We start from the raw sequence: 60,948 nt of genomic DNA, 5'->3' as shown, positions 1-60,948 counted from the left end.
TTGATGGTTTAAGGAGAGATCAGCTGTGTGGGGGATTTTAGAGCATATTGATGGTTTAAGGAGAGATCAGCTGTGTGGGGGATTTTAGAGTATATTGATGGTTTAAGGAGAGATCAGCTGGCTATAATCTAGTGGCCAATCTTGGTTTCTATTGGCCCATAACTTGTATATCTTGGTCAGTCCTTGCATGATAGCTCTATGAATTTGAGAGTGGTTACATTTATCCAGGCACATCACTCTTGCTTTTACTAAAAAAGAGGTGGGGGGGCATCCACTTTGTTATTGTTTCAATTCCGAATTGCCCCTTTAAGGGTGAGGAATGAGAATGCAGTTCATCTTTTTCAAAATCAGTTTTATTTCAGTCGCAGCAGTAAAAATCTGCCAAACATACAAATACTAACCTCCAATGAGGAGCAACAGTACTTTGATGCATTGCAAAAGTGAAGAAAATTATATTTACAAAACATTGCACTAAAATGAAGGAACCACAATGATTGAGAAGTAACCAGTGATGCAGAATGATTTTCAACCATTTGAAAGATGAATAGTCTCATCACAAAATACAATTTTGGAGTGATGCAAGGTTGCATTAGCAGAACAATAGAGCAACCATGTAAAGCAGAAAGATATTACATTTCATCCCAACAAAAGAGATTGTGCTGAAATCAATGACTCCGATGATACGTTACATTTTCTAACCAACTCTGTGGCATTACTTTCAGCATCCTATTTCAAAATGTGACAGACTACTTATTAAGCAGTTAAACCATCCTGTACATATCTAATAAGCTAGGTTACCTCAAAAGGTTTGTACTTATATATCCTCTTTACACTCTTTTACTTTGCTCCACTGCTGGCCCAAACATTCGGGACACATAATTCAATGGTCTAAATTCAATCTAATGTCACAGGCGTCCACCCTTAACAAAAGACTGTTCTGTTCTGTCCAGATCATTCAACAAGATCTGTCTGGTTCTAGCCAGACAGCAGACTGAGCGGTGTTCTGTTTCACGCCAGTGCTGCTGCATTTTGTCCTGAGAACAAACTGTCTCTTCGATTTTCAAAAGAGGTTTCCCTTTTCCTGTCACTCCTTAACCTGAGGAACGATACAGTCCGTCTCATGTAAAGCCAACGAATAGGCTGATGTTTGTAGTTACTGTATATTGGCTTCTGTCACACAGACTTCAGATGAGTTAAACAGAAAGGTCACCGGGGGAACCATGCAATACATTCAGATGCATCATGCTAAGGCAACGCCACAGCGTCAGCGAGCGGGAGATGTTGCCTTTTCTTTTGCAGATCTGATTTAGACCTAATATGAAATTTCTCTGAAGCTAATTCATTACTCCACACATCTGTTCCAACACTCTCTTTCAGACAGAAAAACACAGATGTCTAACAGGGCTATCCTATACATCTACTGTATACTAGATGCACTCCCATACCTGACCTAGCACAGCCAAAGGGTCAGGGGACGTGAGTAGCATTGTTTTCGCTGGTAAGCCCTTAACACCCAATTGCCGCACTTCAATATGACAAAGAAAGCAGAAAATAAGAAAAGGCTATGAATTCCCCCTTTCCAAGCAGACTCTTACTCTATTCACCCAAAGCTCATAAAATCACCCTCTCTCATTAACGTTGATTGATACACATCCCATTGCTATAGCAGGGGGTCAGCCCATGATCATGTTTTCTCAGATATTAAATGCACTATTTCTCAATGAGCATCCCTGACATTCACATTTGTACACAACCACCACCAGATTCACCGGATGGTCTACACATGGAGTCAAATTAGTCCTCCTCCACATGTTGTCGTATTCTTTCCCTGTTTGTGACGTGTGTGTGTGTGTGTGTGTGTGTGTGTTATAAGCAAGGCAATAAGGACACAGTTCAGTCTTTGGAGCTCATCCCTTCTCCTTGAAGGCCTTTAAAAGGGGGGTGATTTGGGGGCAGAGGGAGGTCAGGCTAGGGGAGTGTTTTGATCCTCTGAGGTTCGAATGTCATGGTCCATTCCCAGTCTAGTGGGGTGGTCAGTGCTCAGGCTCCTGGTGTACCAGCCTGATGGCCCATCAGGGGGTCTCCCCCCTCCCCTACCATACCATCCTGGGTGGGGGTCTGCTTCTCGGCCGTGATGACGATGGTGTTTTCATCCAGCAACTCACAGGTTGGGTTGGAGAAGGCCGACAGGGGCAGGGTGATCCTCTGCATCTCCCGCTCATACACACGCTGGTCATGCTGCTGCTTCAGGTCCCGACCTCTGCAGCAAACAACACATAGACAGAACAGGTTAGGTGGACTGTGGTACCAGGGGCGGAGCCAGAGGGGTGTCCGGGTGGCACTGGACACCACTGACATCGGATTGGCCACCCCGGGTGCCACACCAAAATGTCATTCCCTACTGGCAGTTTGATGCTGATTGACATCTCATTTCCCCTCTTGTTGAAAGAAGCAATTATTTTGACGTTTTCAAATCAAGGACGAGGAAGAGAGAATATTAACGTTGGTTGCGAGATACAGAAGAAGAAGAGAACATTTTCACAGATCCACTAGCTCTTTTCGCGATTGGTGAAAGCATCATATTTGAAGTAAGTTTTAAGGTTTAGCTTCGGGTTTAGGTTTCCTGAACAACTTTTACGAAAGTTGAGTCGCTGTGTAAGTTAATGGAGCCAAAGGTCTAACGTTAACAGACAATTCATAAGATAAGAGAGATTGGTTCCCAATTTAGCCTAACATTATGTTTACATCTGTGCTAGTAATACACGCATATACAGTGCAGTGTCGTAAGTTACAGTATACGAATATTTAGCTAATGTGGGGTAACTAGTAGGTTACAGCTGTCAGTGTTCAGCAAGTTAACATTCAGCCATTTGAAATCCATTAACTCAGATTTTCGTACTTGAACTCAAAACGAACAATTGTTATTATCAATCTGTTAACGTTACTCAAAAGATTACCACAATTTGCAGATAGCCTGTTTGCTATCGTAAAGGTGTAAGAAATTTTAGCTAGCTAAGTTACTTAATGCAGAGTAGGGCCAGCCATGATCTAACTAGTAACTTAGGCTGGTAGTTGATTTTAACGTACAGTTATGATAAAGGGGATTTATAATTGATATTGAGATTGGACTAAAATGTGGGTAATTGGATGCTTATATGTAACCATAGACTGTCTTCTTTTTGCATTGGGTCAATTAAACATGAAAAGAAAGGGAGAGATCAGACTTATTTTTAAAGAAGCAGAAACAGGCAGATCAGGTGCAAACAGACCCCAGCCTTTGCATCACCACCAAACCCCAGAGCAGCTCCCTACATGAGGCTCGTCAGAGTCAGTGTGGTCAGACTTCACAAGGACCCAGTCTGAATCTGCCTTCACATCACAGTCATGTTTCTCTGCCCAATACACCTGAATCTGCCTTCACATCACAGTCATGTTTCTCTGCCCAATACACCTGAATCTGCCTTCACATCACAGTCATGTTTCTCTGCCCAGTACACCTGAATCTGCCTTCACATCACAGTCATGTTTCTCTGCCCAATACACCTGAATCTGCCTTCACATCACAGTCATGTTTCTCTGCCCAATACACCTGAATCTGCCTTCACATCACAGTCATGTTTCTCTGCCCAGTACACCTGAATCTGCCTTCACATCACAGTCATGTTTCTCTGCCCAGTACACCTACATCTGCCTTCACATCACAGTCATGTTTCTCTGCCCAATACACCTGAATCTGCCTTGACATCACAGTCATGTTTCTCTGTTCAATACACCTGAATCTGCCTTCACATCACAGTCATGTTTCTCTGCCCAATGCACCTGAATCTGCCTTCACATCACAGTCATGTTTCTCTGCCCAATACACCTGAATCTGCCTTCACATCACAGTCAGATTTTTGTAACTGGAAAAAAGCGCTGTTTAAAGATTCTGGGTTTAAGCTCCATTCGGAGGCAGAGCATCATATCACATCATATCATATGCTTGGAATCAGCATAAAAGGGATATTGACAGCAACTCATCAATGTTAGATGTCATAAATTAGGCTGGAAAAAGAAAGTGGAAGAAAACTCTACTTACATTAAAACAATTGTAGATGTGCTCCTATTAACTATCACTCAACACATAGCGCAGAGAGGTCATCGGGAGTCTGATGACTCTCACAACAAGGGACATTTTTTGACAATCTTCGAAGAAATAGCAAAGCATGACCCTCTCATGGAGAAGAGGATGAATGCATGTGGCAATGCTAAGTACACAAGCCACCAAATCCAGAACAAAGTTCTTGAGGGCTGAGCTGAGATGGTACAAAGTGAAATAATAAGAGAAGTAAAAGAAAGTGATGTTTTTGGTGTAATTGCAGATGAAACCAAAGATTTAAAGAAAAAAGAACAAAGTCTTTAGGTGTGAGGTACTATTACAACGGGGCCATCCACGAAAGATTTTTACACTTTCAGTCAGCTGAAAGATTAGATGTCTCAAAAATTATTATGATTGATTGCCTTGATTAGGCCAATTCCCAAACTTTTCTTTGCTATTAGTTAACATAATATATATGAGCATAAATATGATACTCTAAATTTGTAATATTGATGGGCACAAATTATTTTAAAGTTCATTTCTGCTTGATACCAGGTATGTCAAATTGCAGTGTTTTTTTGTAAATAACATTTTTTGTAAATAAACTATGCAATTTATGTAACACACAAATGCTATCTTATTGGTGCTTGATCTTTATTTTCTGAAAATATTTTGGATGTTCAACACTTATAGACCCAGATTATATATGAATGAAAACAGAGTGATTCAAGTCTCTCCAGTGTGTGTGTGTGAGTGAGAGAGAGAGAGAAAGAAATTGAGCTGCAGTTCTGAGGTAGAGACACTGACTATCCATAGTATGTTATAGAATTCTAGTGAAGTAACCCTTTATATGAAGTAACCCTTTATATGAAATAACCCTTTATGTGAAGTAACCCTTTATATGAAGTAACCCTTTATGTGAAATAACCCTTTATGTGAAGTAACCCTTTATGTGAAGTAACCCTTTATGTGAAGTAACCCTTTATGTGAAGTAACCCTTTATATGAAGCAACCCTTTATATGAAGTAACCCTTTATATGAAGTAACCCTTTATATGAAGTAACCCTTTATGTGAAGTAACCCTTTATGTGAAGTAACCCTTTATATGAAGTAACCCTTTATGTGAAATAACCCTTTATGTGAAGTAACCCTTTATATGAAATAACCCTTTATGTGAAGTAACCCTTTATATGAAGTAACCCTTTATGTGAAATAACCCTTTATGTGAAGTAACCCTTTATGTGAAGTAACCCTTTATGTGAAGTAACCCTTTATATGAAGTAACCCTTTATATGAAGTAACCTTTGGACCACACTATCTGCCACATTGAAGAACTCTGCGTTACGTGAATTATCACTTCTACCTCCAACCAGTAATCATACGATTCATTCATGCTCCTTATATGCCATGTTAGGGTTACACACTCATTTTCTGTCATGGTCTATGGACCCCCTGAAGTAGCCTTGGCCACCCCATGTATAAAAGTCTAGTTCCGCCACTGTGTGGTACTGATCATAGTGTTGGGGCAGATTATATACACACATGGGGTTGACAGTTGCTATTTCACACTGCAGTTTGCAGAACTAATGTCTTTAACCTGAGGAAAACACAGCTTTAAATCAGAGAGGCTCATCATAGCGTGCCTCAGCAACTTATTTTGGCCTGGATAATCTTTCAAAACTCTTGGAGAGCCATCTTGGGTCCTGATTTCTATTCATGACAAGAACGAGAGGTAGTGTCCCATGCTCAGTCTCATATCATTGGATGAGGCTATTTTTAAGTGTCCCATGCTGAGTCTTATATCATTGGAAGAGGGTATTTTTAACAGTGTCCATTAATCTTGAGGTAGCAGAAATGACAGGGGCAGTTCAAGGCAGTATCTGGTCTGGTACAGGGAAGGGAATGTTTTGATGGAAACTGGGGGTAGGTGGTGGCAGGCATGCTGCAGTATGAGCTAAGCCAGTCCAGGCAGTATGAGCAAACCCAGTCCAGGCAGGTGACTGGAGTTGTCTCAAATGGCACCCTATTCCCTATATAGGGCTCTGGTAAAAAGTAGTCCACTATGTCGGGAATTGAGTGCCATTCGGGACACAATCTGAGGGTGTTGTGAGGTCTGCTATCTGCGGAGCCCCAGCCGGCACAGGGAACATGCCATACTGTTGGCCAGGAGCCTCTTCCTGCCCCCTGCTTCTATGCGACACTACAGCACTGATTCTACACATTGGGTCTGCGTTATGTCATTTTAGGAATCAGCAAATCCTCCTAACCTTCGCTATTTACTTATTGTGCGGCTATCCTTCCAAATCTTGTCTCGTTGACTCAACAAGCCTGGGTTTCAGAGGCTGTACCTTTTCCCTAAACCTGATATTACTGCATGAGAAATAAAAAGGCTAAAACTCTGTATGTACATATGATTGGAAATTGATCTAATCAACACATACACATATCATTGGTGGCATGGATTCACCATCAATATGTGATGATGCATGTTTACTATACATGTAGGAGGCTAAGCAAGCATCACATTACCCCCCCCCCTCTCTCTCCACTCTTTCAGAATCAAACGTGGGTGCCTAAAATACCCAGACCACAGGCATTCTCGTCCCCTGTTTTTCCATTACGTTTCTTGTTTTCACGTTGTTGTTGTCTTTGTGGCAGTTGGTCTCATTACATCCGACTGACACTGCTCTACATCCTGGTAACATTCTGTGCCCACTGCCCACACATGCCCTCCCTCACCCCACTGGCATTCCGCCAAAGAGGTTCCAAGCACTCAGAGCTGCTGCCTTCATCATGAACACGACAAGTCTAAGCTTGCCTGTGCAACGCTACATTCCAGTTTTGAATCACCACTACACCACTGTCTCTCTCGCAGTAGAACAAAGCATCTGTTGCAAATCGATTAAACATTGTGTTCCTACTCTCCGGAGACGCACCATTTAGTCTTGTGGTGCACAACATGTGCTCTAGTTCTTATGTCACTCACACATACCACGTGATACAACCTAACAAAGTAGTGAAACATAGCTAGGGTTGTAATGTGCTGTCTGTCCAGTTGTAGCACCTAATGTAGCATAGTGGCTGATACTGACCTCTTGTAGAAGTATCCGAAGGTGATGCCCACCCCGAGGAGGATGATAATGGACATCATGAGGATGCCAACCACATAGCCTGAAAGAGACATGACAAACCGGCTCTGGTTACCAAACTGAATTCACAAAAGTTTATATACAGTATATATTTTAAAATATGCATATCAGTGCAGTTCACTTGCAGTGAGCTAAATAATGCTGTTATGACTATGAGAATATTTTGAATCCTTTATAACTCATGACCATTTATATCCATCTCATTGTACCAAGACGAGCTGCATCAAGCTGGCCCATTCTTTTTAATACTGTCCCTTTAGGCTCACATGTTATGGCCCTATGGCATCGCCCCTTCCCCTATGGCTCAGCAATGAGATCAGGACATACCAAGAGTGCCCAGGTCCTTCTTCTTCTTGGGTCCTGTGCGTACCCTCTGGATGATGCCCATGACTGGCTGGACCGCATTACCCCCTCCCTGGGCAAGCCCATACTTGGCCGGCTCAAAGATCTCTGTCTGTGCTGTGGTGAAGGGGCCTGCTTCTGCCTCTGTAGGGGCTTCGTCTGTGGAGACAATATGATCAACATCCAGTCCCCAAACACTGACCAACCGCCATGTTAGTTTGCTTTCTGTTTTTTCCGATGTTGTATTTGGGTTTCTGTACTTGAGGACACATGATAGTAATAGTTTTAACTCTATTTCTTGTTTAATGATTCACATTTCCCAGGCCGGCCAGAAGATGCTCTTTACGTGCTTTATTGTAGAATCAACATTGAGATAAAATAAATGAGTGAATAGAGAAGGAAACTAATTTCCACTTGGTTCCATGTAGTAAATCGCATGGTTTTTAATCACTGCCTTGTTTGACATCAATAAAGTTGACACAGAGGCTATCCTCAGATGGGCAGGAGAGCTACTGGATTTAGTCTAATTTGTTTACTTTGGAAGCAGTTCTATAAAGAAAATGCATAATCAAAAATGACAGCCATTTCACAGCACAATGGGGCAGAAGCGCACTTCACGTGACGTGATCGCAGTCTCAGGGAAAAGGAAACTGCAGCTGCGGATGTCAACATCTGCTCTCCAAAAAAGGTGTTTACCATCTCTGCTGGAGTTAAAGAACATGAGGTCATAGCCAGCATTAGCCAATTGCCTGCTGTCTCCATGGGAAAGGTCTCATTTCCACCAATGGGTTGAGTAAGTTTCAGGCTTATACCTAACCTTAGGCAGCCGCCTGCCTAACAAGTTATGGCTCTTTAAAATGTAGCATCTGCAGGTTCCTTAAGGACAGGGCCCTTGTTATTGTTTGACATGTATTGTCTTCACAGACAATGAGAGGTCAAAGATCAAACCCCCAGGAAACAGCCTCATAGTGGATTGACTCTTCTCTCACAGCTTTTCACATGGGAGAAGAAACTTCTCCAGATATGCCAATTCAGCAGGGTTATTAAAAATAAAATGCAGCAGTTTGTGTATAAATGCATAACCATAAAAAAATAACTACAGATATCTCTTGTCTAAAAATCTTCAGCTAAAGATCTCTAGTTTCCTTTTTTAAAATGTATTCTTTATTTAACTTGGCAAGTCAGTTTAGAACTTGCCTCCTAGAACTTGAGAAGAAATACATTCTAGGTTCCCGAGAAAGAAAGACACGCCTCCCATTAGTTTTCTTGGTTCTCAAGGCCAACTCTTAGGGGGACATTCCCACCATAACACTTCTAGAGCCTCGCACCTTAATAATAACATTTACAGGGTTAGTTCGGAGAAAAACATGTACGATTTCTCAACTACAGTGACTTTCCTTTCCGAGAACTGCTTTGAGAATACATTTAGGGAAGGGCAGAGGAAGTAGTCCCCCCTCCTCATCCAATAATGTGTTTTTACCCAGCCCTGACCTACATTTCAATGTGTGTGCATAACATATATTCCCTCCGCCAGGTATATGTTTATTTATATTAGACTGATTATGTATTTTTTTATGACTGGGCAGCTAAATACCTTTGCAGGTGTCAATGTCACATGACTGTCTCTGTGCCTCAGCATCTGGGCCAGTCACGTAGCACCAGGGCTTCTCAGATGAGTCTGGGTTACGGCAGTAGTTATGTTCCCCAATACCTACAGAGCATGAAGAAAAGGACATCAACATCCTCACTGTTCCTCACGGGTGGAAAAACCCTCACCGTATAATTAATTACAAGCTTGCATAATGAACACAAAGGGCATGAAATATACTGTACTACTGAAATGCATGGTCTGGCTCTGTATTTTGGCAACAATATTGAAATGCATCAACCCTGACCGTACTAATATAACCCACACAGAGAGACTAGAGCCTCCAGTTATACACTCGTGTCAGGAACATCTATAACCAAACAAACATTTTTACCATCACAACAAATGTGCCATTTAAACCAGGGCACTTCTAGTGAACACTCCAGCAATGGTGGCTGGTGAGAACTTGTCAAATCAATTAACTATCAATTTGATGGTATATTACATGTTTGATTGTGTCATGAAACGACAATGTAATTTACCCATTTGTGAATCTCTATACGCCATAACATCATAGTCCCGGGTTGTGTTGGCCCAGTTCAGACAGGTTAGTCCTGTGTAGGAGTTCTGTTGCTCCCCTCTGTACTCTACGCCGTTGGATTTGATGCAGTCTGGGGACACATTGATTTATGGAAAAATTAACATGTTCAGTTGAAAATAAAGAGAAATGAATAGCAAATAAAACATCAATATACTGTAAGTGCAGCATCTAGAAGTAACACATTCAACAAGGAATTGCCACGAAAGTGCTGTAGTCGTACATTCATATTAATTATCAACACAAAATGTATTCTTGAATCTTCTTGTTGTAAACAAATACATTTTAGAACTTGCATTTTCTTGGACTCAATTTCTCAGGTCCTAAGCCACAATGTAACCATACAATTCTTAACTGATAAAGGGAGCATATTGAGTATATAACGAAAACAAATAAACATTACATGTAATAATAAATAGACTAGTGTGAACAAAGGCATTGCTTTTCAATCGTCATAATAAGAGAATTGTGTTACCTTCAGCATTGGGTGTTCTGTCCGCTAAAGCAATGCTTAGCAAAACAAAGTGCAGCAAGAAAAACATTCCGTAGACAGGATGAATAAAAACGAAAAATTATCAGTGCACAAAAGGAAATAGATGGGTTATTTAAAAATAACAATATGTTTTGTTGTGGAAGAGCCTATGCTGAATAATTCAGTCAAACTGCTCTCCTCTCTGCAGACGAGCCCTTCTTCTTGTCAAAGCAAGATCTGTTTTCTTCGTAAACAGCCTCCTCTCTCTCGCTCTCTCGGACAAGGAACGCCCCTTTGCACTGCAGTACCGGGCAGCGACAGCTGCGGCGCGCTGCCCTTTTCAATGTCCTAGACGTAGAGCCAAAAGAGCTCAACTCAGAAACTCGCTCCATCCATTGGGACCAAATTGACATGCTCAGATTGGTTACTCGGCACTGAATATTACACCTTTAATGTCGTATCGTCATGTAGTTATACGATTTGAATAACTCACTGTTTCTCTTGATGTTTGAGCAGCTAAAATGTAGTTTGTATAAGTAAATAATATATGGATCCTTTAGGATCTGTTGATTTGAATGAACTGTGTTATTTGAAAAGGTTTTTAGATGGCCTTGTTATACTGATCACTGATCAATTGTATCATCCTTTTTTCTAATCTTCTTTTGATGGTAAGATTTAGGTGATCTCCTCCTTTGGCAGCACAGAGCAAAGCCAACCCACGGGCCCCACCAACTAGATTATCGGCTGCAGGAGACGATGAATGAATTGAATTGCAGAAAATGAAACAATGAGAAGCTCCTTGGAGTAACAGCATTGAAACACTTCTCCCTTGTTTGTTTCCCATTCAGCCTGTTGGTCCACTAGGTCCACTAGGCCCACTAGGTCCACTAGGCCCACTAGGTCCACTAGGCCCAATGGAACACATTACGGAACTCATCAATGATTTCCCCACTGCCCTACTTCGCCAGCGTACAAAACAACACTCTGAATATAGAGACTGCCCAGAGTCCAGACACCGTCCCACTGTATCTCTCAAACAGCCTCTCTGCCTTCCTGAGCTGTCCAAAGATTACCCCAAAAGACTCACACTATAATGTATGAGTGCTGGCAATAGACGACTTGCAACACTTTACATATTACCTCAATTATTACCCCCAAGTGATAAGACTCCTGAACATCTAATCAAATGGCTACTAATCAAACTACTATTTGCATTGCCCCCCCCCCCAGACACTGCTGCTACTCTCTGTTATTATCTATGCATAGTCACTTTAATAACTCTACCTACATGTACATATTACCTCAATTACCTCGACTAACCAGTGCCCCCGCACATTAACTCTGTACGGGTACCCCCTGTATATAGCCTCACTATTGCTATTTTACTGCTGCTCTTTAATTATTTGTTAATTTTATTTTAAGTTTTATACTTATCTATTTTTACTTAACACTTATTTTTCTTAACTTCTTAAAACATTGTTGGTTAAGGGCTTGTAAGTAAGCATTTCACTGTAAGGTCTTCCTACACCTGTTGTATTCGGCGCATGTGACAAATACAAAGCTATGCCCTTTGCTCCCTCCACTACCCACCCCCTCTCTCTCCGCCATGTTCTCCCTCAGCCTCTGTCCCAGACAGGACATCAGAAGGCCGTGGGGACTGGAGGGGGCCGATGTTAAATGCTGCCCCCTCTCCCTGTACAGGCAGCTGGGTGCTCAAAGGAGAGAGGCCCCTGTCATTGTTGGCTGACCCCAGCAGAAGGAGAGAGCCACAGGCCACTAGCAGAGCATGACTCATTCACTCAGCAGCCGCTTTTCAAACAAACGTCACCCTGCTTTCAAACAATTACCAATACAAACACTCTCCCTCTCTCTCGTACTCTCTATCCCATACTATAGTCACTCTGTCTTTCTTCCCCATGCCAATACAAATACTCTCTCACACCCAGTTCTCTCTCTGGTTCATCTAAACACACACACTCTCTAATGCAGTATATTACTTTCATTGTCAGTCCTAAAAAACAATCTCACACGGACAGACTTCGTATATTTATTAACTTTACATTGAGTTGGCCTGAATCAAGTTGTGTTGGTGCTGAGTAAAGTGTGAATGTTCACTCTTATTATTTATTACCAGAACTGCACTGACTGGCAGAATGTCAGTTAGAGTAGATTCCTTGTGACACTAATGGAACACTCAGCTCATAAAAGACTTGTTCCTGTCTGCCGTGTCATTACCTGGACACAGACTTAATGAAACCTCCAAGGCTGTATCCAGGTGAACCTTCAGTCTCAGGGAAATGGTAACAAAAGCTCTAATAAGGCCAGACGGACAGCCTCCAGGTTCCTATTAAACCCTCGCCAGAGTGCAGGAAGCATGTACACACACACACACACACACACACACCTTCCAGAAAAGACCCAACTTTCCTTTTCTTAATTATGTAAGGAAAGTTCCCAATGGAAATCATTTGGACAGTTAAATAGGTCATTGTTAGATGAGGGGGGGAAAAAAACACTGAAATAAGAAAATGGGAAATTGTTGTTTATAAGAATAGGCGAGTCATGCTTTTATTATTAATTTCATTATATGTATGTTCTAGTTGAGGAAGACTCAAGGACAGAAATCAGAACATGTTATCTGTCTGGAACTAGCACAGAGTTCACAGATCTTTTTCTTCTCTTTGTTTTAAAAGCACTTGAACCTCAGTGCCGGGTGTCACAGTGGGTAAGTCGGCAGACCCATTTAAGTGTTCTGGTACTGTTCCTACTCCAAGCCTGCTGTGGTTTGCTCTCAGACACATAAATCCTATAGGATTATCTCTCATTTCTAAGGAGTACGTGTCTGAGGAACACGTACTGCATAATTCCCACGTATGATTCATTAAGTGGTTACATAAAGTAAGTGAATAGGGAACTGGTAAAGAAACTGGCTAACATGTCACCCAGTTGCTCTTAGACCTGTATGTTAACATTGTAATTAACACAGGAGGGGAAAAAATGACCAGTTCAGAAACAGTCCTACTTTATAATGCCTGCTCCAACAGTCAGGACATATTAGAAGGACATTCAGCCCCAATGTACACACAAACACTTCTAAAGAGTGTGAACTGTAGCCGTTCACATATTTGCCTGCCACCAATAGAACAAAAAGGAGTGGACTGCTGTGATAATGGTGTAAGACTGTTCTAGTGTGGGGTGTTGCACGGCAACCAGCAACAGTAGTCAATCATCTTCATCTGAGGGAGGCAGGCAGTCTGACAATGGACACTTATCCAGGCAGGAGACTGGCCACTAATGGAGCGTAAAGCCTTGTATGCCCATTCTGTTCACCAACCCTCCTGTCTGTCTGCCTCTACTCCCGACGGCCGCCGGCATGACATCACTGTCTGTCTCCCACTGCTGCAGATGAAGCCCAATAAGACGTGGCTAATGCTGAAAGATGAGAAGGAGAGAAGAAAAGGCAACGTAGCCTACTATAGACTAGAATGAAGGAGGGCGCCTTGCTGTGGCTGCTGGTGGTATGACAGATATACCAGGAGTGGTCGGAAGCAGTTGGAACCGGACTGAGACAGCTGGAACCGGTCTGAGAATTCACAGAGGGGCCTTGTTCAAGCACAGAGGGATTTAATGTTGGGCAACAGATAAAGACATCCTAAACATAAAAGCCTACAGAAAAGAGGACAACCCCACTGTAATAGATTATTTAATCTATAAAATTAAACATTCATCCTTTAAAATCATACAAAAATACTTGCATCATGGCTGCATCCTGATTACAGACATGCAAATGCATTAACATAGTAAATAAAATACACAATAGTATCAACAGAGATGTTCTAAGAGGCTCTTTGGATCGGTATAGACACTCTCAGTTCAGGCATAGTAGGTGTAAGGAGATGCTCTCTATAGCTGGTCAATACTTAGCAGGCCTCATCAGCAGCAGCAAGTAATCTGATCATTGCATTCATCTGGCTGTAGTCAGTTATTTTACATAACTAATTGGAGAACCTGCCTGCCAAATGCTACTGTACTGTAGTGCAGAAGCTACAGAGAGTACATTCAATGCCCACGTTGTTTGTAGCTGCAGTAGGCATTCATGCAGCATCCATGGATTCATTCATTCTGGACTTGGATCGTCAAAGAGGAGAACTAAGGCAATCTGTTGTCACAGTGTGGACCAGACTACTGTATCATCAAGGCAGGTCTCCAGTCAGAGCTGCAGTAAAGGCAGCGGGCATCTGGACACCGTTCTGGCGGAGCACACAGTGAACTTCCTGGATGTTCTTACGTAAACTCTCGGGATCACAGAGGGGCCGGAGGTCATCAGACATTTCTAGTAGCCGCAGGAGGAATGCTGCCCTGGCCCACAGACCACACAGGGTGCCATGGAAACTAGAATCCATGAGAAGGGCCAACCAGGACGGGTCCAGGGTGTCACCTAGAATGGAAGAACAGTTAAAGGGATACTTCGGGATTTTGGCAAAGATGTTCTTTATCTACTTCCCCAGAATCAGATGAACTTCTGGATAACATTTTTATGTCTAATTTGCGTCTCGTGCTAGTAAATACACATAGACTTCCAATCATTGCGCTAATTCTAGTTAGCTTTGGCTTGCGTAATTACCTCTAACTTCCTTCATAAGGAGACATACAACTGGTATCCACAAGTTCATCTGACTCTGGGGAAGTCGATAAAGGGCCTCATTGTCAAAAGCCCAAAGTATCCCTTTAAGCTCACGTAATCCTGTCTGCCATGACATTTTCAGTACGTTTACATGCACACTAATAATTTGATATTAAACTGATTATGGAAGTATGCAGAGTATGGCAATAGTCAAGTAAACACTTGACTCTGTTTATCTTAAAATCGGAGTGAGGTCATAATCGAAGTAAGCATACACTGCTTAAAACCTGGTTTTCTGAGCCACCTTTCATTGGGACATGTAAACAGCTTAAAATCAGCGTTCCAGCTGTGTATTTGATCTGCACATGTGCCAGCAGCAGTAGCGCAAGCCTCCCTCTTATGTGCGAGTATCTTAGAAATAGTTCACATACAAACTTTATATGCCCGAACTCAGAATCAAATATGCTTCGCAAAAATAGAACATTTATTTTGATTGCTGATTTTCAGCATTTATTTAAGTCCCATCAGGTAGCCTGATTTCAGATGTGTCCATGTAAACAGGATTATTAGGGAAATTGTTCTTCTTGCAAAGCATGTAAACATTTTAAAGAAACTATTATATTAATGACTAGCCACAATAATTGTGTTATTATGTGCTTTCCGACACAATCAGTAAGTATGTGGTCCTTGGCCTGTGTGTTACCTGGCTGGAGGTCTTTACAGACTCGGAGGTTCTCCAGCAGGTCTGTAACATTCTCCCTGGCCCATACACCCAGGCGTTCTCCCACCACTGAGGATGCTGGGTACTTTTCAGCGAGCTGAAGCAGGTATGGAAGCAGACATGCTGACATCACAGACGGTTCTGCAAATACGTTGGCCTCATCCTGCTCATAGAGACTGGCACACCTGTGGAACAGAGAGGGATTGATGAACAACATAAACAAATGACACTCGGCCTACATGCCATGAATTTGTTGACTGCCTGTGTGTGTTGTGACTCACCCAGTGTCCCTGGCCTCCCTCAGGACTGAGCTCAGGTCAGACTGGGGCATGTGACACAGCAACACCTCCAGGGCACCAGGACTATCCCAGCATTCCTCCAGCAGCAGCTCCAGCAGGAAGGGCAGAGCCTGGTTGACCTGCATCAGGTACATGCTCCTCTCCCCTCCTCCTCTCCTGGCTTGGCAGAGTGTGGAGGCAAAACCTGCCGCTTTTATCCTCACCTGCTGGCTCTCGTCCTGCAGCAGGTAAAGCCCTGTGTTGATCAACCTGCATAGGAAGAAAGACGGAGAGGACATTATGCAGCAGATTGTGACAAAGTCAGCATGCATACTGTAATTTACTTTTTAACCTACGACCCTGCTCTAGATCTCTACCTGGTGCTGAAGACAGGGAGAGGAGTGTGGTCCCTCAGGGCCATGCTCAGTAAGGGGGCCCCAGCCAGACACAGGGCCCCGGCACAGGATCTCCTGAGAGCCTCAGGGGCCTCTGGCACCCGGTGGACCTCCAACAGACTGCACCACCGAGGGAACAGAGATGTCTGAAGACTGAGACAGAGGGAGAAGAAATGTGCGAATGTTCAGTATGTTTTTTGTGGACCTGACACCCTAATGACTTGTTGTCAAGTAAATTAAATCATGTCAAAACAGAGATGAGTGCAGTGTGCAGAATTCTGTATGCTGACCTTTGGGAGAGCAGCAGGCTGGCAGCACACAGGGCCTGGGATAGAAACTCTGGCCCCCCTCTGTGGCCCTCCAGGGCCCCCAGCAGCAGCTCCACACACTCCAGCAGGACTGGACCCTCCAGGGGGGGAGAAGGGGAAGGCTCCTGGGACAGAGTATGGTCAGCCCCAGGAGTCATCACGGCAATTAGAGTTGTCAGGTATGTCCTGCTGTACTCCACACTCTGATCCAACAGCGCCTCCTTCAGGTTGGCCTGAGTAGAGAGCAATGTTAAACACCATTCCCATAAAACAGCATGGTCAGGTCACCATTGTCAAATCAGGAATGTGAAGTCATTAAAGGGCAGCTAATAGGTGTGAAGACTTTGCTGTCCAGAAACTGAAGGAGGTATAAAAACAGGAGCACTCACACAGGCATATTGATTGGGCCTATGGAGTTTTATTAAAAGGCTAAATAATGTTTTCTTTAGAATATACAATAATATATGCCATTTAGCAGATGCTTTTATCCAATGTGAATTAGTCATGGGCACATACATTTTATGTATGGGTGGTCCCAGGAATTCAACCCACTTCCCTGGTGTTACAACTTACAAGTGCCATGCTCTACCCAGTGGTATTTGAAAGTACTAAAGCAAAAATACTTTCAAGTACTACTTAAGTCATTTTTTGGGATATCTTTACAAAAATATAAATAGTAAGAGTCACTTTTTACTCTTACTTCACTCTTAAAGAAAATAGTGTACTTTTTACACCATACATTTTCCGTGACTTCCACCGCACAACACAGCAGAGAAAAAGGATGGATATCCTTGACTGTATTGGTCTAGTTCAGATTTACCTGACCCTGTTTAGTGAGTTGGATGTGAGCTGATACACACCCATTCATTTTCATGAGAAAAAAAAAACAATTCTCAGCTTGATTTCAGCCCTAAGCAGCATTGTGTTAAAGTCATATCTTTAGTGCCTTGAATTCCTCATGTTGTATATTGAAAACTAGTCATTGAAAACTGTTGGTACATTTTTGGACAGGGTGACTTTTCCAGCATTCTCTAGTCTAGACAGGGTGTTTATGTCTCACCTGCAGAGCCGTCTGCAGCACCTGTTGCATGCTGGTCCCACTCCATCGCCGCCTTTCAGCCGCCCAACTGACCAATGACAGCCTCAGGTCAGAGCTCTCTGTGGAGAAACTCCCCCACACCTGGCAAGCCCACCGGGGCTCTGCACAGAGGAAGTGGATAGCGTTCTGATGGAAGGAGGCGGACCCAACCTGTAAAATGGAATGTCATAAACTTTCAGTATTGTGGGACCCAGATTATGAAAAGGATAACAAATCATGACAGTATCTCTGGATAAGAACGGTGTGTGTGTGTGCATGTGTGTGAGAGACAGGATCTGTTGGGCACCTGGAGCCTTTGGTGTGGTGAGTGGAGCTCTGACAGGAGCACATCCCTCATCTGGCGGAGGAACCCCTGAGAGCAGAACCCCCTCAGCAGGCCTGCCACACCCAGGTAGGCCCCACGCACTAGGGGACAGTGCTGAGCCCCTGTCACCAACCACAGTCTGGACTCTACACGGTCCACCACATCACACAGTGCATCTGGGGGAGGACTGGGGAAATAACAAAACAAATGACAAAACCTGACAGTGCCTTAATCACAGAATAAATAGAACCTCTATGGTCTCCATAGAATCCTTCCCTGTTTGTTTTCTACTCTGTAAACCCTCACCGTTGTGTGCATAGACCCCTGTCCAGGATGGCTCTGATCTGCAGTAGCTGTCCATGCAGACGATTGTGACAGCTGGGGTCCTGGGGCTCCGGCAGCTCTCCTGTCAACCGGAGAAGGGTGCTCACGTATTGGCAGGGGGGCGTCATGGCGACCAATGCTTTGGAGGTCATGACCCTCACACTGTAGACGGGACTGGCAGCCAGCTGGAGCAGGGGAATCAGGAAGTCTGACAGAGTGCTGCTGGGAACAAAAGGTTTCATGGACCAGTTTTCATACTGCAAGGAGATGCACAGAACACTGTAAATGATTGTGTGCCTACCTAGAGAATACAGGTGTGTTATCCTTAAACAGGCCCATGGACATCATCACCTGCTTCATTGAGTAGACGCAGCTATAAAGGGATTCCTTAGCTTGACAAAATTAAATAAATGACATCAAAACAGTAAAATCACCCAGTTTGGTCTTGGACCCCTCGCTGGAGTTTGGCCAGGAGGGTGAGGACAGGGTAGAGGGAGGGGTGCAGGCGGAGCCGGGCCTCCCCAGAGGGACCCTGCAAGTCCTCTGCCGCCCCCCTCAACTCCCCCAGGAGGAAGGGCTGCAGGGCAGGGTAGTGGGTGAAGAAGGCGGGGGGAGACATGCCATGCTGGGTGGAGCCCTCCTCACCTCCAGAGCGCTGACCCAGCAACCTTGAGCACAGAGAGCCTGTTCATGGGAAAGGGTTCAGTCAGAGGGAGCACAATAACAAATGAATAATTTAACATGCATGTCTGATCGCTACATGAAAGAAATTGGAGCAGACAGCGCAAGTGAACCTAATGGATTCTCTCCCGGTCTATATGATCTAATGTTTGAGCTGGTCAGTTTCAGAGAATACAAATGACACTGAAACCTGAGCTCTGTCCTCAGTGTGCGCATTACAGTAGTGAGAGGGAGAGATTGTCTTTTTACTGTAGAGCTGCAGTGCAGCATTCCTCATGGCCCAGCAGGGGGAGCTGAGGAGGGTCAGGGACAGGATGGCCACAGCCGGGGCAAACTGCAGCACAGCCACCCCCAGCCCAGAGCCTCGTACCAGGGCCTGCAGGGTGTGGACCGCACACACCTGGTGGAGAGGAGGGGAAAAGCCAACATTAGACAGCATGCTAACTGACCTGGACTTGAGTATCCTATTGGTATGTGTGTATCTCGATGGCTGTGCATCTCATCTGTGTACGTGGTAGGTAATGTACATGCGTATAATAATCATTCAGAATCTGGCTAACTTTTGGTGAATTCATGATGTGTATTACCTGTGGCAGGTCCAGTGTCTGGTCCCAGTCCTGGGGCAGAGGGGACCTGGCTGTGTCCAGCAGGGTGTGTATGCTGTGGGCCAGGAGGGGCCGGGCCTTACTGGCCTCCTCTGCTGACACCACACACAGGATGAGCATGGGAAGCCCTGCCGCCCGCCGGGTCACTGACGTACAGCGAGACTGCAGCACTTCTAGGCCCTGGAGAGAAAACCCCATATCAGTTAGCGCACACACACACAGTTTAACCATACTAGCTTAATATGCATGCAACATAGATTTATTGTTGCAGGTAAAATTAGATATGAATTGGCAGAGAATGATAAGGTACATCACTGGCCTGGACCTAAAACATAAGCTACAGAAAGCCCTTTACCCCATGAGAACCCTGTCTGCAGTGTGGATGAGCCCCCTCAAAAGGGCCTGGGTCAGAGGTTACCTGCTTCAGCATGTGTGCTGGGATATCCCTGAGCTCTGGGTCACTGCTGCTCAGGAGACAGGCACAGAACCTGGTAAAGCCCACACAGCAGCCCTCTACTGCCCCCTGGGGGATAGAAATGTGTATGTCAGGACTGAAGATGAGACAAGAAAACCAGGGAGGCTTTGAGTTGTGACCCATAGATGGATATTATGTCCTTTTTACCCAGTGGCGGCATTTGAGAAGAATGTTCTTGAACACTTTAGAGGCCCTCTTCAGGTCTTCTAAAGTTAGGAAGGGTTCTGTCTGTTTGGCCTGAGCAAGGATTCTCTCCACCAGAGAACCTAGAAAGATTCCTATTTCCTGAAAAGGAAAACAACAATAGTTATTGAAGGCCAGAATGTGTTTCTTAATGGTGCTGAACATGGGTTTGAATGTGCAGCCGGGTGGTCAGTGCGAGTGTTGATCGGTAAGATGAAGAGTACCTTGAGGGAAACCCAGCAGCAGGTGAGGACCAGACTGTGTTCCTCAGACAGCAGCACACACTCATCCCCCTCCCCCTGGTCCTCTCCTGCTACCTGGCCTATCAGAGAGGTGATGGCATTCCCCATGTCACAGAAAGATGGGGGTATATCTGGAAAAGACAAGGGCGGGGGTGAGACAACCGTTCCATTTCAAATGTACCCTTCTCCGATCTCTTGTGTGATGTCTCTTTACTCCTTCCTGGCGATACCTTTCTCATCACCGCAGGCATCCTGGTCTCCATACAGCACACCCAGTAGGAGCAGAGTGATCCTCTCCAGGAGAACCAGGATCTCTATGGTCATTCTGTGATCGACCACATCACACAGGGTGTTAGGTACCTCTAGAATACACCTCTCTAGGGCAGTCAAAATACCTGAAACAAATACATCACTCAAATAAGGTTGCAATGTCAAATGCTTTGGAATTCAACATTATTATTATTTATATACAAGCTGTTAGATAGCTGCAAAATGTAATTTTGTGAAATAGCAATGATGCAACAGGTCTCACCGTGTATGGGTTTGGTCCTTGCAGCAAGCATCATATCATCCTTAGCAATCAGGTAATGCTGCTCGAGTTCCTTGAGTAGATACCTGACCAGAGTAGAGGCCTTCGAGTCCCCAGAACTGACGTAGTTGATACGGCTGTCCAGCCAGGGCACATGAGACTGACCTCCAGACCTTCGGAGAGGGGGTCATGCAACACTGAGGTCGAGGACCAGAGCTCTGGCTACAGGTGGGGTGTGTAGAAATTAAGGTCTACTTACTTCTGGAGGAGGACCTTGATGATCAGAGCTCCCATCTGAGCCTCCGGCACACGGGGACTGCAGAGGAGCAGTTCTGCTCGGCCGAACAGCACAGGAGTAATGTCCTCCAGAAAACTAGGTGGGAAAAATCTCACCAGTAACCCCGCAGAGAGCTCCCGAATCTACATGGGAAAATAGAGCAGAGAAAATACATTATTTCACTTATCCTTTCTGTCACTTACAAATGTATTAAAAATTAAAAATGGAATTTGTAACATAAGTATTAAGTCTACCTCATTGGTGGAATCCTCTAAACAGCCAATAAGGACCAGCTGTTTTGATCGAGAGAAGAAATCCCACCATCCTCTCAGCCTTGCCCAGTTGATCAAAGAGGCCATGTTAACTACAGAAAGGGAACAAAAACCTCTTGGAATTTTGCGTCATACAGGCTTTAAAGCCCCAGAATGAAGTCAACCATCTCATTCATACCCCCTTTACTGACCTGGGGGTTGGCCCTTCTTCTTGTCTGGGCTCCAGGTGTCTGTGCAGGTCTCTAGTACAGCAGACAGCAGCAGCAGGACAGTCTTTTTCCTCTGGTAGCTGTGTCCTGGTGCCAGATAGGACAATGTCAGCTGGGACAGCCAGTCCACAAACCCTACAATGATCAGGATGAATAGGATATTAATAAATTGCACCACACAGCTAGATGGGACAAGGAAATAAAACCATTATTTAGTGCTTCAAACTTTCACAGCTCTCACCTACTCCCTGATCAAGTGCCATCTCTGTCTCCTTTGTGAGGCTGACACCACCGTCCCTTTTTCCCTTCTGTCCTCTGAGGTGGGCCAGGCAGCTGTCTCGGATCCGGACCAGAAACCTCTTCACCCCCGCCTGAAGGTGCTGGCGGAACGGTGACGACTCACTGTTGAGGTTCTGGGGGATGAAGGTCCTCATGGTCGACAGCTCCTCCGGCGTCGGGGCCTCTTTGGTCTTTGGGCTGCAGCATAGCAGGTTGAGGGCGGCCAGGCGGACTCTATCGTCCACACATCCCAGGGCAAGACGGAGAGTCTCCAGGGCATAGCCACTCTCCAGGGCCCAGGGGGAGCCTCCATAAGTGGCTCGGCGGGCACTCATCACACAGGCCCAGGCATGGAGGTGCCCTGGAGAGGCAGGGTCTAGAGGGGCCAGCAGGGGCTCCACAGCAGCGGGGAAGACACGCAGAGTCCAGGGCAGCAAGTGGCTGGAGCTGTTGTTCTGAAGAAGGGTCACGTCAGAGGTCAAGGCCTCCAGCAGAGTGGTCCGCCAACGCCTGGCCCACTGATTGGCCAGATCCAGCTCCAAGGGAGGAGCATCCTGGGCCAGTTCCTCACACAGCTCGCACCGCTGCTTCTGGATCAGACACTTGTAAAGCTCTGAGGCACATGGGGACAGATGATTGGTGGACATGCACTTCAGGAGATGGTTGGGAAGCTCGGAGTACTGCTCCAGCACCTGAGGGGTTAACGGAAAATTAATTATAATCAATTTCCACAAATGAACATACACTTTAAAAAAGGTTAAGATGACTTTGAATACACTCACCATGTCAGTGCCAACATAAGGGAGCAGTGAACAGAGGGGGAAGTATTTGGCTTTGGCCTCCCAGGGCAGTTTGGTTATGCGGTGGAGTAAGGAAATGTGCAGGTTCTTCTGTGTGTCTCCAAAACGCTGGCAGTCCATCTCATAGATCTCCAGCAGCAGGCAGAACGCACTGCGCACAACCTCTGACACACCCTCGACCTGGGCATGTGTTAGGAGAAATGGGATGTTATTGTTACTACTATACTTTGCCCATGAGCTGTTATTGTCTATTCATGTTCTGTATTATGTCATGTTACATGTTTTGTGTGAATCCCAGGAAGAGTAGCTGCTGCTTTTGCAACAACTAATGGGGATCCTAATAAAATACCCCCCTCCAATTTTTTTTAAATATATATATACAGTGGGGCAAAAAAGTATTTAGTCAGCCACCAATTGTGCAAGTTCTCCCACTTAAAAAGATGAGAGAGGCCTGTAATTTTCATCATAGGTACACTTCAACTATGACAAACAAAATGAGAGAAAAAAAATCCTGAAAATCACGTAGGATTTTTAATTAATTTATTTGCAAATTATGGTGGAAAGTAAGTATTTGGTCACCTACAAACAAGCAAGATTTCTGGCTCTCACAGACCTGTAACTTCTTCTTTAAGAGGCTCCTCTGCCCTCCACTCGTTACCTGTATTAATGGCACCTGTTTGAACTTGTTATCAGTATAAAAGACACCTGTCCACAACCTCAAACAGTCACACTCCAAACTCCACTATGGCCAAGACCAAAGAACTGTCAAAGGACACCAGAAACAAAATTGTAGAACTGCACCAGGCTAGGAAGACTGAATCTGCAATACGTAAGCAGCTTGGTTTGAAGAAATCAACTGTGGGAGCAATTATTAGGAAATATAAGACATACAAGACCACTGATAATCTCCCTTGATCTGGGGCTCCATGCAAGATCTCACCCCATGGGGTTAAAATGATCACAAGAACGGCGAGCAAAAATCCCAGAACCACACGGGGGGACCTAGTGAATGACCTGCAGAGAGCTGGGACCAAAGTAACAAACGCCTACCAACACACTACGCCGCCAGGGACTCCAATCCTGCAGTGCCAGACGTGTCCCCCTGCTTAAGCCAGTACATGTCCAGGCCCGACTGAAGTTTGCTGGAGAGCATTTGGATGATCCAGAAGAAGATTGGGAGAATGTCATATGGTCAGATGAAACCAAAATATAACTCGTCATGTTTGGAGGACAAAGAATTCTGAGTTTCATCCATAGAACACCATACCTACTTTGAAGCATGGGGGTGGAAACATCATGCTTTGGGGCTGTTTTTCTGCAAAGGGACCAGGACGACTGATCCGTGTAAAGGAAAGAATGAATGGGGCCATGTATCGTGAGATTTTGAGTGAAAACCTTCCATCAGCAAGGGCATTGAAGATGAAACGTGGCTGGGTCTTTCAGAATGACAATGATCCCAAACAGACCGCCCGGGCAACGAAGGAGTGGCTTCGTAAGAAGCATTTCAAGGTCCTGGAGTGGCCTAGCCAGTCTCCAGATCGCAACCCCATAGAAAATCTTTGGAGGGAGTTGAAAGTCCGTGTTGCCCAGCAACAGCCCCAAAACATCACTGCTCTAGAGGAGATCTGCATGGAGGAATGGGACAAAATACCAGCAACAGTGTGTGAAAACCTTGTGAAAACATTTGACCTCTGTCATTGCCAACAAAGGGTATGTAACAAAGAATTGAGATAAACTTTTGTTATTGACAAAATACTTATTTTCCACCATAATTTGCAAATAAATTAATAAAAAATCCTACAATGTGGTTTTCTCATTTTGTCTGTCATAGTTGAAGTGTACCTATGATGAAAATTACAGGCCTCTCTCATCTTTTTAAGTGGGAGAACTTGCGCAATTGGTAGCTGACTAAATACTTTTTTGCCCCACTGTATAACACCATTTATATTAATAATGAGATGATTGGAAACTCACTGGACTCTCAGCATTGTCCCAGATGACCTGGATGAGTTGTTGTCTCAGGCTAGAGTCATCGGGCAGCAGGGGAGCGCTGGTCACCTCCCAGATCTCAGCTAGACACTCCTTAACACTCTTCAGCCACAGTGTTAACACTGCCATCAGACATAGGCTTTAATAAACGTTGATTTGATACTCAGGTATTTCTTACTTTCATTACGTTTGCACTTACAGAAACACTGGTTTGGTTTTACAATACCTTCAAAGACATAGTAGTGACAGTCAAGCTTCTCCTCACACAAAGCAGAGACCAAAGGAAACAAACCACCCAGGAGTAGACAAGTCTGAAGCAATAGAGAGAAAACTTTGAATCAGAAACCACATTTTCTAGATTGGCCGAGGAGAATTCTATAAGAACGAATGAAGAAGATATATCAGTTAGCATGAGCAGTCTGTGACATACCCCTGTGGTGTCCACCTGACTGACTAGGATGCCCCTTCTACAGCAGGTCAGCAGACCCCTGCTCACAGCCAGTCTGTCCACTCCATCCTGCGAGCGGGGGATGCACTGCACCTGGAGACCACCCACACACAGCTGCCACGGCTCTGAGTAACACACATCAACCAGTGGCATATTATTTGATTTTTTTAAACACTTAATCATCACAGTCCTTATATGCATAGGGTTATGGTTCAAATCCTTCATATTTGTTGTGATGATTTGTAATGTAAACAATGTAGAATGTAAACAATAAAAGTCAACATACAATGTCAACAATATGAAAGTCCTGAATGTGTACCTGAGTGAGTGACTTGTAGCAGACTCCAGGCAGCTGCTCCTCCCTCCCCTCCCTCGAGTACGGTGTTAATCAGCATGGCCACTGTGGTGCCAGCCAGGAGACGGGTGTCCCTGTTGGAGCACTGCCCGCACCCAGAGGAAACAAGTAATATAGTAATACCATTTTTAAAATGCTATTTAGCACACGCTTTTATCCAAAGCGACTTAGAGTCATGCATGCATAATCTTTACATATGGGTGATCCCGGTAATGGAACAGACTGGCAAACCTGAATCATATTTATTCAAAATAATTTGGGATTTAACCTGAATCGATGTCAAACACAGACCTGTCCCAGGATGATGTCCATTAGAGACTGTAGGATGCTCTGCACTGCCAAACTCCCCTGTTCCTTCTCCCACACCAGAGGGGCCACCTCACCTGGCAACAGCTGAAAAACCTGCAAACACACCTGAAGGGACATGTCCCAGTAAGACACCTACTAACACAGCCAACTCACAGGTCAGTTCAGTGACAAGACGTCTTCTGAACAGTGCTTCAAATGAATGAATGAAAAATGAAAAAAGAAAAGTACAATTTTGTTGACAAGCGCAAGGAAGTTAAAGGTTGATAAAGTGCATATAGAGTATTTACCTTGACAGCTTGGTAACACAGTGGTCCATTTCTCAAACCCTCCTGCTCCAGTATTACAGGGAATAACTCAGCCACTTTATCTATCAAGGAAGGGCAGGCCTCTCGCCACAGCTCACGACCAATAGAGCTGTCCTCCAGGAACATGCAAGCTGCAAACACAAACCACACACAGGAGATCACTTGGCACCTAAAATGAGGCCAAAAAGATAATAGTTAATATTGACAATGCCACTCACACTAAAACAAAGAACAATTCAAGATGATTCTAATCCACAACTAACCTATCTGGAGGTCCCCAATGGATAATGCCTGAAAAGAAAAGATGCTGAAACATTAACATTAAACATTATCACATTGCTAAAGAATACTTCTAACCATGGATTATTTTTAGAACAATACACATACCTGATCCTTTCCCACAATAGTGCACAAACAGTGTTGGATTTCTCGAAAAACCAGCAAACGATTGACTTCTGCCAGATGTTGTAACATCTGTAATGGCATGATCAAATACATATTCAGAATAGCACTTTAGTTATTCAGCATTGAAAACATAACTTCTAAAGGACAGAGCTTGTTCTGGACCTGGTCTAATTTGCGACTGGCGATGTTAAACATCTGCATCTGCATGGCGACGAGTAGCCTGATGAGTGGCAAGAGGAGCCTCTCCTCTAAACACTGAAGCTGCTTCACTGGGATCTTCCTCAGCAGCTGGCCTGCCTCCTCCAGACTACGCTCTTTGCATCGCTTTATGTTGCTCCTGTTCAGAGACAGACAACATGTCATGAAGATGAATGACACCGAAGGTAAACAATGAATGTGTACTAATTGGTTGGAAATGGGAACAGTCGGAGTGGAGCTGGAACCAGCAACTCCGTGACACCACAGGGACTATCCCACTGCTGCCACCAGTGTAGTGACAGAGATAGAACAATCGCTGCAGGGCTTGAATCAACAACCCTGTGGTTATTGTGATGTGAATGCATTACCACCTGAAAGCCCAGATTTCTTGGCAGAGGCAGTAGTACATGCATTCCCACACATGCATTGTTATACAAACATCAGGGATGTATTCATTATGGAAACAGTTTAACGTTTTAGCACCAAACAGAAGCATCAGAGCATAACGACAGTTTCTATTAGAGAAATGCAGGTAGGTCCCTCCTGTTTCATTCTGTTTAAGAAACATTTTGCAACCGAATCGGTGTAATGAATAAGACACATTAGGCACTTGTAAACAAGATTTACCTTGAGCACTCATCAAGTTTGTTCATGAAAAGCTTTAACGTAGTGCTGACATCTGTGGGTATTTTATCCTCAGTGACCACACAGTCTAGTACAGCTTTCATCTGATCTTCGACCGATTGAACAGGCACCATTGTTTGTTAATTCCCGAAAGTTTGTTTTAAAATTATCCCTGGAAAGAAAGAGAACATGCTTCCTCGTGTTTTTTTTGTCAAACTAAATCTACTGTTGGAGTTGAGTCGTTACAGAACAGTGCATTATGAATTACCGCCATCTAGTGTATAGGAGTATGCGTTCGGTTAGCAAATCATCTTTGTAACATTACATTACGCTTTTGTGTTCATGTTTTGTTGTCAATTCATTAGGGTGCATGCAGAGAGTCCATATAATAGTGCATGTTGCAAATGTACTTCTAGAAGTTTGCTATAACAGATATATTCTTTGTCTGTTTCCGTAGTACAGAACAGCCCCACCGAAGGTCGCTGTTGGCTATCTCAGTAGAAGCTCGCCCGTTTCTGGAGCATGAACGCAAGTAATCCCCTAAACTGTGATTGGTTAATATGTCATTGCCATTGACATCTCTCTACAACACTTTGCAAAAATGGTGACTCCCTGGTGAGATGGAACTATTGCGTTCTCTTAGTTATACAAATCTTTGGAAGGCTCGCAGTTCGATTCCGGGGAGGACTCCGGTTTAAGAAAAAGATGTCGGAAGCCGGTGCTGAGTTCGAAGCAAAATAAGTGAAGACGAATGTTCTGAATGGACAACAGCAGTAGCGAAAAATATAACAAAAAGGAAATTGTCTAAAATTGGAGTGGATGATACGTGTATGAATGATAATGAATCGCTTCTTGTTGGGATGCATATGTGGGAAATGGTGAGGTATGCGCTGGGAAAAGTCTGTCATACTGGTCTTATTTTGATTAATCGTATTTCTGAAGAACATAGGAAGATTGCAGTGAGCCTCAAAAGAATCCGAATAACAGAAGTTTTGAACTTCGGAGTAGAGCACTCTCAAAGGAGTCGTTGAATACCTGAAGAAGATTCCTGGTGTGGTTGGTGCCCGGCGTCTAACCCGCTGGGTGAATGGAGAAAAAGAAGAGTCTGTCGGCCCAGTTGTTTTCTGATAAATAGCAAATACCTACACGCATTTGAAACTTGGTTATGTAAGATACGCTGTACGAACTGTCGTCCCCAACACATTGCAGTGTAAGCAGTGGCGGTTTTAGCTTGTATGGCTCCCTTGGCGAACCCGCCGCCGCTCCCCACCAAAAAGCACCATTCTGTACTAACTAATTTTTATTCAGACATTTGGAACAACTCAAATAAATATAACATTTTAAACTATATACATCTAAAAACATATACAAAAAGACTCATGAATAAAGTGACAAAGAAACAAATTGTAGTTTATAAATACAAATAAAACATATAATTATTACACTATTACCCTACTGCTAACAAAAAACACAAATAAAACTATATTGCACAAATCCTATACCACACAAATACACAACACACTTTTAAAGAAGAGAACCTGATTTTACACTATTGCACTTCAAACAAGAAACACACTAAATTGCACAAATAATTGCATTACTAAATGCATTAGTACTGTACAAAGGTAGAGGTGCGCTATTTGATAGATTCCCCCTACCTCGGGTTTCCAGTGGGGGGACCTGAGGTCAACAACCCCCTACCCACCCATTTCATACTTCGGAGTGGGAGACCTTCCCAGGCAGTAGCCTGCCTAGCTCACTGACGATCCAGGGCGTCCACTCCGACAAGGTTAATTGACCCACAGTCCCACACGATGACAAGATATAATTGACATAACGTGCAAATGAGTGATAGATTGCACAAATGTCACCTTTCCAATTTGTTTTTGTGCGGGTGCCTCGTGCAGCCCCCGGCAAGATGCCTCCCTGGGAGCCCGCCCATGTCGCTTATACCTACATCCGCATCATTAGAATTGATAAGGATTTGGCCATGTTACAAGTGTGTGCAGATGGACAGGGTATTGAAGAACAATGTGTAGAAGAACGACGGCGTTGCAATTGTGGTGGTAATCATGATCCTGAGTTCCTGGAGTGCCCTGTAAGGGTGAAGGAGATTGAGGTGGCAAAAGGTAGAGCAGTCAATCGAATCTCCTATGCGGAGGCGATTCAAATAATTGAGGAAACAAGTGATGCTAGTGAAGATATGGTAGTAGACGCACCGCAGCCTGTAGTCATTTTTGTTTTGAGGGGGATCAGCTTAATATTGTTGAAAAAGATTGTTGCTTCCATCATTGTAATTGTCTGCATAATTTCCAATCCCCCATATGTTTTTTTTTTGGTAAATATATATATACATATGCATACACAAACATTCATAGTTCATAGTTCGCAACGAGCCAGGCAGCCCAAACTGCTGCATATACCCTGACTCTGTTGCAAGAGAAGTGACACATTTTCCCTAGTTAAAAGAAATTCATGTTAGCAGGCAATATTAACTAAATATTCAGGTTTAAAATATATATACTTGTGTATTGATTTTAAGAAAGGCATTGATGTTTATGGTTAAGTACACGTTGGAGTCCTTTTACGCGAAAGCGCACCGAATCGATTAAATGCAACGCAGAACACGCTAGATAAACTAGTAATATCATCAACCATGTGTAGTTAACTAGTGATTATGATTGATTGCTTGATTGATTGTTTTTTTATAATATAAGTTTAATGCTAGCAAGCAACTCACCTTGGCTTACTGCATTCGCGTAACAGGCATGTAACAGGCATGCTCCTCGTGGAGTGCAATGTAAAGCAGGTGGTGAGAGCATTGAACTAGTTAACCGTAAATGTTTTGTTTTTCTGTCTTGAATAAAAGTAATAATGGAAAAGAATAATGGCTGGGTCTTGACTTGTTTATTAAATTGTATTATGTATTATGTAGTGTCGTTTGTGTAGCCAGAAGGCTGACATTTCATTTATTTTATGCAGTGACTAAATACATTTTTTTAAACAAAACCTTGAGATGTTAATTAAATGTATTGCTAGAATAGGCGTACCATTGATTTTCAGGCTAATGTATGATAATGAATGTAATAAGTCAATCTTAGCTGTTATATACAGTATACTTTTTTTAGAATATACCTTTATTATTCCACACAAACCCTACCACCCTTCCCCCAATTGGAGTAAACTAATAAACAATAACACTTAGGCTTCTACCTTCAGTTTATACATATTTTACCAATTTTACAGACACAATCTATTTTACAATAGTTCAAATTTTTTTTTTTTTTCCTTCCTCTATTTCTGATCCATCGGGTCCATTCAGTTTTATTTGGAACTGTGCTATTTCACAGATTTTCTTAATTTACAGCTGATGTCGGAAGTTTACATACACTTAGGTTGAAGTCATTAAAACTCGTTTTTCAACCACTCAACAAATTTCTTGTTAATAACAAACTATAGTTTTGGAAAGTTGGTTAGGACATCTACTTTGTGCATGACACAAGTAATTTTTCCAACAATTGTTTACAGACAGATTATTTAATTTATAATTCACTTTATCACAATTCCAGTGGGTTAGACGTTTACATACACTAAGTTGACTGTGCCTTTAAACAGCTTGGAAAATTCAATTTCAGGGCTTTAGAAGCTTCTGATAGGCTAATTGACATCATTTGAGTCAATTGGAGGTGTACCTGTGGATGTATTTCAAGGCCTACCTTCAAACTCAGTGGTTCTTTGCTTGACATTATGGGAAAATGAAAATAAATTATCCAAGATCTCAGAAAAAAAAATGTAGACCTCCACAAGTCTGGTTCATCCCTGGGAGTACTTTTCAAATGCCTGAAAGTACCACGTTCATCTGTACAAACAATAGTACGCAAGTATAAACACCGTGGTACCACACAGCCGTCATACCGCTCAGGAAGGAGACGCGTTCTGTCTCCTAGAGATGAACGGACTTTGGTGCGAAAAGTGCAAATCAATCCCAGAACAACAGCAAAGGACCTTGTGAAGATGCTGGAGGAAACAGGTACAAAATTATCTATATCCACAGTAAAACAAGTCCTATATCAACATAACCTGAAAGGCCGCTCAGCAAGGAAGAAGCCACTGCCTCAAAACCGCCTTACAAAAAGCCAGACTACGGTTTGCAACTGCACATGGGGACAAAGATCATACTTTTTGGAGAAATGTCCTCTGGTGTGATTAAACAAAAATAGAACTGTTTGGCCATAATGACCGTCATTATGTTTGGAGGAAAAAGGGAGAGACTTGCAAGCCGAAGAACACCATCCCAACCATGAAGCACGGGGGTGGCAGCATCATGTTGTGGGGGTGCTTTACTGCAGTAGGGACTGGTGCACTTCACAAAATAGATGGCATCATGAGGAAGGAAAATTATGTGGATATGTTGAAGCAACATCTCAAGACATCAGTCAGGAAGTTAAAGCTTAGTCGCAAATGGGTCTTCCAAATGGACAATGACCCCAAGCAAAATGGCTTAAGGTCAACAAAGTCAAGGTATTGGTGTGGCCATCACAAAGCCCTGCACTCAATCCTATGGAAAATTTGTGGGCAGAACTAAAAAAGCGCGTGCGAGCAAGGAGGCCTCCCAACCTGACTCAGTTACACCAGCTCTGTCAGGAGGAATGGGCCAAAATTCACCCAACTTATTGTGGGAAGCTTGTGGAAGGCTACCCGAAACGTTTGACCCAAGTTAAACAATTTAAAGGCAATGCTACCAAATAATAATTGAGTGTATGTAAACTTCTGATCCACTGGGAATGTGATGAAAGAAATAAAAGCTGAAATAAATTATTCTCTCTACTATTATTCTGACATTTCACATTCTTAAAATAAAGTGGTGATCCTAACTGACATATAATAGGGATTTTTTTTCTTTATGTACATTTTTCTTTAGGCTAAGGCACTAGGATTGGACTAGTGAGAACCTGACCCAATATATTCTGCTCAGGTAAGTCACTGGATACACACACTGAGAAGTTGATCAAAATACCGCTCAATGCATACAAATGAGAAGGATCCATGTCTCTCTGTAGAATGTTTGACCTCTTCTACCTCTGTTAGATCACAGCAATACACAAAGCCAGGATGGAGAGCCAGATTTCCTTACCCTGGCTGACTGGTTGATCAAACCCTTTCAACTTTAACTATTAAATCCTAATATTAGCTTAAATAGTCACCCTATTAATTCATAATTTTGTCTTTGTTGCTTCTCCATTCCACTTCTGTGACCAACACACTGAATAACTCACAGTTGTGAAACTGAACTGTAACATGGTATTCCGTCCCACCGGCACATCCACGTTAGGATCATTGTGACAGAGGTGGTGGTGGTGGTGTGGGGGTTGCCTTAGTGGGAGATCCAAGTAGTGGAAGTCAGATAAGTGGCAAAAGCCTATAACACTGTCCATTGCCACCACACCTATGTTAATTTTCTGTCTGTGCTGTCCTTCTGTTGAGACAAAAAAAAGTGTGATTGAATAAAGTCCTCCCTGTTAGGACTACTGTCTCTGATGTGAGTGTTGCCCCGACTGGGACTCAGTCTTTCCCTGTCACCTCCACCATCACCTTCACTGATATCCCCATCAACACAGGACCACCCAAAACCAGGTGACACCTGAAATACTAAAGCCCTCAGAATTGAAATCAACAGCCTCCGTATAATGTTTTCATGACTACGTTGAAAGGTTTGGGAAGTGCTGTGAATAAAACTCTGATGTGGTTCTGCCCTGGTGTCCTTCAGGTTTCAGATTAACTTTACTGAGTATGACTGCGACAGGAATGATGTGTACTGGCCCCAGCTGTCTTTCCCCCTCACCAGGTATTACACAGGTGAGACTCTGCTGTCCCAAAATGTGACAAGTGAAATATTATAAATAGATGATGGCAGTAGGATTAAAGCTTTCCCTCCACCCTTCTACCTCCAGGTGAGTTCTGGCTAAGGGCCTTATCCTGGTGTTTTTCTTCATCGCTGCCTCCATTCTTGAGACTCGATGGAAACAGATCCAACAGGCATGGATAAGTGCTTTTCTCTAAACCCAGGTATCTGAGAAAGAGTGAGGTAATAATCAGACAAATTAACATGCACTAACTCTTGAGGCTTGAATATGCTTGATCCTGCTGTTTGAAAAATAATGTCTGAACATTGTTATTGATGTAATGAAGTCATGTTCAGGTGGTAAGCTTAACAGTTTCAGCAGGTTTTCATGGTTTATAAGAATGTAAATTATCAAGTTTGATTGTATTTTGATATCTTTAAAGATATTTTTTTCCCTTTTAAAATCTCATTTTTGATTAACTTGAAATGTGAATCTGGCCTGAGACAAAGATTGTCTATTATATTTATGAGATATTCAAGTGACCGCTCTAAGAATGGAAGACGTGAGATCAGGTGTGACCATTCTAACCAATGAGAGGGCAGATATGAGTGTGAACAACAGGCATAGAGATAGATAGAGGACTCATCTTTGTATCTGTGCCATTCTAGCATCTGCGATGGCATGGACAGTGCCATTGAAGACATCTCCATTTTATAGTAGTCCATTTCCTTCTTCATTGGCTGATTACTCCCTACTCATAGCAATCCCCACCTAGTTGACTACTTTATTTTAAAGTAGTACATTTTCTTCTTCTTCATTGGCTGATTGCTCCCAACTCATAGGAATCCCTATATAATAGACAATATTTGTCCCAGGCCAGATTCACATGTCAAGTTAATAAAAATGCTTTCCCTTAGATCAGTCTTTTTTGTACATGATGTTGCCGCTACGTCTCTTATGACCGAAAATAACTTCTGGACATCAGGACTGTGATTACTCACCACGGACGGGCAGAATAGTTTTTTTCTTTTAACGAGCCTGAACGAGCCTGAACAAGCCCAACGCGAACAACATACTGCTTTCTCTGGAACAGGCACAGATCCCCGTGATTTGTGTGAAGAGGAGGTGGAAAAAAAGGTGCTAGAGGGCAGGCTGCCTTCTGAGAATTTGTAAGCGATAGAATAAACCCCCACTTCCTTCCATTCTGCTAGCAAACATGCAATCTTTGGATAATAAAATCGATGACCTACGAGGAAGATTAAACTACCAATGGGACATTCAAAACTGTAATATCTTATGCTTCACTGAGTTGTGGCTGAATGATGATATTATCAACATACAGCTGGCTGGTTATACTCTGTACCGGCAGGATAGAACAGCAGCGTCTGGTAAGACAAGGGGCGGCTGAATATGTATTTTTGTAAATAACAGCTGGTGCACGATTTGTAAGGAAGTCTCCAACTATTGCTCGTCTGAGGTAGAGTATCTCATGATAAGCTGTAGACCACTCTATCTACCTACCTTTTCATTTGTATTTGTCGTAGCTGTTTACATACCACCACAGTCAGAGGCTGGCACTAAGACAGTATTCCGCCATAAGAAAACAAGAAAACGCTCACCCAGAGGCGGCGCTCCTAGTAGCCGGGGACTTTACTGCAGGAAAACTTCAATCCGTTTTACCAAATTTCTGTCAGGATGTTAAATGTGCAACAGGAGGAAAAAAACTCCACACACAGAGATGCATACAAAGCTCTCCCTCACCCTCCATTTGTCAAACCTAACCATAATTCTATCCTCCTGACTCCTGCTTACAAGCAAAAATTAAAGCAGGAAGCACCAGTGACTAGATCAATAAAATAGTGGTCAGATGAAGCAGAAGCTAAGCTACAGGACTGTTTTGCTAGCACAGACTGGAATATGTTCCGGGATTCCTCTGATGGCATTGAGGAGTACACCATATCAGTCATTGGCTTCATCAATAAGTGCATTGATGACATCGTCCCCACAGTGACCGTATGTACATACCACAACCAGAAACCATAGATTACAGGCAACATCCGCACTGAGCTAAAGGCTAGAGCTGCCGCTTTCAAGGAGTGGGACTCTAACCCTTGAAGCTTATTAGAAATCCCGCGATGCCCTCCGACAAACCATCAGACAGGCAAAGCGTCAATACAGGACTAAGATCGAATCGTACTAAACGGGCTCTGACGCTCGTGGCAGGGCTTGCAAACCATTACAGACTGCAAAGGGAAGCACAGCCGAGAGCTGCCCAGTGACACAAGCCTACCAGACAAGCTAAACTACTTCTATGCTCGCTTCGAGGCAAATAACACTGGAACATGCATGAGAGCACCAGCTGTTCCAGAATAACTTTTAAATAGGTCAACATTCACAAGGCCAGACAAATTACCAGGACTTGTACTGCAAGCATGCACTGACCAACTGACAAGTGTCTTCACCCACATTTTCAATCTCTCCCTGTCCACGTCTGTAATACCAACATGTTTTAAGCAGACCACCACAGTCCCTTTGCCCAAGAACACTAAGGTAACCTGCCTAAATGACTACCGACCCGTAGCACTCACGTCTGTAGCCATGAAGTGCTTTGAAAGGCTGGTCATGGCTCACATCAACACCATTATCCCAGAAACCCTAAACCCACTCCAATTTGCATACCACCCCAACAGAATTCAAAATAAATCACAACAGTGTCACCAGCTAAGCACACCCACACCATCACACCTCATCCTCCTTGCTTCACGGTGGGAACCACACATGCGGAGATCATCCATTCACCTACTCTGCGTCTCACAAAGACACGGCGGTTGGAACAAAAAATCTCAAAATTTTCCACTGGTCTAATGTCCATTACTCGTGTTTCTTGGCCCAACAAGTCTCTTCTCTCTTCTTATTGGTGTCCTTTAGTGGTTTTCTTTGCAAAAATTCGACCATGAAGGCCTGATTGACGCAGTCTCCTCAACAGTTGATGTGAAGATGTGTCTGTTACTTGTATACTCTTCAAAGCATTTATTTGGGCTGCAATTTCTGAGGTTGATAACTCTAATGAACTTATGCAGCAGAGGTAACTCTGCGTCTTCCTTTCATGTGGCGGTCCGGATTGACTGACCTTCATGTCTTAAAGTAATGGTGGACTGACGTTTCTCTTTGCTTATTTGAGCTGTTCTTGCCATAATATGGACTTGGTCTTTTAAAAAAATAGGGCTATCTGCTGTATACCACCCCTACCTTGTCACAACACAACTGATTGGCTCAAACACATTAAGAAGGAAAGAATTTCCACAATTTAACTTTTAAAAAGGCACACCTGTTAATTGAAATGCATTCCAGGTCATGACCTCATGAAGCTGGTTGAGAGAATGCCAAGAGTATTTCACCTTTATTTATCTAGGCAAGTCAGTTAAGAACAAATTCTTATCTTACAATGACTCCCTACCCCGACCAAACCCTCCCCTTACCCGGACAACGCTGGGCCAATTGTGCACCGCCCTATGGGACTCCCGATCACGGACGGTTGTGATACAGCCCAGGATCAAACCAGGGTCTGTAGTGACACCTCTAGCACTGAGATGCAGTGCCTTAGACCGCTGCATTACTCGGGAAGAATCTCAAATATAAAATATGTTTTGATTTGTTTAACACTTTTTTGGTTACTACATGATTCCATATGTTATTTTATTGTTTTGATGTCTTCACTATTATTCTACAATGTAGAAAATAATACAAATAAAGAAAAACCATTGAATGAGTAGGTGTGTCCAAACTTTTGACTGGTACTGTATGCTTCAGTAAGGTTGGCTTCTTAGCGTTCATAGCAATGGTTATCACAGAAAATAGATGTTGTGGTGCCAGCTGCAGAGATGTATTTTGGCATACGAGAGATTTGACTTCAGAAGATTTACAGGATGTGTTGAGTGGTGGTGTCCCGTTCTCCCAGGCCGTTGGCATGGTGCAGGAGCAGATAGGGTCAACGTAGTGGAATGAGGTTGTGGACTTTTAATGAGTGTAGAGTTAGTTGGTAGGGTGTTTTTTTATTATATATATTTTTTATATAGTTTAGTTTAGTTTTTCCTTTTCCCATTTTGTTTCACAAAGTATAATATATTTATATTATAGTCCAGTTGAAGGCGGTAATGCAACATATTGGATGCCAACCAATGTTAAACTCAAAAGAAGAAGACTTGCCGAGTTGGATGATGGTTGGATCAAGTCGGAGCTCCTTTTTTCCCCCGAGTTACCAGTCGTCTTGAACGCACTGAAGTCGGAGATTTCCAAATTGTTTTGAACGCGGCATAATTTGCATACAAGTTCCATATCAATGGGTGCATGAGTATTTAAAGCAAGTTAGACTTATTTGAAATTTCAAGTTTGTAAAATGTGCTTATAGTAATAGTTATCTACCGGAACGTTTGTACTGTCAGGAGCTAGCTAACGTTACCACAACTTGATTGAGAAGAGAGTTTACGGAACCATCTAACGCTAGCTAGTGACAGTGGACCTTCTGGTTCGCTAAATCGATAGCCACGTTAATATGGTTACAAGAAGATGACTTCGACGGGTCCTTTTTGAGACTCACTGGACTGGAGACGTGTCACTGATGGGCCAATGATTGACACGGTGTTGAAGTGAATGCACCGGTAGTTTGCTAGCCAGCCAGCTAGCTGCTAGTTTGCTTGCCAGCTAGCTACTTCTAAGACGCCGGAGCTCGCCGGTGAGATTGTTCGTCCGCTAAGCCTACCCAGGGAAGTGGTTTGTGCTCGTGACTAAGATTAGCTGAAACTAGCGAGCCGGTTGTAATTGTGTGAGGAGAAGCGCAGGCTGTCAAGATGGGCTCGTTGTTCCGAAGTGAAGAGATGTGTTTGACCCAGCTGTTTCTGCAGTCTGGATCAGCATACGACTGCATCAGCGAACTGGGAGAAATGGGTATGGTGGAATTCAGAGACGTAAGTATGATCCCCAAATAAACTGTCATCTAACGAGCACAGCTGTATTGAAACAATATGAAAAGTTATTATCTCTTTGGTGCTGTTGTATTGTGCGCTGTCACTGTCAGACATGAGCAGGAATGTACAATGTTGCCCATGGGTTTCCTTAACACAAGACCTGACACAAGATGGCTTATAACACGTCAAGTCTAACCATATTGAGTAGAGTAGATTGTGCTTGTGCTTGCTTTACCGATGTTAACAGGTTCTTGTGAGGAGTCTGGACCAGTTTGATTTCATTCGTTGCAACTTGCCCTGTAGAGCAGTGGTCACCAACATTTCCTGAGGCAAGACCACTTTGAGGCTAAATTCAAGCAGAGATCTACTGCTCAGATTGTTTTTAAACATGACTTAAAAAAACGTAAGCCGAGTCAACAATAACCAATTAAAAACAGTTTTCTATTAATGAGTTTTTTTTCATTATGCTATATGCCCAATACATTATCATGCTAGATTTGCACTGGTGCTGTTCTCCTCAGATAATTTTAAAATGATTTAAACAATTGCGGTATATGATCACACTGGTAATAGATCATTTGTTGTATTACTTGTGAGGCACAGCTAAGTAAGCATAATTTTATTTTTTACTGAACTGATGGCCTGCATCTGATGGTCAGTCTAAGGGGAGTGAGGGAACAGCGTGAGGCTCAACACCCTGATTCTCCAACCTGACTCACTGTCCCACCGCCCTCTTTCCCTCAGCTGAGAAAATGGGACACAGTCGTCCAGCTGACCAGCTGATGTTGTTACTCCTATGACTAGAGAAAGTGAAATATTTCTTGGTATTTAAAAAAACACAAGTCACTAATAATAACACAAGCTTATCGGAACATTTTGCTATACTCATTCAATGCAGCTGCAATGCTGGTGGCTTATAAATGTGTTGAACAAAGTGTTGACATTGCTGAATAACAATTTAAATATGAACTTACAAACAGTAGCTCTTTTGTATTCGTTGAGTCGCCAGTCATGGTTTTAAGTTTTGAAATCTCACAGTATCAACATTGCGTGTTCCAGGCTTCTTTTTACAGTCTATTGCTCGAGGAAACTTTGCAGACGTGTGATCTGGCCTGTGATCTGGCCTATCTGATTGGCCAGTGGTAGGCCTACAGGTCCACTTGATTTGCTCACTGTGCCTGCCGGGTACGCAGAGTTCTACCTTCAGACACATGAAATGGTTCAAAATGGGACAGTTGACTTCCTGTTGCTCGGGCTGCTGAATCAAGTGCACCTACCGCAAATGGCGTTATCGTTGTGTTTTTAACAGAAATGTCTTGGAGAACGATCAGTCGATCATAATCGACCGGTTGGTGACCACTGCTGAAGAGTATAATGTGGAATGTTGACGATCATTTGCAAAATCCAGTCAATCTGCTCAGACAGGTGTTTGTTTGTGGTGAAAGTAACAATGTGGCTCTGCTCTTACTGTTTCAGCTCAACCCCAGTGTGAATCTATTCCAGCGGAAGTTTGTCACTGAGTTAAAAAGATGTGAGGAGATGGAGAGAATTTTAGGTAAGGATAAAACCGGTCGGTATAATCTTTAAAAAAAGTGATGATGGGCATGATTCACTCCTGAATAACTCAACAACATTCACACTTAGTTAGTTACTGTCTAAATCCCAGTCTCCATGGTCATGGTGAAGTTATGAGATACACTGATCTGGCCAATGAGTCTCATCCAAGGCAGCTAAACTCAGGCTTAATTTGAGGCCAATGCTTGGTGATTAAATATAGGTCCCCAAAAAAGGAAAGTACAAGGAGCGTTGGGGTGAGTTTCTCAGAAATGTGAGCTCCTGAGAGGATAAGTGTGAGGCAGAGTACATTTGACTCGTGAGGACTTTAAACACCGGGCTGTCCTTAGCACCGGGCTGTCCTTAGCACCGGGCTGTCCTTAGCACCGGACAATGGGTGTTTTCACATATGGTCCTCTTTAAAAAAACAGTCTCAGTTCTCTTTAAAGTGAACTCTGGGGTAAAGAAAAAGTGAAGCAAAATAACTGTTCTCTTTGTATTCACATTGCCCTTGCATTTGAATGAGGACTCAACTATTTTGCCAGTTCACTTCACCTATTTTGTGGACAGAGTCCTCTTTTCTTTCACATTGCTTTTCAATAAGCATTTCTCAACGGCTGGCCATGCCTTCCTCCTGGCTACTCCAACCTCGGCCAACCGCCCCAGCTTCTCCTTTACCCAAATCCAGATAGCAGATGTTCTGAAAGAGCTGCAAAACCTGGACCCGTATAAATCAGCTGGGCTTGACAATCTGGACCCTCTATTCCTGAAACTATCCGCTGCCATTGTCGCAACCCCTATTACCAGCCTGTTCAACCTCTCTTTCATATCGTTTGAGATCCCCAAGGATTGAAAGCTGCCGCAGTCATCCCCCTCTTCAAAGGGGGAGACACCCTGGACCCAAACTGTTACAGACCTATATCCATCCTGCCCATCTAAGGTCTTCGAAAGCCAAGTGAACAAACAGATCACTGACCATCTCGAATCCCACCGTACCTTCTCCGCTATGCAATCTGGTTTCTGAGCTGGTCACGGGTGCACCTCAGCCACGCTCAAGGTCCTAAACGATATCATAACCGCCATCGCTAAAAGACAGTACTGTGCAGCCGTCTTCATCGACCTGGCCAAGGCTTTCGACTCTGTCAATCACCATATTCTTATCGGCAGACTCGGTAGCCTCGGTTTTTCTAATGACTGCCTTGCCTGGTTCACCAACTACTTTGCAGACAGAGTTCAGTGTGTCAAATCGGAGGGCATGTTGTTCGGTCCTCTGGCAGTCTCTATGGGGGTGCCACAGGGTTCAATTCTCGGGCCGACTCTTTTCTCTGTATATATCAATGATGTTGCTCTTGCTGCTGGCGATTCCCTGATCCACTTTTACGCAGACGATACCATTCTGTATACTTCCGGCCCGTCCTTGGACACTACACTGTGCTATCTAACCTCCAAACGAGCTTCAATGCCATACAACAATCCTTCCGTGGCCTCCAACTGCTCTTAAACGCTAGTAAAACCAAATGCATGCTTTTCAACCGTTCGCTGCCTGCACCCGCACGCCCGACTAGCATCACCACCCTGGATGGTTCCGACCTAGAATATGTGGACATCTATAAGTACCTAGGTGTCTGGCTAGACTGAACTCTCCTTCCAGACTCATATCAAACATCTCCAATCTAAAATCAAATCTAGTCGGTTTTCTATTCCGCAACAAAGCCTCCTTCACTCACGCCGCCAAACTTACCCTCGTAAAACTGACTATCCTACCGATCCTCGACTTAGGCGACGTCATCTACAAAATAGCTTCCAATATTCTACTCAGCAAACTGGATGCAGTTTATCACAGTGCTATCCCTTTTGTTACTAAAGCACCTTATACCACCCACCACTGCGACCTGTATGCTCTAGTCTGCTGGTCCTCGCTACATATTCGTCGCCAGACCCACTGGCTCCAGGTCATCTACAAGTCCATGCTAGGTAAAGCTGCGCCTTATCTCAGTTCACTGGTGACGATGGCAAAACCCACCCGTAGCACGCGCTCCAGCAGGTGTATCTCACTGATCATCCTTAAAGCCAACGCCTCATTTGGCCGCCTTCAAGTTCTCTGCTGCCTGTGACTGGAACGAATTGCAAAAATCGCTGAAGTTGGAGACTTATTTCCCTCACCAACTTTAAACATATGCTATCTGAGCAGCTAACCGATCGCTGCAGCTGTACATAGTCCATCGGTAAATAGCCCACCCAATTTACCTACCTCATCCCCATACTGTTTTTATTTATTTACCTTTCTGCTCTTTTGCACACCAGTATCTACCTGCACATGACCATCTGATCATTTATCACTCCAGTGTTAATCTGCTAAATTGTAATTATTCGCCTACCTCCTCATGCCTTTCGCACACAATGTATATAGACTTTTTTTTTTTTTCTACTGTGTTATTGACTTATTGTTTACTCCATGTGTAACTCTGTCTGTTCACACTGCTATGCTTTATCTTGGCCAGGTTGCAGTTGTAAATGAGAACTTGTTCTCAACTAGCCTAACTGGTTAAATGAAGGTGAAATAAGAAAAAACAAAATATGTTTAGAAAGGAACCAAGATGCTTTTTCTAACATGCACTCTGGTGCAGGCTAGATGCAGTGCATTGTGAAAGTTTTCAGACCCCTTGACTTTTTTCACATTTTGTTACGTTACAGCCTTATTCTAAAATTGATTAAATAAATTCCTCAGTCTACACACAATGCCCCATAATGAAAAAGTTATTTGTATTTTAGCAAATGTATTAAAAATTGAAATACCTTATTTATATAAATATTCAGACCCTTTGCTATCAGCCTCGAAATTGAGCTCAGAAGCATCCTGTTTCCATTTATCATTGAGATGTTTCTACAACTTGCTTGGAGTCCACCTGTGGAAAATTCAATTGATTGGACATGATTTGTAACAGCACACACCTATCTATATAAAAAAAAAAAAGTCCATGTCAGAGCAAAAACCAAGCCACGAGGTCGAAGGAATTGTCCGTATTGCTCCGAGACAGGATTGTGTTGAGGCACAGATCTGGGGAAGGGTACCAAAAAATGTCTGCAGCATTAAAGCTCCCCAAAAACAGTGGCCTCCATCATTCTTAAATGGATGTTTGGAACTACCAAGATTCTTCCTAGAGCTGGCTGCCCGGCCAAACTGCGCAATCAAGGGAGAAGGGCCTTGGTCAGGGAGGTGGCCAAGAGCCAAATGGTCACTCTGACAGAGCTCTAGAGTTCCTCTGGAGATGGGAGAATCTTCCAGAAGGAAAACCATCTCTGCAGCACTCTACCAATCAGGCCTTTATGATAGTGGCCAAAAGTAAAAGACACATGAAAGCCTGCTTGGAGTTTGCCAAAAGGCACCTAAAGACTTTCAGACCATGAGGAACAAGATTCTTTGGTCTGATGAAACAAAGATTGAACTCTTAGGCCTGAATGCCAAGCATCACATCTTGAGGAAACCTGGCACCATCCCTACGGTGAAGCATAGCGGTGGCTGCATCCTGTTGTAGGGATGTTTTTCAGTGGCAGGGACTGGGAGACTGGTTAGGCTCGAGGGAAAGATAAATGGAGCAAAGTACAGAGATCCTTGATGAAAACCTGCTCCAGAGTGCTCCGGACCCCCGACTGGGGCAAAGGTTCACCTTCCAACATGACAACGACCCTAAGCACACAGCCAAGACGATGCAGGACTGGCTTCGGGACAAGTCTCAATGTCCTTGAGTTGCCCAGCCAGAGCCTGGACTTGAACCAGATTTGAACATCTCTGGAGAGACCTGTAAATAGATGTGCAGCGATGCTCCTCATCCAACCTGACGGCTTGAGAGGATCTGAATAGGAGAAACTCCCCAAATACAGGTGCGCCAAGCTTGTAGGCTCTTCTTGGGTATGACGCAAGGCATTAATCGCTGCCTAGAGTGCTTCAACAAAGTACTGAGCAAACTGTCTGAATACTTATGTAAATGTGATATTTCAGTTTCGTATTTTTCTTTAAATTTGCATAAATGTATACCTTGTCTTTGCTTTGTCATTATCAGGTATTGCGCGTGTGGATTGATGAGCGGGGGGTGTGGGAAAAAGTCAAGGGGTCTGAATACTTTCCGATTGCGCTGTATACCTCCTTACATTTTGGAAGCTAATAGATTGCATATAGTTAATCTGAGATGTTGTAATAAGAAGATACTATTAACATGTCCATTTTATTGGTAACAGAATAAATAGCAATAGAATAACTGCATAATAAATAATGCTGTAATTTGACAATTGTATGCCCAAGGTAGCGCTACAATAGATTATGTACCATATGTTGTGATTCTCACCAACTATATTGTCTAATCACACTATTCAAACCCCACAAGCAATAAACATCTTATGATGTTATCTTAGTCTATATGTCACATATTGTAAACAAATCATCTAAACTAAAAACTCCACACATTTTGGAATTTCTGTGCGTCATTGACTATATCCAAAAACGGCACACTTTTTTTTTTCTGTGAACCTGCACATCTTCTCTTATTTGTGGCACCAATGTGAGGGTTTATGCCAGGGGAAATGGTGTTACAGTAGTCTAGTGTGTGGTGCGGGAATAATGACCAGCAAACCTGGGGAGTTTTGCATTCACATTGTCCTAAAAAAAGGAAACCGGACTGCGGAATTCAAGCAAACCGAACTCAGACCACCACTCGATGGTCTCCGTTCAGTTCGCTTCAGGTGCTCTTATGAGGGGTCTGAGTTCACACTACCCAAAAAAATTAAGTGAACTGCTCTGAGTTCACAAAAACACAAAAATGTCCTGAAAGGGCCTAAAGACTGGTTCTGGGATAGCTTATCCCGTGTTCACATAAGCATTTGTTAGTCCAGGGTTAACGCTTAACATTTGTATCCCAAAGCCCTGGACTAACAGACGAATGCAACACTCGTCCAGAGGTGGAAAGTAACAAACTATTCTCATTACTGTAATTGAGTGGCTTTTCCAAGTACTTGTATTTTTAAAGTCAGTATTTTAAAGCTGCAATATGTTACTTTGTCTTTAAAAAAACAATTATGTTCTAAAGCTCTTAAATTGCTAGTGATCATCCAATGTGATTTCAACAGTAACAATATTGCGCTTCCAGCCTACCTGAACTGCTGTATTCAATTTCCCTGTCTGGAAAGATTTACGACTGCATATAATGAATTACGAGTTTCCGGAGCCAGTGCCAGATCAGACTGAGATATGAATGGAACTTTGATGCCCATATGGCAGATACAGGCAGCACACCCCATCTAACATAAAGAAACTAGAGTTCGACCGATTATGATTTTTCAACGCCGATAACTTTTTTTTTTTTTTTTTTTTTTTTTTTTTTAGGACTAAAAAAAGCAGGTACCGATTTTTAAAGTTTTTTTTTTTTATTTTTATTTTTTTATTATTATTAATTTTAAAATATTTTTTACATTTTTTTTTAAATCAGCCTATTTAAAAAATAATAATAATAAAATAAAATGTATATATGTAATAATGACAATTACAACAATACTGAATTAACATTTATTTTAATTTAATATAATACATTAATTTAGTGTCAAATAAATAATGAAACATGTTCAATTTGGTTTAAATAATGTACCAAAAGTGTTGGAGAAGAAAGTAAAAGTGCAATATGTGCCATGTAAAAAAGCTAAGGTTTAAGTTCCTTGCTCAGGACATGAGAACATATGAAAGCTGGTGGTTCCTTTTTACATGAGTCTTCAATATTCCCAGGTTCAGAAAAGTTTTAGGTTGTAGTTATTATAGGACTATTTCTCTCTCTACCATTTGTATTTCATATACATTTTGAATTTGTATGTTCTAATAGGTACTTTAGTATTGCCAGTCTAATCTCAGGAGTTGATAGGCTTGAAGTCATAAACAGCGCAATGCTTGAAGCATTGTGAAGAGCTGCTGGCAAACGCAGGAAAGTGCTGTTTGAATGAATGCTTACGAGCCTGCTGCTGCCTACCACCGCTCATTCAGACTGCACTATCAAATCATAGACTTAATTATAATATAATAACACACAGAAATACGAGCCAAGGTCATTAATATGGCCAAATCCAGAAACTATCATTTAAACAAAACGTTTATTCTTTCAGTGAAATACGGAACCATTTTGTATTTTATCAAACAGGTGGCATCCGTAAGTCTAAATATTGCTGTTACATTGCACAACCTTCAATGTTATGTCATAATTATGTAAAACTCTGGCAGATTAGTTCGCAATGAGCCAGGTGGCCCAAACTGTTGCATACACCCTGACTCTGCGTGAAATGAACGCAAGAGAAGTGACACAATTTCCCTAGGTAATGTTGCCTGCTAACATTAATTTCTTTTAATTGAATATGCAGGTTTAAAAAAATATTCTTCTGTGTATTGATTTTAAGGCATTGATGTTTATGGTTAGGTACATTCGTGCAACGATTGTGCTTTTTTCACAAATGCGCTCTTGTTAAATCATCCCCCGTTTGGCAAAGTTGGCTGTCTTTGTTAGGAAGAAATAGTCTTGACACAGTTTGCAACGAGCCAGGCTGCCCAAACCGCTACATATACCCTAACTCTGTTGCACAGAATGCAAGAGAAGTGACACAATTTCCCTAGTTAAAAGAAATTCATGTTAGTAGGCAATATTAACTAAATATGCAGGTTTAGAAATGTATACTTGTGTTTTGATTTTAAGAAAGGAGTTTATGTTTATGGTTCGGTACACATTGGTGCAATGACACTGCTTTTGTCGCGAATGTGCTTGTTAAATCACCCGTTTGGCGAAGTAGGCTATGATTCAATGATAAATTAACAGGCACCACATCGATTAAATGCAACGCAGGACAAGCTAGATAACTACACATGGTTGATGATATTACTAGTTTAACTAGTGATTATGTTAATATCTTGTAAAAAAAAAAAATTTAAATTAAAAATAAAATAAGTTTAATGATAGCTAGCACCTTACCGTGGCTCCTTGCTGCACTCGCATAACAGGTAGTCAGCCTGCTACGCAGTCTCCTCGTGGAGTGCAATGTAATCGGCCATAATCGGTGTCCAAAAATGTCGATTACCGGTTGTTATGAAAAATTAGGGCCAACTTCAAGTTCAGCCATTCCGATTAATCGGTCAACCTCTAAAAGAAACAGTGAACTTAAGAGCCAACAGGCGAAAAGGGAAAAATGATTGCGCCCGGGCCAAGACAAGAGTCGAGACTGAACCTCCTATTTGCGTTCAAAGTGGAGAGCGCTTGCTAGCGAAGGGATTCAAAACTGACCCGCTGAAAAGGTAAGACATACGTAAGCTAATGTAGCTATCTTGCTAGCTAGATATAAAGTGATGTGTTGCATTGTAGTTGTAAATATGGAAGTGGGTGTTATAGCTACTATGGATTACTTGTTTGGGTTGTTGTTGTTGTTAGCGAGCTGACTGCTTGTTTTCATTTTAATTTACACTATTGCTTCGCTATTTAGTTGTTGCTAGCTATACGGTTGAAGTCGGGAGTTTACATACACCTTAGCCAAATACATTTTAAACTCAGTTTTTCACAATTCCTGACATTTAATCCTAATAAAAATGCCCTGTCTTAGGTCAGTTAGGATAGCTCACATTCTTAAAATAAAGTGGTTGTCAGAATAATAGAAAGTGATTTATTTCAGCTTTTATTTCTTTCATCACATTCCCAGTGGGTCAGAAGTTGACATGCACTCAATTAGTATTTGTTAGCATTGCCTTTAAATTGTTTAACTTGGGTTAAATGTTTCGAGTAGCCTTCCACAAGCTTCCCACAATAAGTTGGGTGAATTCTGGCCCATTCCTCCTGAAAGAGCTGGTGTAACTGAGTCAGGTTTGTAGGCCTCCTTGATCGCACATGCTTTTTCATTTCTCCCCACAAATTTTCTATAGGATTGAGATCAGGGCTTTGTGATGGCCACTTCAATACCTTGACATTGTTGTCCTTAAGCCATTTTGCCACAACTTTGGAAGTATGCTTGGGGTCATTGTCCATTTGGAAGACCTATTTGCGACCAAGCTTTAACTTCCTGACTGATGTCTTGAGAGGTTGCTTCAATATATCCACATAATTTTCCAGCCTCATGATGCCATCTCTTTTATGAAGTGCACCAGTCCCTCCTGCAGCAAAGCACCCCAACAACATGACGCTGCCACCCCCGTGCTTCACGGTTTGGATAGTGTTCTTCGGCTTGCAAACCTCCCCCTTCCTCCAAATATAACGATGGTCATTATGACCAACAGTTCTATTTTTGTTTCATTTTCTCCAAAAAGTACGATCTTTAACCCCATGTGCAGTTGCAATCCGTAGTCTAGCGTTTTCATTGCGGTTTTGGAGCTGTGGCTTCTTCCTTGCTGAGCAGCCTTTCACGTTATGTCGATATAGGACTCGTTTTACTGTGGATATAGATACTTTTGTACCTGTTTCCTCCAGCATCTTCACATGGTCCTTTGCTGTTCTGGGATTGATTTGCACTTTTTGCATCAAAGTACGTTCAACTCTAGGAGACAGAACGCATCTCCTTCCTGAGCGGTTTGACGGCTGCGTGGTCACATGGTGTTAATACTTGCGTACTATTGTTTGTACAGATGAACGTGGTACCTTCAGGCATTTGGAAATTGCTCCCAAGGATGAATCAGACTTGTGGAGGTCTACAATTTATTTTCTGACGTCTTGGCTGATTTTCCCATGATGTCAAGCAAAGAGGCACAGAGTTTGAAGGTAGGCTTGAAATACATCCACAGGTACACCTCCAATTTACTCAAATGATGTCAATTAGTCTATCAGAAGCTTCTAAAGCCTTGACACAATTTTCTGGAATTTTCCAAGCTGTTTAAATGCAGTCAACTTAGTGTATGTAAACTTCTGACCCACTGGAATTGTGATACAGTGAAATAATCTGTCTGTAAACAATTGTTGGGAAAATGACTTGTCATGCACAAAGTAGATGTCCTAAACGATTACCAAAACTATAGTCTGTTAACAAGAAATTTGTGGATTGTTTGAAAAACGAGTTTTAATGACTCCAACCTAAAGTGTATGTGAACTTCCGACTTCAACTGTATGTATCCTTGACCTTGTGTTATATTTCTGTCTGATCTTAACAGTGCATCTGATTGGCTAACCAGCTACTTCACAATAGTGGCACGGAATATCCATGATCATCATTTGACGACAAAGCTCTAATTAGAAAACATATTTCAACAACAATATTGCCGCCTTTTCAGTTATAACAGGGAGCAATCGACATCAACACCTACCAAGTGTAGTGTGTTACCAGCCCCACCATTGTCAAGTATTGAATTAGATCGGGAAGCGGGCTTTAGCAAAGTGTTTTTGGCCATGTCTGTTCCAACTCTGTATGTCCCCTAGCTGGCCAAGAACAATAATATTTCTACTAAAAATGAAGTAGACATCTGCAAATGCTAGGCATCTATGTGGCTAAGATGTTTAGGAAAATTAACTACCCAGGATTTTCTTTGAGTAATGATGGAATACTATCCCAATAGATTGGCTTAGTGCACAGAGATATGACCATGTTATTCCTCATTTGAGCTGTCAGGCTGAGATGTAGACAGTCGTAGCCCGAAAGCTACACATTTATAGGACTGTGACCATTTATAATTCATGTTTCCAGTCATTTAATATGTTATGCCTAGTAGCCTCCTCCAATTATCATTAATCCTAAACTGGATGTATTTACCCTGCAAATATAAGATTGCTTATCATCAAAGGCAGTTCTGTCCCAGTTGTCAAATGGTGAAATTGGGATTGATGGAGCATGTTAAATTAAATAAAAACTATTATCTCTAGGTCAGGGATGGGTAACTCCAGTCCTTGAGGGCTTGATTGGTGACACACATTTGCCCCAGCTGACACCTGACTTCAATAATCAACTAATCATTGTCTTCGGGTTAGAATGCAATTGGTTTAATTAATCAGGTGTGATAGCATATTAGTTTTCTTTTTTTAAATAAAGGGCTGGGGGAAAGTGTGGCACCAATTAGCCCCTTGGGACTGGAGTTGCCCATCCCTGATCTAGGTCTACATCTGAGCTGGAGTCATTCTAGAACCACATACTCATTTACATGGTTTACTTTCCCTCCTCTGGTAGAACTTGTAACCATCGTCCAGCCTCATGGAATGCGAAGGGCAACTAATGTAAGTGTCAACTACAGTTCTGCACTTTATAGTAAGAAACAGAATAATATTTGGTGAACATTTTATCTTTCAGCTACAGGAGACTCTACAATAACAAGTCTCGAAGGTGAAGTGTCTAAGCATTGACAACTTCAGAGGTCTACTAAACCTACATCCCAGAACTTCAGAGAGCAGTGTTAAGACTGGGCTCTCAATTGGTGCTACCAAGAAGAATGACCCTGAGATCAAATGAACCAAGACTCCATGATGTGCCTCCACCAACAACGGCTGAGCTGCTACAACTTCAAGGAGATATCACCACGCAACACAGGATGCAGTTAGCACACCTTTTGGTGGGGAAGGAGCTTTCCCTCATGTCAGACTTAGTGGTTCCTGGGAATGTGTGAAAACATTTCATTACTCAGTACTCTGTAGGTTGTTGAAAGAGGGTGGCCTACAACCAAACATGAATCATATGTAAATAAGGGAAGTTTGTGTGGGCAACAAACTTGTGTATGAAACAATATTTTGTGTATTCTTTATCTAGCATATAGGCATCATTATTGTGGTTTTAGAATGATTTACTAAACTGGTTTCCTTTGTCTAGCATACTTACACTAGGGCACTTATCTAGAAAGATGGACTGGTGTAAATACAGTACAAAACAAGTCAGATCACACAAATCATGTCAAACATTTATTAGGGAGATAAAACAACCTATTCTCTAACCTCCAAAATAACAAAAGCGCAGTGTAAGAAAACATACTTTTAATATATATATTTGAAATGTAAAACATACAAATCTCAGCGATATCACCCTGCCCAGACCCACCTGCTCACACCCACATCTCCAGTGCCTGCATCACCCTCTGCCACATGACCTCAAACTGCACCATTTTGTTTCTCTCTGATGTAAAACATTCAGATAAAGTACTGAACTGCTATCACCCAGACCTAGTGGAAAAAAACAATACTATAAGAATATTTTGAAGATAAATACACAATGTAGAGACAGAAGTCGAGCTGGGTTATAACCTACATTCTGTCCCTTTGTTCACTGGGGAGAGGATTGCTGAGGGAGCATCACTGAGAACCAGGAGAATGAACATCTACCCCCAAGATTTGTCCTATTTGAATAAACCTATTTTCCTCCCCCTGATTTGTTTGGGGATCTGTGTTAAAGAATAACATCAACTGCTTAACATTAAAGATAGGAAAAATATTAAATTTGGTGCTAATTGGGATCCAAGTGAAGAATAAAGTACATTGTAGTCATGGAAAGTGTTCAAATCGGGTTAAAGTTCTCTACTGCAGTGGATTTCCATCATTGATTCTTGAGGTTGTTTTTGAGATCAGTGGTCCTTCTGTAGCTCAGTTGGTAGAGCATGGCGCTTGTAACGCCAGGGTAGTGGGTTCGATTCCCGGGACCACCCATACGTAGAATGTATGCACACATGACTGTAAGTCGCTTTGGATAAAAGCGTCTGCTAAATGGCATATTATTATTATTATTATTATTAGATTTGCATTCAACAACTCCAGTGGGGGTTGGAGATGGCATAGCCTAATACTAGCGGAAGCATGTCTTTTCAGCCACAACCGTTGATGACAGGTGTATAAAATTGACCACACAGCCATGCTATCTCCATAAACAAACATTGGCAGTAGAATGTCCCGTACTGAAAATCTCCAGTGACTTGCAACGTGGCACCGTCATAGGATGCCACCTTTTCCAACAAGTCAGTTTGTCAAATTTCTGCCCTGCTAGAGCTGCCCCGGTCAACTGTAAGTGCTGTTATTGTGAAGTGGAAACGTCTAGGAGCAACAACGGCACAGCCGCAAAGTGGTGGGCCACACAAGCTCACAGAACCGTGCTGCAGAGTGCTGAAGCGTGTAAAAACTGTCTTTCCTCGGTTGCAACACTCACTACCGAGTTCCAAATTGTCTCTGGAAGAAATGTCAGCACAAGTTGGAGTGGTGTAAAGCTCACCTCCGCTGGAGTTCTCTGGATTGAGGAATCACGCTTCACCATCTAGCAGTCCGACGGACGAATCTGGGTTTGGAGAACGATACCTGCTCGAATGCATAGTGCCAACTGTAAAGGAAGAATGGTCTTGGGGCTGTTTTTCATTGTTCGGGCTTGGCCCCTTCGTTCCAATGAAGAACATCTTAACGCTACAGCATACAATGACATTCTAGACAATTCTGTGCTTCAAACTTTGTGGCAACAATTTTCCCTTGCCTGTTACAACAAGACGATGACCCCGTTGTGTGGGCGAGCGGTTTGCTGATGTCACCGTTGTGAACAGAGTGCCCCATGGTGGCGGTGGGGTTACGGTATGGGCAGGCATAAGCTATGGACAACAAACAGAATTGCTGGTCACAGAATTGTGAGGAGTTCCTGAGGCCCATTTCTTTTTTCTTTTAAGGTATCTGTGACCAACAGATTCATATCTGTATTCCCAGTCATGTGAAATCCATAGATTAGGAGCTAATTCATTTATTTCAATTGACTGATTTCCTCATGAACTGTAAACTAATGTGCAGCACAGTATCGCTCAACTCAGACAGCGGTGTGTAGCCTACTGTAACTGCTGGCAAAGTAATTCAAAGCCTGTACTTTATCACTCAGGATATAACTTTCCAGTGCTACTATTTTTGCCATGTAGGCCTAATGTTGTTATTAAAACAAAATCAGTCAACCCCATAGTAGAATAGTTTTTACCTATTTACTTAGTCAGCTTGTTGTGTATTTTATGCGAGATAAATATTCCTCGAGGGACATTCAAGTTGCGAGAGCCATGAGAGGGGAAACATGTCCGATTCTGATTAGCAGTCAATACACAACACTTCCATGAAAGCAGTTTTGGCAAATGTAGTTTGAAAAAAAAGTTGGGGATCCAAGTTTTACGTTGCTATCACGTTTATTTATCTACTCCTTCAATTGCGGCATCGTTTTACAAATGCAGTTTTACAACCTGAGTTTTAAGAATGGTTTCAGCGCAGCAAAGCTTATGAAGGGGAAATGTCCTCTTAAAAGGGCAATGAAATACTTTGTAATAGAAACAAAGCAAAAGTCAAATTTTGAGTGAAATTATTTTTATTCATATTAATTATAGAAAATAATTAATAATATCAATCAGGATGTTGTGTCCAATGGGGTAAATGCAAATGGATGCAGGTCACTGAACTAAATGACTATCGCCCGTGGCACTCACTTCTGTCATCATGAAGTGCTTTGAGAGGCTAATCAAGGATTATATCATCTCCACCTTACCCACATTTACATTTAAGTCATTTAGCAGACGCTCTTATCCAGAGCGACTTACAAATTGGTGCATTCACCTTATGACATCCCGACACCCTAGACCCACTCTAATTGGCATACTGCCCCAATAGATCCACGGATTATGTAATCGCACTGCACACTGCCCTATCCCATCTGGACAAGAGGAATACCTATGTAAGAATGCTGTTCATTGACTACAGCTCAGCATTCAACAACATAGTCCCTTCCAAACTCAAGACCCTGGGATTGAACACCTTGAACACGGGGGCCCCTCGGGGGTGTGTGCTTTGTGCCCTTCTGTACTCCCTGTTCACCAACGACTGAGCAGCCGCACACGACTCCAACACCAAGTTTGCTGACGACACAACGGTGGTAGGACTGATCGACAATACAGCAGAATATAGGGAGGAAGTCCGAGACCTTAGCCAGACAGAGAAGCTGATCGTGGACTATAGGAACTGGAGGGCGAGCACACCCCCGTCCACATTGATTGGGCTGTAGTGGAGCGGGTCGAGAGCTTCAAGTTCCTCTGTGTTCACATCACTCAGGAATTAACATTGTCCACACACCCACACAGTTGTGAACAGGGCACGACAGCGTCTTTCCCCCCTCAGGAGGCAGAAAAGATTTGTCATGGGCCCAAAGTTCCTCAAAGTTATACAGCTGCACCATTGAGAGCATCTTGACTGGCTCCATCACCGCTTGGTATGGCCACTGCAAGGCATCCGACCGCAATGCGCTACATAGTGTGGTGAGTACGGCCTAGTACATCACTGGGGCCGAGCTCCCTGCCAACCATGACCTCTATATACCAGGTGGCGTAAGAGGAAGGCCCAACAAATTGTGAAGACTCCAGATACCAGTGCACCAAGTGTGGAACCAACAGGACCCTGAACAGCTTCTACCCCCCCCCCCAATCCATAGGACTGCTAAACAAGACTGCTAAATAGCTAATCAAATGGCTCCCCAGACTACCTGCATTGACCCTTTTTTGCACTGACTCTATGCACACAAGCTGGATTCTACCCACACACTCACATATACACTGACACCCCAACACACACACTCACTTTTTTACACTAACTTTTTTCATACACTGGCTCTATGCACACCTGACTCTACCCACACACTCACACATACTGACACCCCAATATACACACACACACATTCACACTCACCACACGATGCTGCTACTGTCTTATCCATTCTTTTGCCTAGTCACTTTACCTCTATATGTACATAGCTACCTCAATTACCTCGTATCCCTGCATATTGACTCGGTACTTTCTGTATAGACAGCTCCTTCAGAAAGTATTCACACCCCTTGACTTTTTCTGTTTTTTTACAGCCTGAATTTAAAATGGATTAAACTTTAAAAAAATTGTCACTGGCCTACACACAATATCCCATAATGTCAAAGTGTAATAATATTTTTAGAAATATTTACATATTACTACAAAATAAAAAAGCTGAAACGTCTTGTCAGTAAGTATTCAACCCCTTTGTTATGACAAGCCTAAATCACTACAAAGATACAGCCGTCCTTCCTAACTCAGTTGCCGGAGAGTAAGGAAGCCACTCAGGGTTTTAATCATGATGCAAATGGTGACTTTAAAACAGTTACAGAGTTTAATGGCTGTGATAGGAGAACTGAGGATGGATCAACAACATTGTAGTTACTCCACAATACTAACCTAATTGACAGAGTGAAAAGAAGGAAGCCTGTACAGAATACAAATATTCCAAAACATGGATCCTGTTTGCAACAGGGCACTGCTGAAAATGTGGCAAAGCAATTCACTTTTTGTCCTGAATACACATGGTTATGTTTGGGGCAAATCCAATACAACACATTACTGAGTACCACTCTCCATATTTTCAATCATAGTGGTGGTTGGTTGCATCATGTTTATTCTTTCAGTGAAATACGGAACCATTCTGTATTTTATCTAACGGGTGGCATCCACAAGTCTAAATATTCCTGTTACATTGCACAACCTTCAATGTTATGTCATAATTATGTAAAATTCTGGCAAATTAGTTCGCAACGAGCCAGGCAGCCCAAACTGTTGCATATACCCTGACTCTGCGTGCAATAAACGCAAGACAAGTGACACAATTTCACCTGGTTAATATTGCCTGCTAACCTGGATTTCTTTTAGCTAAATATGCAGGTTTAAAAATATATACTTCTGTATATAGATTTTAAGAAAGGCATTGATGTTTATGGTTAGGTACAGTCATGCAACGATTGTGCTTTATTCACAAATGCGCTTTGTTAAATCATCCTTCGTTTGGCGAAGTTGGCTGCCTTTGTTAGGAAGAAATATGCTTCACACAGTTCGCAACGAGCCAGGCGGCCCAAACTGCTGCATATACCCTGACTCTGTTGCAAGAGAAGTGACACATTTTCCCTAGTTAAAAGAAATTCATGTTAGCAGGCAATATTAACTAAATATGCAGGTTTAAAATATATACTTGTGTATTGATTTTAAGAAAGGCATTGATGTTTATGGTTAGGTACACGTTGGAGCAACGACAGTCCTTTTTCACGAAAGCGCACCGAATCGATTAAATGCAACGCAGAACACGCTAGATAAACTAGTAATATCATCAACCATGTGTAGTTAACTAGTGATTAAGATTGATTGATTGATTGTTTTTAATAATATAAGTTTAATGCTAGCTAGCAACTTACCTTGGCTTACTGCATTCGCGTAACAGGCATGCTCCTCGTGGAGTGCAAAGTCAAATCAAATTTTATTTGTCACATACACATGGTTAGCAGATGTTAATGCGAGTGTAGCAAAATGCTTGTGCTTCTAGTTCCGACAATGCAGTAATAACCAACGAGTAATCTAGCTAACAATTCCAAAACTACTACCTTATACACACAAGTGTAAAGGGATAAAGAATATGTACATACAGATATATGAATGAGTGATGGTACAGAGCGGCATAGGCAAGATGCAGTAGATGGTATCGAGTACAGTATATACATATGAGATGAGTATGTAAACAAAGTGGCATAGTTAAAGTGGCTAGTGATACATGTATTACATAAAGATGCAGTAGATGATATAGAGTACAGTATATACGTATACATATGAGATAAATAATGTAGGGTATGTAAACATTATATTAAGTAGCATTGTTTAAAGTGGCTAGTGATATATTTAACATCAATTCCCATCAATTCCCATTATTAAAGTGGCTGGAGTTGAGTCAGTGTGTTGGCAGCAGCCACTCAATGTTAGTGGTGGCTGTTTAACAGTCTGATGGCCTTGAGATAGAAGCTGTTTTTCAGTCTCTTGGTCCCAGCTTTGATGCACCTGTACTGACCTCGCCTTCTGGACGATAGCGGGGTGAACAGGCAGTGGCTCGGGTGGTTGTTGTCCTTGATTATCTTTATGACCTTCCTGTGACATCGGGTGGTGTAGGTGTCCTGGAGGGCAGGTAGTTTGCCCCCGGTGATGCGTTGTGCAGACCTCACTACCCTCTGGAGAGCCTTACGGTTGTGGGCGGAGCAGTTGCCGTACCAGGCGGTGATACAGCCCGCCAGGATGCTCTCGATTGTGCATCTGTAGAAGTTTGTGAGTGCTTTTGGTGACAAGCCGAATTTCTTCAGCCTCCTGAGGTTGAAGAGGCGCTGCTGCGCCTTCTTCACAATGCTGTCTGTGTGGGTGGACCAATTCAGTTTGTCTGTGATGTGTACGCCGAGGAACTTAAAACTTACTACCCTCTCCACTACTGTTCCATCGATGTGGATAGGGGGGTGTTCCCTCTGCTGTTTCCTGAAGTCCACAATCATCTCCTTAGTTTTGTTGACGTTGAGTAAAGCAGGTGGTTAGAGCATTGGACCAAGATTAAATCCCCGAGCTGACAAGATAAAAATCTGTCATTCTGCCCCTGAACAAGGCAGTTAACTAGGCCATCATTGAAATTAAGAATGTGTTCTTAACTGACTTGCCTAGTTAAATAAAGGTGTAAAAAAAAACGTCCAAATCGGTGTCCAAAAATACAGATTTCCGATTGTTTTGAAAACTTGAAATCGGCCCTAATTAATCGCCCATTACGATTAATTGGTTGACCTCTAATTCCACGTATGCAAAGCTCTTAGACTTACCCATAAAGACTCTCAGCTGAAATCGCTTCCAAATGTGATTCAGTGGTGTAAATAATTATGTAAATGTGATACTTCTGCATTTAATTTTCAATAAATTTACAGCAATTTCTAAAAACAGGTTTTCACTTTGACATTATGGGGTATTGTGTGTGGATGGGTGAGAACATTTATACACCTGTTTACGAAGCATGTGACATAACATTTGATTTGAATTTAAGAAAATGTTTTGTTTTTCTGTCTTGAATAAAAGTAATAATGGAAAAGAATAATGGCTGGGTCTTGACTTGTTTATTAAATTGTATTATGTATTATGTAGTCTCGTTTGTGTAGCCAGAAGGCTGACATTTCATTTATTTTATGCAGTGACTAAATACATTTTTTTAAACAAAACCTTGAGATGATAATTAAATGTATTGCTAGAATAGGCGTACCATTGATTTTCAGGCTAATGAATGATAACGAATGTAATAAGTCAATCTTAGCTGTTATATACAGTGGGGCAAAAAAGTATTTAGTCAGCCACCAATTGTGCAAGTTCTCTTGAAAGATGAGAGAGGCCTGTAATTTTCATCATAGGTACACTTCAACTATGACAGACAAAATGAGAAAAAAAGTCCAGAAAATCACATTGTAGGATTTTTAATGAATTTATTTGCAAATTATGATGGAAAATAAGTATTTGGTCAATAACAAAAGTTTATCTCAATACTTTGTTATATACCCTTTGTTGGTAATGACAGAGGTCAAACGTTTTCTGTAAGTCTTCACAAGGTTTTCACACACTGTTGCTGGTATTTTGGCCCATTCCTCCATGCAGATCTCCTCTAGAGCAGTGATGTTTTGGGGCTGTTGCTGGGCAACACGGACTTTCAACTCCCTCCAAAGATTTTCTATGGGGTTGAGATCTGGAGACTGGCTAGGCCACTCCAGGACCTTGAAATACTTCTTACGAAGCCACTCCTTAAGTGGGAGAACTTGCACAAATGGTGACTGACTAAATACTTTTTTGCCCCACTGTATAAAATATAGCATACCTTAGAATGTCACATTATTCACGGCGGGTTTGGATTCGTGGGCAAAATATAAGCGCAACATGCAACAATTTCAAAGATTTTACTGAGTTACAGTTCATCATATAAAGAAATCAGTCAATTTAAATATATTCATTAGGCCCTAATCTATTGATTTCACATGACTGGACAGGGGTGCAGCCATCAGTCGGCCTTGGAGGGCACCCCCCACCCCTCAGACGATTCCACAGGTGATGAAGGGATGTGAAGGTCATGGGCTGGCGTGGTTACACGTGGTCTGCGGTTGTGAGGCCGGTTGGACATACTGCCAAATTCTCTAAAACAATGTTGGAGCCAGCTTATGGTAGAGAAATTAACATTCAATTCTCTGGCAAACAGCTCTGGTGGACAATACTGCAGTCAGCATGCCAATTGCACGCTCCCTCAACTTGAGACAGCTATGGCGTTGTGTGACAAAACTCTTTATAGTGTTTTGTTTACATTTTCGAGGCGATAAGGTGATAGTTGCATGCCGCCACCTAATAATGTATTGGCTGTGTATCGGCTTACTATTCTGTAGTATGAATTCATTACACTTTGTGAAAAAATTGCCCTACCAACTATAACCTTACACCTATTGAAACCTCATCACTGGGAACTACTTTTAGCCCTATATGATCCTACAGAGAGCGGGAGATTCTGGGAAATTGCGTTCAAATCTAGAAAAAATACTGCATTCTTGCCAGAGGCGTCTCCAAAAACACTTATACACACATACAGTAGTTACGCTGTGCAGCTTTTAAATTGGTTTTGAATGAGGTATTGTACTTCGCTACTTTTGTTTAAGCATCTGTTACATAGTGCATTTTTGTAGGCTAGATTTTGTAGTTTTTGTAGGCTACAGTAGAGGGATGACACGGAAAGGTTGTGGCAGCCCCTCAGAGTCAGAAAGAAAATTGTTCATCGTTGTTCAGAGATTCTAATTTCCTGCAAGTTTCTAAAGACGTAACGGCATGCATGGGAATGCTTGCACATTAAATATAACTTTGTAATCAGTTAGCGATGCTAATGAAAATAGTTTTGGTAAACGGAAAGGCTTTCCCCAAAACCTTCTCAATTCAATGTTAACTACAAAGTAGGCTTACCTGGCAGAATGATATCATGATTATTTGTATCAATCAGGTGGGCATTTGTATAGCAAACTCTGCAATCATGTGCAGTGTAGAAAAACTCTCACCAAACACATTTCTCTCTTTCTAGATTTGCAATTCTTCGGGTGTGATTTATGCATTAACATCCACTCAGAACATCCAATTTTGTTGCATTCTATAAATAATTGTAATTTTGATAGTGGAAAGCAAAACAAAAATGAAAAAGAATCATAAACCACGAAAAATATAACAGAGAAAATGGAATTTGGGAAAATACTAAACTGAATTAATCAAATGGGGTGTGTGAGTGGAAGATGGAGAAAAGTTAGTGAATGAGGGAAAGTGTGAATGGGTGAGTGAATGTCATTGCATGGAAAAGATCATGTGTAACAACGTTCAGGTAACTTTAGAGAAATTAGCTATATATCAAGGTCAATGTTTTTATTTTAAAAGTAACTTAAAATACTTGGACTCTGACCATGTTTTAAATGACCTACACCCATGCCTGCGACGTTCAGGCCCTCCCCTACCCGAGCCTGATAACACAGCTTCTTCCTCAGTTTAATAGTATCAATAAGCTGCTTGTCTCTCTGTCCCCGCTCCCTGAGTGTTTCGGCTACTCAATGATGAGATGTGAGAGAGAGCTGTTGGCTGACCTTAGCCAAATACTTTTCATCACTCTAAACTCCGACAAAATGTGTGGAACATTATTATTTTCTATCAACTCGGACAATGTTTTTGCTAGGGCTGGCACAATTACCATATAACCGTGAAACCAACGGTTATGAAGACCGTCATGAAAATAAAATAACCGCCATAACCATTATTTTTTATTGAAGATTGGACGGCTGGGCATTCATGCAGTTGAGTCCGTTTCTGCGGTAATATGGACTCTTAACTCTTATGAAACTTTTTTGCTCCTTGCTGAAACAATCAAGGTGTTGTAGCAAACGTTCTACATTCCATGGTAATGAAGAATGTCCATTCAAATGATGTTAGATTCAGCAAAATGAAGCCACGAGCAGCACTGTAGATATTGAGATGAGCGAGATGTAAGACTTTGCTCTCACAGTCACACACAGTGTCTACGCAGCTTCATGCTGTTACAGCGTGGTAGCCAGGGCACCAAAACAGCTGAGAAGTGGAGGTTTGCGCTTCAAAGCTTTGTTGTTCAAGAAATTGACCCACTATGCAGTTTACTTTCTGCATCTGCGTCATATTGCTGAGTCTACCTTTTTAAAGGGACATTTCTAAAATGTTCAACTTCATATTCATAATCTCCAGCCGGGTTTAGAAATAATTATGACTTTGTGACTGTGTTAACTAGTGACGACCCATATTGATGTGTATTCCTCCTGCTTTTAA

At 42.5% G+C, this 60,948-nt stretch overlaps 3 protein-coding genes across 8 annotated transcripts in view; 1 reads left to right on the top strand and 2 right to left on the bottom strand.

The window, feature by feature from the left end:
- Positions 1-335: 335 nt before the first annotated feature.
- LOC118393268 (phosphoinositide-3-kinase-interacting protein 1-like) lies at positions 336-10,483 on the bottom strand. The gene is made up of 6 exons (XM_035785800.2): positions 10,231-10,483; positions 9,700-9,828; positions 9,164-9,280; positions 7,555-7,728; positions 7,171-7,249; positions 336-2,260 (listed from the first exon to the last, which is right to left on the bottom strand). The coding sequence occupies exons 1-6, from the start codon at positions 10,295-10,297 to the stop codon at positions 2,041-2,043; spliced, it is 786 nt and encodes a 261-aa protein (XP_035641693.1). The 5' UTR covers positions 10,298-10,483; the 3' UTR covers positions 336-2,040.
- Positions 10,484-13,811: 3,328 nt separating this feature from the next.
- Positions 13,812-28,711, bottom strand: si:ch211-225b11.4 (thyroid adenoma-associated protein homolog). 3 transcript variants are annotated; one of them, XM_035785799.2, is made up of 31 exons: positions 28,501-28,711; positions 26,806-26,980; positions 26,626-26,712; positions 26,502-26,529; positions 26,221-26,369; positions 25,916-26,038; positions 25,589-25,709; positions 25,252-25,394; positions 25,048-25,132; positions 24,807-24,943; positions 22,815-23,012; positions 21,995-22,724; positions 21,736-21,888; positions 21,527-21,636; positions 21,255-21,415; positions 20,999-21,168; positions 20,697-20,861; positions 20,449-20,597; positions 20,189-20,326; positions 19,985-20,089; positions 19,549-19,746; positions 19,211-19,361; positions 18,715-18,964; positions 18,263-18,502; positions 17,939-18,143; positions 17,614-17,802; positions 16,536-16,786; positions 16,228-16,398; positions 15,854-16,120; positions 15,555-15,757; positions 13,812-14,665 (listed from the first exon to the last, which is right to left on the bottom strand). In XM_035785799.2, the coding sequence occupies exons 2-31, from the start codon at positions 26,848-26,850 to the stop codon at positions 14,421-14,423; spliced, it is 5,367 nt and encodes a 1,788-aa protein (XP_035641692.1). In that variant the 5' UTR covers positions 26,851-26,980; positions 28,501-28,711; the 3' UTR covers positions 13,812-14,420. The 3 variants fall into 3 exon arrangements, with proteins under 3 accessions (XP_035641692.1, XP_035641690.1, XP_035641691.1); XM_035785797.2 differs by lacking the exon at positions 28,501-28,711 and adding an exon at positions 27,469-27,696; XM_035785798.2 differs by lacking the exon at positions 28,501-28,711 and adding an exon at positions 27,469-27,695 and having other exon boundaries at positions 18,263-18,499.
- Positions 28,712-37,453: 8,742 nt separating this feature from the next.
- LOC118393265 (V-type proton ATPase 116 kDa subunit a 2-like) overlaps positions 37,454-60,948 on the top strand; it is a 36,199-nt gene continuing 12,704 nt past the window's right edge. Inside the window, exons 1-3 of one of the 4 annotated variants that reach the window (XM_035785794.2) lie at positions 38,211-38,272; positions 39,749-39,827; positions 49,982-50,028. Coding sequence is in view for 1 of the 4 variants with exons in the window: in XM_035785793.2 (XP_035641686.1) it covers positions 38,156-38,272; positions 39,749-39,827 (196 nt within the window). In the remaining 3 variants the exon portion in view is untranslated. Of the gene's footprint in view, positions 38,273-39,748; positions 39,828-46,888; positions 47,142-48,455; positions 48,589-49,981; positions 50,029-60,948 lie in introns of those variants that run through there. The other 3 variants (XM_052461563.1, XM_035785793.2, XM_035785796.2) reach the window with 3 other exon arrangements.

Source organism: Oncorhynchus keta, chromosome 14, assembly GCF_023373465.1.
Source record: "Oncorhynchus keta strain PuntledgeMale-10-30-2019 chromosome 14, Oket_V2, whole genome shotgun sequence".
Taxonomy (NCBI): domain Eukaryota; kingdom Metazoa; phylum Chordata; class Actinopteri; order Salmoniformes; family Salmonidae; genus Oncorhynchus; species Oncorhynchus keta.
This window is presented reverse-complemented; position numbering and strand designations above follow the sequence as displayed.

Excerpts from the sequence above, each read along its gene's own strand:
- LOC118393268 (XM_035785800.2), bottom strand. The coding sequence starts at position 10,297 with ATGTTTTTCTTGCTGCACTTTGTTTTGCTAAGCATTGCTTTAGCGGAC. Across the intron at positions 9,829-10,230 it reads CAGAACACCCAATGCTGAAG|ACTGCATCAAATCCAACGGC; the intron begins GTAACACAATTC and ends ATGTGTCCCCAG. Across the intron at positions 7,250-7,554 it reads GAAGGACCTGGGCACTCTTG|GCTATGTGGTTGGCATCCTC; the intron begins GTATGTCCTGAT and ends TGTCTCTTTCAG.
- si:ch211-225b11.4 (XM_035785797.2), bottom strand. The coding sequence starts at position 27,599 with ATGGTGCCTGTTCAATCGGTCGAAGATCAGATGAAAGCTGTACTAGAC. Across the intron at positions 26,981-27,468 it reads AAACTTGATGAGTGCTCAAG|GAGCAACATAAAGCGATGCA; the intron begins GTAAATCTTGTT and ends GTCTCTGAACAG. Across the intron at positions 21,889-21,994 it reads GGCACTTGATCAGGGAGTAG|GGTTTGTGGACTGGCTGTCC; the intron begins GTGAGAGCTGTG and ends TGATCATTGTAG.